Below are 72089 nucleotides of genomic sequence, written 5' to 3'. Positions count from 1 at the left end.
GAGAATGGGGCACTGGGGCTTAGACTCTGACCTTATTAGTGTAAAGGGAGAATGGGGCCACTGGGCCTTAGGACTCTGACCTTATTAGGTGTAAAGGGGAGAATGGGACCACTGGGGCTTATGGACTCTGACCTTAATTAGTGTAAAGGGAAGAATGGGACACAGGGGCTTAGGACTCTGACCTTATTAGTGTAAAGGGGAGAATGGGGGCACCAGGGCTTAGGACTCTGACCTATAGTGTAAAGAGGAGAATGGGGCAGCAGGGATTAGGACTCTGACCTTATTAGTGGAAAGGGGAGAATGGGACACTGGGGCTTAGGACTCTGACCTTATTAGTGTAAAGGGGAGAATGGGGCACCAGGGCTTAGGACTCTGACCTTATTAGTGTACAGAGGAGAATGGGGCAGCAGGGATTATGACTCTGACCTTATTAGTGTAAAGAGGAGAATGAGGCACTGGGGCTTAGGACTCTGACCTCCTTAAGGTAAAGGGGAGAATGGGGCACCAGGGCTTAGGACTCTGAACTTATTAGTGTAAAGAGGAGAATGGGTCAGCGGGGATTAGGACTCTGACCTCCTTAGTGTAAAGGGAAGAACAGGGCACTGGGGTTTAGGACTCTGACCTTATTAGTGTAAAGAGGAGAATGGGGCACCGGGGCTTAGGACTCTGACCTTATTAGTGTAAAGAGGAGAATGGAGCACCGGGGCTTAGGACTCTGACCTTATTAGTGTAAAGGGGAGAATGGGGCACCGGGGCTTAGGACTCTGACCTTATTAGTGTAAAGAGGAGAATGGGGCACCGGGGCTTAGGACTCTGACCTTATTAGTGTAAAGGAGAGAATGTGGCACGGGGCTTAGGACTCTTACCTTATTAGTGTAACGGGGAGAATGGGACACTGGGGCTTAGGGCTCTGACCTTATTAGTGTAAAGGGGAGAAGGGAGCACTGGGGCTTAGGACTCTGATCTTACCAGTGTAAAGGGGAGAATGGGACACTGGGGCTTAGGGCTCAGACCTTATTAGTGTAAAGGGGAGAATGGGACACAGGGGCTTAGGGACTCTGACCTTATTAGTGTAAAGGGGAGAATGGGGACACCGGGGCTTAGGACTCTGACCTTATTAGTGTAAAGGGGAGAATGGGGCACTGGGGCTTAGGACTCTGACCTTATTAGTGTAAAGGGGTAGAATGGGGCACTGGGGCTTAGGACTCTGACCTTATTAGTGTAAAGGGGAGAATGGAGCACTGGGGCTTAGGACTCTGACCTTATTAGTGTAAAGAGGAGAATGGGGCACTGGGGCTTAGGACTCTGACCTTATTAGTGTAAAGAGGAGAATGGGGCACTGGGGCTTAGGGCTCTGACCTTATTAGTGTAAAGAAAAGAATGGGACACCGTGGCTTAGGACTCTGACCTTATTAGTGTAAAGGAGAGAATGGGGCACGGGGCTTAGGACTCTTACCTTATTAGTGTAACGGGGAGAATGGGACACTGGGGCTTAGGGCTCTGACCTTATTAGTGTAAAGGGGAGAAGGGAGCACTGGGGCTTAGGACTCTGACCTTACCAGTGTAAAGGGGAGAATGGGACACTGGGGCTTAGGGCTCTGACCTTATTAGTGTAAAGGGGAGAATGGGACACAGGGGCTTAGGGCTCTGACCTTATTAGTGTAATGGGGAGAATGGGACACCGGGGCTTAGGACTCTGACCTTATTAGTGTAAAGGGGAGAATGGGACACAGGGGCTTAGGACTCTGACCTTATTAGTGTAAAGGGGAGAATGGGGCACTGGGGCTTAGGACTCTGACATTATTAGTGTAAAGGGGAGAATGGGGCACTGGGGCTTAGGACTCTGACCTTATTAGTGTAAAGGGGAGAATGGGGCACTGGGGCTTAGGACTCTGACCTTATTAGTGTAAAGGGAAGAATGGAGCATGAGGCTTTGGACTCTGACCTTATTATTTATTTTATTTTATTTTTAATTTTTATATACCGGAATTCCTGTATGCAATACAAATCATTCCGGTTTATTAGTGTAAAGAGAATGGGGCAGTGGGGATTAGGACTCTGACCTTATTAGTGTAAAGGGGAGAATGGAGCACTGGGGCTTAGGACTCTGACCTTATTAGTGTAAAGGGGAGAATGGGGCACCAGGGCTTAGGACTCTGACCTTATAAGTGTAAAGAGGAGAATGGGACACTGGGGCTTAGGACTCTGACCTTATTAGTGTAAAGAGGAGAATGGGGCACTGGGGCTTAGGGCTCTGACCTTATTAGTGTAAAGAAAAGAATGGGACACCGGGGCTTAGGACTCTGACCTTATTAGTGTAAAGAGAATGGGGCAGTGGGGATTAGGACTCTGACCTTATTAGTGTAAAGGGGAGAATGGAGCACTGGGGCTTAGGACTCTGACCTTATTAGTGTAAAGGGGAGAATGGGACACTGGGGCTTAGGGCTCTGACCTTATTAGTGTAAAGAAAAGAATGGGACACCGGGGTTAGGACTCTGACCTTATTAGTGTAAAGAGGAGAATGGGGCAGCAGGGATTAGGACTCTGACCTTATTAGTGTAAAGGGGAGAATGGGACACTGGGGCTTAGGACTCTGACCTTATTAGTGTAAAGAGGAGAATGGGGCAGTGGGGATTAGGACTCTGACCTTATTAGTGTAAAGGGGAGAATGGAGCACTGGGGCTTAGGACTCTGACCTTATTAGTGTAAAGGGGAGAATGGGACACTGGGGCTTAGGGCTCTGACCTTATTAGTGTAAAGAAAAGAATGGGACACCGGGGCTTAGGACTCTGACCTTATTAGTGTAAAGAGGAGAATGGGGCAGCAGGGATTAGGACTCTGACCTTATTAGTGTAAAGGGGAGAATGGGACACTGGGGCTTAGGACTCTGACCTTATTAGTGTAAAGAGGAGAATGGGGCAGCAGGGATTAGGACTCTGACCTTATTAGTGTAAAGAGGAGAATGAGGTACTGGGGCTTAGGACTCTGACCTCCTTAATGTAAAGGGGAGAATGGGGCACCAGGGCTTAGGACTCTGACCTTATTAGTGTAAAGGGGAGAATGGGGCACCGGGGCTTAGGACTCTGATCTTCATAATGTAAAGGAGAGAATGGGGCACTGGGGTTAGGACTCTGACCTTATTAGTGTAAAGGGAAGAATGAGGCACCAGGGCTTAGGACTCTGCCCTTATTAGTGTAAAGGGGAGAATGGGGCACCGGGGCTTAGGACTCTGACCTTATTAGTGTAAAGAGGAGAATGGGGCACCGGGGCTTAGGACTCTGACCTCCTTAGTGTAAAGGGGAGAATGGGGCAGCGGGGATTAGGGACTCTGACCTTATTAGTGTAAAGGGGAGAATGGGGCACTCACAAAGCGGGGAGTAGCTGGCTTATTACGGCGGTTACTACCCCAAACGAAATGTGCCTGATACTTCGCTTTCGATGCATATCCAGCATGGCTCTCTGCTTCTTGGCATGGGAGAAAGGCTGATACATCAAGCATTTCCAGCATAGCTCTCTGCTTCAACAGCAGGGGAATAAGAAAAGCTGAGGCTTCACGCATATCCAGAATAGCTTCAACTGCAGGGGAGAAGAAAAAAAAAAAAAAGATTCGCACTCACAAAGCAGGGAGTAGCTGGCTTGTTACGGCGGTTACTACCCTAAACCAAAAGGGCCTGATACTTCACTTTCAATGCATAACCAGCATGGCTCTCTGCTTCAACGGCAGGAGAGAAGAAAAACAACCAATAGGGGCTGTATGACATAGTCTGGGTAAAGGGAATAAACATGGGTGTAGCTTGCTTATTGCAGCGGTTACTACCCCTACTACCCCTAACTAATCAAGCTAGGTATTTCACTTGGATGCAGCTCCATCACTGCTCTCTACATTAATGGTGGGGGTGGAAGGGAAATAGAACCAAGAGTTAAGAGAAAAAGATAAGTATGAGAGAAAAAAATGTGTGAAGCTTGCTGGGCAGACTGGATGGGCCGTTTGGTCTTCTTCTGCCGTCATTTCTATGTTTCTATGTAAAGGAGAGAATGGGGCACCGGGGCTTGAGACTCTGACCTTATTAGTGTAAAGGGGAGAATGTGGCACCGGGGCTTAGGACTCTGACCTTATTAGTGTAAAGGGGAGAATGTGGCACCGGGGCTTAGGACTCTGACCTTATTAGTGTAACGGGGAGAATGGGACACTGGGGCTTAGGACTCTGACCTTATTAGTGTAAAGGGAAGAATGGGGCACCGGGGCTTAGGTCTCTGACCTTATTAGTGTAAAGAGAATGGGGCAGTGGGGATTAGGACTCTGACCTTATTAGTGTAAAGGGGAGAATGGGGCACCAGGGCTTAGGACCCTGACCTTATTAGTGTAAAGAGGAGAATGGGACACCGGGGCTTAGGACTCTGACATTATTAGTGTAAAGGGGAGAATGGGACACTGGGGCTTAGGACTCTGACCTTATTAGTGTAAAGGGGAGAATGGAGCACTGGGGCTTAGGACTCTGACCTTATTAGTGTAAAGGGGAGAATGGGGCACCGGGGCTTAGGACTCTGATCTTCATAATGTAAAGGAGAGAATGGGGCACTGGGGTTAGGAATCTGACCTTTAGTGTAAAGGGATGAATGGGGCTCCAGGGCTTAGGACTCGTACCTTCTTAATGTATAAGGGAGAATGGGACACTGGGGCTTAGGACTCTGACCTTATTAGTGTAAAGGGGAGAATGGAGCACTGGGGCTTAGGACTCTGACCTTATTAGTGTAAAGGGGAGAATGGGGCACCAGGGCTTAGGACTCTGACCTTATTAGTGTAAAGAGGAGAATGGGGCACTGGGGCTTAGGGCTCTGACCTTATTAGTGTAAAGAAAAGAATGGGACACCGGGGCTTAGGACTCTGACCTTATTAGTGTAAAGAGAATGGGGCAGTGGGGATTAGGACTCTGACCTTATTAGTGTAAAGGGGAGAATGGAGCACTGGGGCTTAGGACTCTGACCTTATTAGTGTAAGGGGAGAATGGGACACTGGGGCTTAGGGCTCTGACCTTATTAGTGTAAAGAAAAGAATGGGACACCGGGGCTTAGGACTCTGACCTTATTAGTGTAAAGAGGAGAATGGGGCAGCAGGGATTAGGACTCTGACCTTATTAGTGTAAAGGGGAGAATGGGACACTGGGGCTTAGGACTCTGACCTTATTAGTGTAAAGGGGAGAATGGGACACCGGGGCTTAGGACTCTGACCTTATTAGTGTAAAGAGGAGAATGGGGCAGCAGGGATTAGGACTCTGACCTTATTAGTGTAAAGAGGAGAATGAGGCACTGGGGCTTAGGACTCTGACCTCCTTAATGTAAAGGGGAGAATGGGGCACCAGGGCTTAGGACTCTGACCTTATTAGTGTAAAGAGGAGAATGGGTCAGCGGGGATTAGGACTCTGACCTCCTTAGTGTAAAGGGGAGAATGGGACACTGGGGCTTAGGACTCTGACCTTATTAGTGTAAAGGGGAGAATGGGGCACCGGGGCTTAGGACTCTGATCTTCATAATGTAAAGGAGAGAATGGGGCACTGGGGTTAGGACTCTGACCTCCTTAGTGTAAAGGGGAGAATGGGGCACCGGGGCTTAGGACTCTGACCTCCTTAATGTAAAGGGGAGAATGGGGCAGCGGGGATTAGGGCTCTGACCTTATTAGTGTAAAGAGGAGAATGGGGCACCGGGGCTTAGGACTCTGACCTCCTTAGTGTAAAGGGGAGAATGGGGCAGCGGGGATTAGGACTCTGACCTTATTAGTGTAAAGGGGAGAATGGGGCACCGGGGCTTAGGACTCTGACCTCCTTAGTGTAAAGGGGAGAATGGAGCACCGGGGCTTAAGACTCTGATCTTCTTAATGTAAAGGAGAGAATGGGGCACCGGGGCTTGGGACTCTGACCTTATTAGTGTAAAGGGGAGAATGTGGCACCGGGGCTTAGGACTCTGACCTTATTAGTGGAAAGGGGAGAATGTGGCACCGGGGCTTAGGACTCTGACCTTATTAGTGTAAAGAGAATGGGGTAGTGGGGATTAGGACTCTGACCTTATTAGTGTAAAGGGGAGAATGGGGCACCAGGGCTTAGGACTCTGACCTTATTAGTGTAAAGAGGAGAATGGGACACCAGGGGCTTAGGACTCTGACATTATTAGTGTAAAGGGGAGAATGGGACACTGGGGCTTAGGACTCTGACCTTATTAGTGTAAAGGGGAGAATGGAGCACTGGGGCTTAGGACTCTGACCTTATTAGTGTAAAGGGGAGAATGGGGCACCGGGGTTAGGAATCTGACCTTTAGTGTAAAGGGACGAATGGGGCTCCAGGGCTTAGGACTCGTACCTTCTTAATGTATAAGGGAGAATGGACACTGGGGCTTTGGACTCTGAACTTCCAAGAGAAAGGGAAAAATGAGACACCAGGGCTTAGGACTCTGATCTAAGAATGGGGCACTGGGGCTTAGGACTCTGACCTTACTAATGTAAAGGGGAGAATGGAGCACCGGGGCTTAGGACTCTGACCTTATTAATGTAAAGGGGAGAATGGAACACCAGGGCTTAGGACTCTGACCTTCTTAGTATATAGGGGACAATTGGCACTGGGGCTTAGGACTCTGACTTTTATAGTGTAAAGGGAACAATGGGCAATGGGGCTTAGGACTCTGACTTTTATAGTGTAAGGGGAGAATGGGACACTGGGGCTTAGGACCCTGATCTTTATAGTGTAAGGGGAGAATGGGACACTGGGGCTTAGGACTTTGATCTTTTTAGTGTAAGGAGAGAATGGGACATCGGGGCTTAGGACTCTGATCTTTATAGTGTAAGGGGAGAATGGGACACTGGGGCTTAGGACTTTGATCTTTATAGTGTAAGGAGAGAATGGGACACTGGGGCTTAGGACTCTGATCTTTATAGTATAAGGGGAGAATGGGACACTGGGGCTTAGGATTTTGATCTTTATAGTGTAAGGAGAGAATGGGACATCGGGGCTTAGGACTCTGATCTTTATAGTGTAAGGGGAGAATGGGGCACTGGGGCTTAGGACTTTGATCTTTATAGTGTAAGGGGAGAATGGGACACTGGGGCTTAGGACCCTGATCTTCATAGTGTAAGGGGAGAATGGGACACTGGGGCTTAGGACCCTGATCTTTATAGTGTAAGGGGAGAATGGGACACTGGGGCTTAGGACCCTGATCTTTATAGTGTAAGGGGAGAATGGGACACTGGGGCTTAGGACTCTGATCTTTATAGTATAAGGGGAGAATGGGACACTGGGGCTTAGGACTTTGATCTTTATAGTGTAAGGAGAGAATGGGACATCGGGGCTTAGGACTCTGATCTTTATAGTGTAAGGGGAGAATGGGACACTGGGGCTTAGGACTCTGATCTTTATAGTATAAGGGGAGAATGGGACACTGGGGCTTAGGACTTTGATCTTTATAGTCTAAGGAGAGAATGGGACATCGGGGCTTAGGACCCTGATCTTTATAGTGTAAGGGGAGAATGGGACACTGGGGCTTAGGACCCTGATCTTTATAGTGTAAGGGGAGAATGGGACACTGGGGCTTAGGACCCTGATCTTTATAGTGTAAGGGGAGAATGGGACACTGGGGCTTAGGACCCTGATCTTTATAGTGTAAGGGGAGAATGGGACACTGGGGCTTAGGACTTTGATCTTTATAGTGTAAGGAGAGAATGGGACATCGGGGCTTAGGACTCTGATGTTTATAGTGTAAGGGGAGAATGGGACACTGGGGCTTAGGACTCTGATCTTTATAGTATAAGGGGAGAATGGGACACTGGGGCTTAGGACTTTGATCTTTATAGTGTAAGGAGAGAATGGGACATCGGGGCTTAGGACCCTGATCTTTATAGTGTAAGGGGAGAATGGGACACAGGGGCTTAGGACCCTGATCTTTATAGTGTAAGTGGAGAATGGGGCACTGGGGCTTAGGACTTTGATCTTTATAGTGTAAGGGGAGAATGGGACACTGGGGCTTAGGACCCTGATCTTTATAGTGTAAGGGGAGAATGGGACACTGGGGCTTAGGACCCTGATCTTTATAGTGTAAGGGGAGAATGGGACACTGGGGCTTAGGACCCTGATCTTTATAGTGTAAGGGGAGAATGGGACACTGGGGCTTAGGACCCTGATTTTTATAGTGTAAGGGGAGAATGGGACACTGGGGCTTAGGACCCTGATCTTTATAGTGTAAGGGGAGAATGGGACACTGGGGCTTAGGACCCTGATCTTTATAGTGTAAGGGGAGAATGGGACACTGGGGCTTAGGACCCTGATCTTTATAGTGTAAGGGGAGAATGGGGCACTGGGGCTTAGGACCCTGATCTTTATAGTGTAAGGGGAGAATGGGACACTGGGGCTTAGGACCCTGATCTTTATAGTGTAAGGGGAGAATGGGACACTGGGGCTTAGGACCCTGATTTTTATAGTGTAAGGGGAGAATGGGACACTGGGGCTTAGGACCCTGATCTTTATAGTGTAAGGGGAGAATGGGACACTGGGGCTTAGGACCCTGATCTTTATAGTGTAAGGGGAGAATGGGACACTGGGGCTTAGGACTCTGATCTTTATAGTGTAAGGGGAGAATGGGACACTGGGGCTTAGGACTCTGATCTTTATAGTGTAAGGAGAGAATGGGACATCGGGGCTTAGGACCCTGATCTTTATAGTGTAAGGGGAGAATGGGACACTGGGGCTTAGGACCCTGATCTTTATAGTGTAAGGGGAGAATGGGACACTGGGGCTTAGGACCCTGATCTTTATAGTGTAAGGGGAGAATGGGACACTGGGGCTTAGGACCCTGATCTTTATAGTGTAAGGGGAGAATGGGACACTGGGGCTTAGGACTCTGATCTTTATAGTGTAAGGGGAGAATGGGACACTGGGGCTTAGGACCCTGATCTTTATAGTGTAAGGAGAGAATGGGATATCGGGGCTTAGGACTCTGATCTTTATAGTGTAAGGGGAGAATGGGACACTGGGGCTTAGGACTCTGATCTTTATAGTGTAAGGGGAGAATGGGACACTGGGGCTTAGAACCCTGATCTTTATAGTGTAAGGAGAGAATGGGACTTCGGGGCTTAGGACCCTGATCTTTATAGTGTAAGGGGAGAATGGGACACTGGGGCTTAGGACCCTGATCTTTATAGTATAAAGGGAAGAATGGGACACTGGGGCTTAGGACTTTGATCTTTATAGTGTAAGGAGAGAATGGGACATCGGGGCTTAGGACCCTGATCTTTATAGTGTAAGGGGAGAATGGGACACTGGGGCTTAGGACCCTGATCTTTATAGTGTAAGGGGAGAATGGGACACTGGGACTTAGGACCCTGATCTTTATAGTGTAAGGGGAGAATGGGACACTGGGGCTTAGGACTTTGATCTTTATAGTGTAAGGAGAGAATGGGACATCGGGGCTTAGGACTCTGATGTTTATAGTGTAAGGGGAGAATGGGACACAGGGGCTTAGGACCCTGATCTTTATAGTGTAAGTGGAGAATGGGGCACTGGGGCTTAGGACTTTGATCTTTATAGTGTAAGGGGAGAATGGGACACTGGGGCTTAGGACCCTGATCTTTATAGTGTAAGGGGAGAATGGGACACTGGGGCTTAGGACCCTGATCTTTATAGTGTAAGGGGAGAATGGGACACTGGGGCTTAGGACCCTGATTTTTATAGTGTAAGGGGAGAATGGGACACTGGGGCTTAGGACCCTGATCTTTATAGTGTAAGGGGAGAATGGGACACTGGGGCTTAGGACCCTGATCTTTATAGTGTAAGGGGAGAATGGGACACTGGGGCTTAGGACCCTGATCTTTATAGTGTAAGGGGAGAATGGGGCACTGGGGCTTAGGACCCTGATCTTTATAGTGTAAGGGGAGAATGGGACACTGGGGCTTAGGACCCTGATTTTTATAGTGTAAGGGGAGAATGGGACACTGGGGCTTAGGACCCTGATCTTTATAGTGTAAGGGGAGAATGGGACACTGGGGCTTAGGACCCTGATCTTTATAGTGTAAGGGGAGAATGGGACATCGGGGCTTAGGACCCTGATCTTTATAGTGTAAGGGGAGAATGGGACACTGGGGCTTAGGACCCTGATCTTTATAGTGTAAGGGGAGAATGGGACACTGGGGCTTAGGACCCTGATCTTTATAGTGTAAGGGGAGAATGGGACACTGGGGCTTAGGACTCTGATCTTTATAGTGTAAGGGGAGAATGGGACACTGGGGCTTAGGACCCTGATCTTTATAGTGTAAGGAGAGAATGGGACATCGGGGCTTAGGACTCTGATCTTTATAGTGTAAGGGGAGAATGGGACACTGGGGCTTAGGACTCTGATCTTTATAGTGTAAGGGGAGAATGGGACACTGGGGCTTAGAACCCTGATCTTTATAGTGTAAGGAGAGAATGGGACTTCGGGGCTTAGGACCCTGATCTTTATAGTGTAAGGGGAGAATGGGACACTGGGGCTTAGGACCCTGATCTTTATAGTATAAAGGGAAGAATGGGACACTGGGGCTTAGGACTCTGATCTTTATAGTGTAAGGGGAGAATGGGACACTGGTGATTAGGACCCTGATCTTTATAGTGTAAGGAGAGAATGGGACTTCGGGGCTTAGAACTCTGATCTTTATAGTGTAAGGGGAGAATGGGACACTGGGGCTTAGGACCCTGATTTTTATAGTGTAAGGGGAGAATGGGACACTGGGGCTTAGAACCCTGATTTTTATAGTGTAAGGGGAGAATGGGGCATTGGGGCTTAGGACTCTGACCATTCTAAGAGTTAAGTGGAGAATGGAAAAGGGAGAACAAGGCACCAGGTCTTAGGACTCAGAAGGCACTTTTCTGTTTATTAAATCAGCTCTTCCTGCTGACCATTAGGAGACAAGTTATTACTTATTAGATTGAAGCACGGCAATATGGAGATATCCAGTATTTTAAAACAGCAATTGTGTTCACCCTCATTAGATTAATGAAGTATAATAATCGGTCAACATTCATTTTATAGGCTAAATGGGGGAGGACAGGCCTACCTAGTGATTAAAGAAATTGGCTGCAAGCCAGGGAACCTGGGTTCAACTCCCACAAAATCCCACCTACCCCTCCAGCCCTCTCTTTTTTCTCCCATTGCCCCACCACTCAGACTATAAACCCGTTGAAGCAGGGACTCAAACCCCCTTAAACTAGAATAGGAAAGTGGTCTAGAAATACAAAATATTATTATTACGGTGGATATGGGGCAGGAAGCCCAGAGCACCAGGTCTGAGCTGGTCCTTGCTCAGTAAACGTTTCTTTTCCATAGGATCAGAGTGGATAAGGTCTAGCACAGAGCTTCCCAAATCTGTCCTGGAGACCCCACAGCTATTTCGGTTTTCAGGATCTCCACCATAAATATGCTTGAGATAAATTTGCTTTTATTTATAGAATTTATATGCTGTCGTTTGGGGGCATCATCACAACAGTTTACATGAATATTGCTTGAAATAGAGAACTACAATAAGATTATTAAAACATGATTATAAAATTGAGAAAAAACAGTACAAGTATTAGACGTATGATTGAATAATAAATAAACATACCAATAAAATGGGAGAAAACTAAGATTCATTTCAGATAAGAATTCCATTAAGATTAAAAGAGAAGAGGAAATGTTGGGTCTTATATTATTCATAGTCTCGATAAGCTTTACCAAAGAGCCAGGTCTTTTGATCTTTTTTTGAATGTTTTTAGGTTCGATTGTAGCCTTAATTCAGTCGGTAAAGAATTCCAGATTTTCGAACCTGCGAGTGATATAGCGCTCTCTCTGACTTGACGCAAACGTGCTGAATGCAGTGAGGGGAGAGTTGGTAAGCCTTTGTTTGCCGATCTTAGATTTCTTCGTGGTGCATGCGGGAGAATTTCAGCATTTGTTCCCGGTAAATAACTTTGTATTGAATGCGGTACTTCATTGGAAGCCAGTGCAAGGAAATCAGAGTGGTCAATATCCTCGCGGCTGCATTTTGTAAAACTTGTAATAGGCGAATGGTTGAAAGTGGGAGACTGAGTAGTAGAGGATTACAGTAATCTGTGCTTTAGAATATTATCGATTGTAATACTGTTCTAAAGTCGGACTGAACTAAAAGCAGTTTTACTTGTCTAAGGGTTAATATCTTGTTGTACCCTTCTTTTAATTTAATAGAGATGGTTTTTTTAAAATTTAATTCACCGTCAATGATGATTCCTAAATCTCGGGAGTTATTCACTAGGTTTAATTTATTTATTTAAACGCTTTTATATACCGACAGTCGTTGGGAACATCTCATCGGTTTACAAATAACATAAAGTACCAACAGGCTTTACAATAAACACTGATCTGGGAAATAGTGATTAAGAGGAACTATCAAGAGCTTTCAAGGCAAAAAATGGGAACCTGAAAGATTATTTACAATCATAGAAGTCAATATGACCCGAGTAGGATACTTATGTTCGGAGTAGATCACTGGCTGCATTGTCGGATAATTATATACAAATCTGGAGCAAAGAAGAATGTACGTAAGGTGAAGGGGGGGGGGGGAGGAAGAATAGCAATCAATTTGGTTTTCTTGTCTCATAGTGTAATGATGGGCAAGTTAGAGGATGGGGTTTTTCTGTCCAAAAGTATCATTTTAGTTTTGTCAATACTGAGAATCGATTCCATGTGTGTTAGAAGTTGTTTCATGACTGTCATTTTGCATGTGGCTTCTATAGAGCTTTTCACTGGAATTAGAATCTGTGTGTCTTCTGCGTATGTGTAGTGGGTAAGACCAAGACCAGCCTGTAAATGGCAGAGAGGGAGCATGCCATGTATATGTTGAACAAGGTGGCCGATAGCGAGGAGCCTTGGGGGACTCCAGCGGCATTAAGGTCTATTTTGTCTGAGATACTTTTAACTTGAAAGAAGCGATTTCTTAAATATGAAGCAAACCATTGGAGTGTGGGGTCTATTAATCCAATCTCTGCTAATCTGTCAAGAAGAATTTCATGAGTTACTGAATCTGCATGATATGCAAATGTATTTCATGTATATTCATGGTGGAGATCCTGAAAACATGACTGGCTGTGGGGCCCCCAGGAAAGGTTTGGGACGCCCTGGCTTACAGGTCGATACTCTTAAGGCCGCGGTAGAAACAGTGCGGCAGCGTCAGGCGCACCCTCGTTCCCCGCACGCACAGTTCTCTTCACCTACCGCTCGATACTCTCTTCTAATTGCATGCAAATGCATGCCGCGTCTGCGAAGCGTTAGGGAAGCGTTAGGCCCGCGCAACCCATTTTACTGTATAGAGCGCCTATACAGTAACCTGGGTGCTCAGGCCTAACGCTTCACGGCCGCGCTGGTATCTGTCATTTCAAATGTCATTTGAAATGACAGATACCAGGAAGTCGGGATTGCCATCCCCTCTCCCCTCCTCCCAAAGCAAAAAAAAAGTGAAAAAAAAAGTTGCGAGAGAGAGAGGGGAGAGGACGGCAATCCTACGCTCGGCGACTTACTTTTGCAGCCCCCCTCCTCCGGACATCGTGGCTTCCCCCGTGCCAGTTCCCCCTCCCCTCCTCCCGAAGCAGGGCGCGAAAAGCGCAAAGCGACTTACTTTTGCAGCCCCCTCCGGACATCGGACGACCTCTCCTGCCTCCAGCTGGGGGGGGGGGGGGCTGCGGCGCAAGGAGAGAAGACACAACTTACTCCAGCCAGCCCCCACTTCGTCAGCTCCCTACGGCGGAGACGGCAGTGTAAAGCGAGACGGACCTTCGGCGGAGATGGCACTGTAAAGCGAGACAGACCGCGGCGCAAGGAGAGGAGGAGAGAGACGATGCAACTTACTCCAGCCAGCCCTCCTCCGGACAGCGGCTCCTCTGCCTCCCAGCTGCCGGCGAAGATAGACGCCCGAACGGGTAGACCCCTCGTGCAATTTGACCTCAAGGCGTGACGTCGCATGCCGTGACGCCAAACGTCATGACGTCACGCCTTGAGGTCAAATTGCACGAGGGGCCTACCCATTCGGGCGTCTATCTTCGCCGGCAGCTGGGAGGCAGAGGAGCCACTGTCCGGAGGAGGGCTGGCTGGCTGGAGTAAGTTGCGTCTTCTCTCTCCTCCTCTTCTTGCGCCGCGGTCTGTCTCGCTTTACAGTGCCGTCTCCGCCGAAGGTCCGTCTCGCTTTACACTGCCGTCTCTGCCGAAGGGGGGCTGCCGAAGGGGAGCTGCCGAAGTGGGGCCGCATTGGATTTTTTTTTTCCGCTTTTTTTTTGCTTCGGGAGGAGGGAGAGGACTGGGGCTACCCCGGAGACCGGCACCCATGGACGCGACCAGGGCAGGTGAGCCGGGGCTGGGGGAAAGTTTGCCGCTTACCCTTACTCCTGCCTCTAACGTAGGGGTAGGGGTAGGCGGTAAACTAACAGGTTAAACGCGCGGCAAATCGGCAGGGAAAAAAAGCGATAGTCGGAGCGCGCATCACAGTATCGGAGGAGAATAGCTAATTCCTTCGTTATACAGCTAATTTGTTCATTTACATATCATTTACATGCTGTGTGCGGGAAAGGTTATGCGTCTGTTTTAAGAAGCGCTAAGGACGCGTGAAACTGGAGACTGTATCGCTGGATCGCCTTACGCGTCCGAATTGTGCGCTCCCAGCACGTTACAGACGGGAAATCCTCAACCGCACGTTACAGTATCGACCGCAGGTAGAAAGCAGTGCTGATAGCTGAGAAAGGATTAGCTTGTTGGACCTTTATTGCAGGACGTTTAGTGATGAAGGAAGAGGTGGGTGTGAGGCAGGATGGAGAAAGGCAATCAAGATGACTGTGCAGGAGGGCTTGAGGGAATTCTGCTTTCTGCCCTGTTACAGGCATTTTTTTTTCTTTCATCTCTTCTACAGGATTGTAATCTACCATGCTAATACACAGGTTGATCAATGTCATTGCTCCAGCTTACTTCCTCTGCATCTCCTTAGTGACCTTCGCCCTCCAGGTTCTCCTCTTCATCCCCAGCATGTCCAAAGAGCCCTCAAGCCCACTCTTCTCTCCTGCTCTGCTGCATGGCGCTCTCCTCCTCTTCCTGCTCATCAACGTCCTGGGCAACTACATCCTAGTGATCCAGAACAGCCCTGAAGATGCCGCAGGGGCCTGCGGGAGCCGGGGAGCCCGGGACGGTCGGCGGGCTGTCCTACCGGCCAACAGCCATTTCTGTAAGCTGTGTGGCAGGATGAGCCCAAAGCGCGTTCACCATTGTTTCTTCACAGGGAACTGCATCGGGAGCAGCAACCTGCGTAACTTCCTCACGTTCTGTTTCTACACCGCCCTCAGCTGCTTCTACTCCCTGCTGGCGGGAGTGGCCTACATATCCTCTCTGTTTGCCCTGTCCTTCGCAAGCCCACTCACCTTCCTCACGCTGCTCCCTCTCTCCATCACTCGCTTCTTCTCAGGTGAGTTCTCACACGTCTGAAGGAGGATCCGGCCCAGTCCTCCCTTTATATTTCTATCTCTGCCTACAAATCTAATTCCCAGGCTGTCTCATGTAAAAACTGCTGTTTCCAGATTCAGATTGTTTTACTTTTATTATGGGTAAACTGGTGCATATTGAATGCTGCTCCAAATAATAGCCAAGGGCCAAGCCAAGTGTAGTGCAGTAAGCAAAAAAGCAAATTCTCAGATGGTTTTCTGGAGGCGACGTGCATTCTGTGAGGTAAGTGGGGAGATTTAAGTTAGGAGAAATGTAAGCTATGCGTTTCTTGCATCCAGCAGTTTCCCTTTGGCTCCTTTGTGCCTTCAGCTCAGTCAGAACCAGAGCTGGGATCCAGTGCCTTGAGCCTTCATCCCCCCTATTTTATACCCCCTCCCAGTTCGTTGGCCAGGCTCCATCCCGAGCCCGGCAGTAATGGCTCTGGGGGGTGGCATTGCGGGACGACTCTGACTCCCTCTCCCCTCTCGCTCTGTGAAGAGCCCAGGCTGATAATCATGGCCAGGTCCCTCTCCGGGGTCACTGGCCTGCCTGGAAGGTAGACATAGAATTCCAGTTTGATTCTCACGCTCCTTCATGCCAGATATGAATGTGATTGAGTGAAAAGCCGTCAGATGAGAAACGTGGGCTCCTGCTTTTCAAGGGGAGAGGAGGACAGCAAGGTGGAATCTGTTGGCCTACATTTAGAGGAGCGTAAGAAAAAGGAGCAATGCTAGAGCCTGCTGTCCAGCCTTACTAGTGTTCACTGAATGAAGTGCGACATGCTGAGTGGTAAAAAGCAATGTGCATGCTTGCGAGGGCAGTGGGCATTGTTAGAAGGATACTCCTATGAAAGTATCGCCCCTATGAACATAACAGGTGCCATGCTGCTGGGTCGCAACCTTTGTCCATCCTGTCCAGGTCTCTTAGAAATGCCAGACACGGACCTGATAGGAAAGTCCTTTCCCCATTGCTCACTCCCGTAAGTTAGTGGTGGAGACTTCCAAGTCTGTCCGGCACCTGTCTGTCCTCCAGTAATTTACCCAAACCATTTCTAAACTCAGCTATGCTATTTACCTTAACCACAGCCTCTGAAAACTAATTCCACAGCTTAACTGGGCACTGACTGAAAAAAAACCCTCTTTCTTAAATTTGTTTTAAAGCTCTTACCAGTTAAGTTTCACACAGAGTCCCTTAGTCCTAGTACTATTTGAAAGGGTAAATAACCGTTCCCTGTTACCAGTCCCACCCCTCTCATAATTTTATAAATCTCCAAGATGAAGAGGCCTAACCTGTTTAACTTTTCCAACGTCTTTATCAAGAATTCAAATATGAAACTGCAGATCTGCTGCTAGTAATCTGCAACCTATTCTTTAAAACAGCCACAATATCTGGAGCCTGGAGTGTTGTGGTTTGGTAACAGAGTGGGACGAAACGTTCAGTTTTCCCTATGGAGAGAGGCAAATAGTGGAGTGCCGCAAGAATCTATAACAGGGTCAGCGCTGTTTGACATTTACAAAAATGATCTGGAAAAGGAAGCAATAAGTGGAGTACTCAAATCTGCAGATGGAAATTATTCCAAGTTGTAAAAACATGAGCAGCTGTTGGAGGATCTTGTCAGACTGGAAGCTTAAGCATCGAAATAGCAGATGAAATTTAATGTACACATCTGCAAAGTGATGCATTCAGAGAAAATAACCTTGACTAAGGGCACCCAGTGTTGTCTTCCGTATTAGCAGTCACCACCCAGAAAAAAGATCTTGGAGTCATTTTGGACAATGTGTTCAAATCTTCAGCTCTAGGGGTGGACGGTGACATTTATAGCAGGGGATTCAATCTTGCTCCCTCGGTCCACTCTTCTCCTCACACCTGCCCGCAGGTCTCAAGCAGTCTCACGCCCTCAACCTCCTCTCCCCAAGACACAAAATACACTTGGACCGCATATGGCATTAAGTCTCTTGTAGCATGGATTTTGGTGGGACATGGTTCTCAGGAAGCCATGAATAAACAATTACAGTATAGTAAACCTCCAATACCAAAACAGCACTAACTACCAGCACTCAAACAGTAACAACCTACCTTTCTAAAGGCAACACTGCAAATATCTCAACTAAAATGGGAGAAATCTATATAATCACAAAAATACTGCTGAAATTGAAATTGTACTACCTTTAATAATGTTTTCATCATTAACTAAAAACATGATCTATATTGCAATATCATAATTGTACTTCATGTATATGAAAAACACCCCCATTAGAAATATAATTGTTACGGGCCGAAGGCTTGAGGGCCTTCGGATTCTGTTATGTGCGCGAGGAGCGCGGTCGCCTCTAGAGCAGGTAGAGTGAGCCCTTGGGCCACGGCAAGACTCAGGGAGGAGCCCCAAGCCACACCGTGGGAGGTGAGCCGGTGCAAGCATGGAGAACCAGGCAGGTACTGAAGCAGGAATGAGGAACAGAGTCTGACCCTCAGCCGGACCTGCACGCCCATGGCAACCAGCAATGCAATGTTGATTGATGAACGGTCCTCCGACTGTTCCAAGCCCTTTCGGACCTGCCGCTGGGTAATGGCATAGGGCGGCAGGCCGGACAGAGTCCTTAGTACACAGAAGACATCATAGACGAGGGCTGAAGCAAAGACATCATAGACGAGGGCTGAAGCGGAGACATCATAGACGAGGGCTGGGAAGGACGACATTGGTACTGTCTCTCAGGGCACCTTACACAGCCAGCACGGCTGGACTGGTCACGGACCACCCTGTCCTACAGCCGCAGGAGCGGGATGAGCACAGGGAAGAGGAAGCGGTGGGTTACTGCACTCCTGGCAGTCTAAGGCAGGTTGCTGCACTCCTGGCAGCATAAAGCAGGTAGGAACATCAGGAACTGGATCAGGAACAAACATCAGGAACATCCGGAATAAACATCAAGGCAACAGGCAGAGACAGGACAGGGAGCCATCAAAGCAAAGACGACCACGGAGGACCTGGATCGAGGAAGGAGCACAGACAACTGTGAGACTCAATCCGAAGGCCAGGGACATCTGGAACCACCATCAAGGAAGCAGGCAGAAACAGGATAGGGAGCCGTCAAGACGAGCGAGGACCTGGATCAAGGAAGCGGCACAGACAACTGTGAAACTCAATCCAAAGGCAACCAGGAACTGAAGTGAAAGTCCTTTTATACTGCTGCATGCAGGCGACTCCCTGGGAGGAGTTTACCTGGACAGCCCCTCGCTGGCCCTATAACTGAGGTGGAGAGCTGCGGGCCGGCCCCTAGGGAGAAGGGCATGGCCGGAACCAGGAAGTCCAAGCAAACACAAGCAAGCCACAGGCAGGCCTCAAGAACAGCTAGGCCTCCCAGGCCTTGGAGCAAATCCTGGATAGTTCGCAGGCGAGGCCCTGGCTTCGGAGCGGCCTCCAGAGGAAAGGTGAGACACCTCCTGTAGCGCAGCAACAGGGGGGATTGTAACAATAATCAAAAGATTTGAAAAAATACAATCTAATCATATATAGAACTTTTAAAATGCATCACCTATAAGGCCACATAACATCATGTACACACTGGTACAAAGCACCCATTCATTCGCATACATTCAACCTATACAATATATACATTAAAAAAGCACAATATTAAAAGTTTGACTCTTCAAATCTCTTGAAGTGTCTTTCTGCCCTTGATATATACAGTATGGTTGAGGATGCACATCCTTTGTCACCAAGTCTCTTCAAATGTCTTCTCTTCCCTTTATACGTATACTGTTATGAGCGCTGCTGCCCGCGGGTTTCCCCGCGAGCAGACTCACCTTCCCATGCTGTTTCTTCACCCGCCGCCGTTGGGCCTTCGGTGCGGCTGGAGCCGCGGCCCGGAGGCCGACATGGATCCTCTTCTGCTCCGCGGTTAGAGCCGCGGCCTTCCTGTGGGGCTGGACCACCCCCAACGCCATCAGCTTCTTCGTGGCGCTAAGGCCGCATCCCTGGGCTCGAGTGGCGGCTGGAGCCGCCCTCGGGGCCTCCTGCAGCGGCTGGAGCCACTGTCTATGTCGGGCCTGCGTCTCAGACCAGTTCTGCCTCTTCTGCACGCTGCCGTTGGTGCAGGCCGCTGTCCGCGGTCCTGTTCAGCTCTCCTGCTTCCTCTAGGCGCGTGGCCGCGCCTCTTCACTGAATTTAAAGGGCCAGGCACAGGAAGTGTGCTGGCCCCACCTTTGATGGGACTTCCTGCCTTAGCCGTATAAAGGGCTGCTCCGTTAGTCTGTTCCTGGCCGTGCATCATCGTGACTTCCCTCTGGAGGCTCCTGCCTGCCAGAGCTTGTAAGGTCTTCTGTTTCTCGTGGAGCTCCTCGTCTCGTCTGCCTTCTACCACGTCTTCATGTCTTGGTGTTCCGCCTGAGGTCCCGGTCCATGTTTGATGTCTCGTCATGATCGTCTACCTCCTGATGTGCCCGCCTTCCAGGATGTTTTTCCCTGTGTCTTTGTTTGGTGCTCCTGAGACTTCTGTTCCTGTAAGCCGGTGCTCTCGGGTTGTGTATGCCCAAGAATGGGGTGACTTGCAGGTGGGAAGTGTCCCTGTGCTCCTGAGCCTCCGTTCCTGCCAGCCTGGGGGGAAGCTTCGGATGACACCGGCTTCGTCATTGGAGTTCCTCCTTGCCTGGGTCTTCCCTGCGCTGTCCCGCTCTCCTCGTGGTCCGTGACCAGCCTGCAAGGGCTGTGTAGGGCGCGCAGTGGGACAGGGTGGTCCACGACTCAGTCCCGCGGGTGGTCTGAGTAGGGCGCCCTGAGAGACAGTGCCAATGTCCATGCCTTGTGTCTTGCTTTGTTTGGATGTCAAGTTGCTTGTCATGCCTGTGATACCGTCGCATCAACTAAGTGTTTTGTCAGCGATGCCGTCGCATCGACCATAGTGTTACGGTCCTGCCCGTGAGGAGCGCGGGCAGGACCTCACCTTTTCGCGGCCAGCCGGGCCGCTGACGCGGCCGCGGCAGTCCCTCGCTGCAGTCTGGGCTCCTCTCCGGCTGTCTTTTGCCGCTTGCAGCGGGGCCGACCCGCCACGAGCGCTCCCTCGTGGTCGGGACCCCCGCTGTCTCTTCGGGCCGTCCCCGGCGTGCTCTGCCGCTCCCAGGGTCCTTAGCCGGCAGGGAGGGCGTCCTTGCCAGTGCCTGCAGCCAGCTCACCGTTTCAGCTTACCTGCTCCAGTTGTCGTGGCCGGGAGCCGTCCCAGCAGCCTGCCATTTCTCCAGCTGCAGGGCAGGGCTGCCCCGACGTTCCTCTGGTTCTCCACGGCTCCTCCATGTGGCTGGGAATGCCACCAACAACCCAGCTCTCTCCAGCTTCCTAGGGCGCGAGCGCGCGCCTCCCGTCTATTCTTCAAGGGCCAGCCAGGTGTGGCCCCTGCTGGCTCCTCCCTGGGCGTTGTCCACCTCAGCTCTTCAAAAGGATTCCGCATCCAGTCTGTCGTTGCCTTCGCAAGGAGTTGGTCACTCCTGAGATCCTCGTTCCAGGAGATGCCTTGTATTCCAGCCTTCTGCAAGGTCCAGTGTTCCATGTTTTCCGTTGAAGCTTCTTGTCCAGTTGTTCCAGTCCTGATGTCTTCAGTGTTCCAGTCCTGATGTCTTCAGTTGTTCCAGTCCTGATGTTCGCTTGTTCCTGTTCCTGCCTAGAGGTCCGATCTCTATCCGGTATCCATGATCCATTCCAGATATTACAGTCCTTGTACCTTGATCCTGAAACCCGCCTGACAGCTAAGTACCTTGCCTTGAATCTTCTGAAAGCTAGCACCTGTGTTCTCCAAATGTCCTGGTACCTCGCGGCAAGCCATGCCGTGGTCCGTGACCAGCCCTTGGGGCGGGCTGGTTAGGGCCATCTGAGATGCAAGCCATGTACCTCGTTTCTAAGTCTCTATGAAGTCCTTGTACCTTGATCCTGAAACTCGACTGAAACCTAAGTACCTTGCCTTGAATCTCCTGAAAGCTAGCACCTTGATCCTGTGTTCTCCAATGTCCTGGTACCTCGCGGCAAGCCACACCGTGGTCCGTGACCAGCCCTTGGGGCGGGCTGATTAGGGCCATCTGAGATGCAAGCCATGTACCTCTTTTCTAAATCCCTGAGAAGCCCTTGTTCCTGATCCTGTTTCCTTGATGTCGGTGCCAGAGCCAGTTCCTGATCCAGTCCTATATGTGCTGCCCTTCGTCTCTGTCTGGCTCCTGAGCCTTCTGGCCTGTTGGGCCCTGGAGTGGCCAACAGGTGGGATTCGTCCCTGTGCTTTGGAGCTTTTGCCCTGCCAGCCGTCAGGGCTTCGGATGTCAGTATCCCAGCATCGGAGTTCGCGTCGCCTGGTTCTCTCCTGCATTATCCCGTTCTCTGCGTGGTCCGTGACCTGCCCTCCAAGGCAGTGTCGGGAACGCGTGGGACAGGGTGACTCATGTCTCAGTCCCAGGAGTGGTCTGAGCCGGGTACCCTGAGGGACTGTGCTCAAATCTTCCTTCAGTCCCTGTTCCTGAGTCTACATCTGCACCTTCATTATCTCGCTTCTGAACCTACCCCAGCATCTTCAGTACCTCACCTCTGAATCGACCTCTAGTACCTTGCTCCTGAGTCTACGTCAGCATGCCCAGTAACTTGTCTCTGAGTCTTCGTCAGCACTTCCAGTATCTTGCTTCTGAGTCTACATCAGCACGTCCAGTACCTTGCTTCTGAGTCTACGTCTGCACTCCCAGTACCTTGCTTCCGAGTCTACGTCTGCACTCCCAGTACACTGCTTCTGAGTCTACGTCTGCACTTCCAGTACCCTGTTCCTGAGTCTCGTCTGAATCTATGTTCCAGTCTTCGCTGCCCTGGCCTCTGTCCGGCCTGCCGCTTCGTGCCGTACCCTGCGGCAGGTCTGAAAGGGCTGGGAATGGTCGGAGGACTGTTCACAAGACCAACATTGCGTTGTTGGGTCTTCCGAAGCATGCAGGTCCGGAGGAGGGCCTGTCGCCTGGTCATCACTCCAGTCTTGCTTCCGTCCTACCCATGCTCGGGCATGCCACGCCTCCTGCGGCCCTCTTCGGAATCCTCTGGGGTCGAGCCGCGGCCCAAGGACACACACCGCTCTCAGGAAGTGGGATCGCTCTCCTAGCGCTCCACAACACATAGTCCGTCTACGTGACTTGAAACCTGCTCAAAGAGAGAACACTTTGTCAGTGACAACATGAAAGGCCTCAGAATCTCCCTTCACAGTAGTCAACGCCTCGGTCTCATCACCCAACGCCTCAGCTGCATCAGGACCTTGACAGTGGCAGACGGATGTCAAGGGGGCTGAGGGAAACCTTTTCCCCAGCCGAGACAGACTCTCCTCCATCCAGCCCAGCACTGGGGATTTCACCCCTTCAATAGGCGCAGCAGCCTCGAAGTCCAAAATCAAGCACTGCCCAAGCAGCAAAGAAGTCTCCAAAGGGTTCGCTGAAGTTTGCCTTTACGTTTTGGAGGCATTGTAAAGAAAAATCCCCCCAAAAACAGAGAGGAAATATCGGGCTGTGCATTCATGGCAAGTCACGCCTCCTGTCATGTTTATTTATTTATACAAATGTATGAATCGCCTTCCAGGACTTACAATAAGCTTATGATATATGTTTATCTTTATGGTTAGCACTGCAAATATTATATCAGGCTCTGAACCACCAATACACCTCCTATTTGGAAAACAGAACAAGTCAGGTTGCTTAAAATACCTATAAAATAAAAAATATATATACCTAAAAATATTCTTCAAAGGATTTTTTTTTTATAATTTAATCTTTATTAAGCATTTTCACTTAGTAAATACAATGTTTACATTTCTGTGCATAAGCTGGAAATTCAGTAGACAACTTAAAACACTAATAAGGAATAATATTCTATTCCGAAACATAAAATATTTTCTCATCTCACTAAATACAGATAATAAGAGGGCCGAGTACTAAACAAAACACAACCAATATTAAACCTAAGAGAGAGAGTTGCCTATTTTAAATTATTTATCGACCTTTTCTTCTGTTGGTACTGTTTTACTCAAATTAACTTCACTTTATCCTTCAAAAATAATTCAAGGTGTGAAGGTTCCGTGAACACATACTTTTTCCCTTGAAAATTAATAAAACATTTACTGGGATATTTCAAATAGAAGGATGCTCCTATTTCTATCATTTTATTTTTCAAGGAAAGAAACTTCTTTCTCCTTGCCTGGGTAGGCTTGGATACACCAGGAAATACGTATACCTTCTGCCTGCAGAATAACATATCTTTATTTTTAAAGAGCTTGTCAAGAATGAACTCTTTATCCTTTTCTAAAACAAAAGAGACAAACAATGTTGCCCTTTTATTTATCAAATCTAATGAATCTTCCAAAAATGTGTATACACCTGGTGTATTCTCCTCATCTCCCCCAGGTGCATTACCTATTTGGGCCAGGAAGTAATATATTTTTGATATCAAAGGTATCTCTTCGCATACTAGATTTTCCCTAACATACTTAGAAAACATTTCATAAGGTGACATTAATCTCATAATAGGGAAAATTACAAAACATAGGTTTTTTACTCTAATGACATTTCTCTGTTCTTTAAATTAGCATGCAAGACCATATTGTCGGAGATATGGTGATTTCCCAACATTTTTACATTTTGTAACTCTGATGTAATACTATCAACTAGAACCTCAACAACTTTTAATCTTGTCCCTTGTTCTTGTATAAGAGACCTATTCCCATTTACAATTGTAGTAAAGGAAGAATTCATCTGTGTCACATTTGAATCTAACTTTATCAACTCCTCCATAAATCACCCAGGGTTACTTTAGATTCGTCCATGGTAGTAAGCCGTGGACTACCTAATTTAATCGTTAGAGTTCCTTCACCTGCTTTCTGCTGTTCCAGCTCCAAGCAGGGAGGTGTTGCAATTTTCGGTGACTCAGAATACACTCCATAGCCACTTACGTTTGCAGCTTCTCTATCGACGGAAGTACTTCCTGATGTTCCTCCTGGGGGCTGTAGAAGTATAGGTCCCATGCCAGGACTTAGGGAGGCATCCAAAGAGTCTCCCTCACTGTCCTTTAGTGGCATATTACCTCTGCTTACGTGAGCATCCATGGCTCCGGTTTTTTGTGGAGCCGGAGATGAAGTCACAAACTTAGCTTTTCTTTTACGCCCCATAGGTCAACAGGAAATCAAAAAGCGATCTGCAGGCGATCGAAGCCGATCTAAGCCGCGCACGCCAAAGGGGCGTGCATGGCTTAGACGGGCACTGGCGGCAGCGGTGTGCTGCAGATCCGCGGGCTTTTACCCTCGCGGTCTATGGCTGATGATGTCAGCATTGGAGGAGTCCCACAGCTGTTAGCTGGATGAAAAATCATTCTCTACTCTGGCGAGCCAGGCAGGTTGGTGGCAGCCTCTCTCTCACCACAATCACCGGTCCCCTTTCTTCAAAAGCTTTTAAAACTATATAGGTTCCTTTTTCATATGTCAGATCAGAAACATTCACATCTGAAGATGGGTCCTATATTGTTTCAATAGATCACGTTCAGTATTTTTGGATAATACTTAGATAGATCCAATAAAAGCTAATCATAGCCTACCAAGAATACACTTCACCCCAAGAGGCAAATCTACCATATCAAAAGAAATAGCAACAACCCTACCCAGGAAAGAACACTACTGCAGGCTCTAGAAGACAAATACACCTCCTACCAGAAACAAAACACAACGGACTGCTATAGACCCCTATTCAGAAATCATACAGTAACAGATCCCTCATCTCGGCCACACATAAAGACCCTTACCAAAGACAGAATAAGGATCAACAAACAACAAAATCAAGAAATTTAAAACATCAAACATAAAACTATACTAATAAAAAGAATAAATATTTCAAAACAACTGCTGAATAGAACATCCAATAATTAAAACGTCATAAAAATGTTTATAAATTTACCAAAATACTAATGTAATATTTCAAAAAGCAGACACAACAAATAACAACAAATAATGAAATTAAAAAGGATTAAAAAATCTCCTGCTCTCCTGGGATTTTTTTATTTCCAGAAATCCCAAGATTTTTGTGGATTAGGGGAGGGGAGATGTACAAACTTTATCCTTTCTTTCTCTCTCACACATAGACACACATGAGTTCAATCTCCCTCACATGCACGCACACACACACACACACACACAGAGGCACTCTTTCCCTCACACACATACATATATACACACAGAGGCACTCTTTCCCTCACACTCATACATATATACACACAGAGGCACTCTTTCCCTCACACACACAAACCCATACACACAGGGGTGGATTTTATAATTTTGCGCGAGCGCATACTTTTGTTCGCGCACCAGGCGCGAACAAAGGTACGCTGGATTTTATAAGATACGCGCATAGCCGCGCGATTCTTATAAAATCTGGGGTCGGCGTGCGCAAGGGGGTGCACATTTGTGCAACCTGCGCGTGCCGAGCCCAGCGCGCGCTGCCTGTTGCCTCCGAGGCCGCTCCGATTTCAGAGCGCCTCGGAGGGAACTTTCTTTCGCCCTCCCCCCACCTTCCCCTCCCTTCCCCTACCTAACCCACCTCCCCCGGCCCTATCTAAACCCCTCCCTTACCTTTGTTGGCAGATTTATGCCTGCTGAAAGCAGACGTAAATCTGCGCGCGCCAGCAGGCTGCTGGCGCGCCATCACCCAACCCGAGGGCTGGTCCGGAGGCCTCGACCATGCCCCCGGGCCCGCCCCCAAAATGCCGCGTCACGCCCCCGAAACGCCGTGTCATTCCCGGAATGCCCCTTTTACGAAGCCCCAGGACTTACACGCATCCCGGGGCTCTGCACGCATCGGCGGCCTATGCAAATTAGGTGCGCCGGCGTGCGAGGGCCCTGCGCGCATAAATCCGGCCGGATTTACGCGTGCAGGGCATTTAAAATCCGGCCCACAGAGCATCTCTCTTTCTTACACACACATAAAGTCTCTCTCTCCCTCACATGCTTACACAAGTCGATAACCATACTACTACACTCTCAAAGCATAAGCCTCTTCTTCTGTCGCCAGCAGAATGGGGTCCACTGGCACCAGCTAGGTCCTCCCTCTCTGTTCAGCTGCTGCAGGATGGACTCTGTGGTGCACTGCTGAGCCTCTTGATCTTTAGGAGGTCCATTGATGGGGTCCATTGATGGCTGCAAGGTCCTTCTCTTTTCTCTTTGGCTGCCACAGGATAGGTTCCGTGACTGCCTGCCAGGGCAGTAGCATGAGGCGTAAAAGCTGGTCTTGCTATGTGAGCTGCAAAACTGACCTCACATCAGCAGGAGATGACGTTCAGTTAAACACAACTTCTGCTATTGGCTGTAGGGGAGTAGGGAGATGTATCTCCATTGATCGGATTGGATCGGGCAAGGGTTTGGTTTATCCCTACTCAATCTGATGTATAAAATTAGGTTACAAACAATTTTTGGGTGTGGCAATTGCCACCCCGTAATGATGCCCATGAACTGGTGATTTATTGAATCCCTTGAAGCCCTGACTGCAGGCCACTGCTCAGCTCAGCATGTGGCAGTGGTCAAAAAGACGAATAGGAATTATTTGGAAAGGAATGGAGAATAAAATAGAGAATATTTATTTTATTTATTGGATTTATACTCCGCTTGTTGGATACTTCAAAGCAGATTACATTCAAGTACTGTAATCCACTTTGAAGTGCCCAACAAACGGAAAGACTAATATAGAAGTGAAAGACTGATGTGCATGGACTGGGAGAGGGACCTTGGTGTGACAGTGTCTGGGGATCTGAAAGTGGCAAAATAATGTGACAAGGCAATAGCTAAAGCCAGAAGAATGCTGGGCTGCATAGAGAGAGGAATAACCAGTAAGAAAAAGGAGGTGATAATCCCCTTGTACAGGTCCTTGGTGAGGCCTCACATGGAGTACTGTGTTCAGTTCTGGAGACCTCATCTCAAGAGGAACAGAGACAGGATGGAGGTGGTCTAAAGAAGGGTGTCCAAAATGGTGTGGGGTCTGTATCGGAAGACTTATGAAGAGAGGTTGAAGGATCAGAATATGTACACCCTGGAAGAGAAGAGGTGAGGGGAGATATGATACAGACCTTCAGATACCTGAAAGGTTTAGCAAATGTTGCTTACCTGTAACAGGTGTTCTCACAGGACAGCAGAATGTTAGTCCTCACATATGGGTGACATCACAGGATGGAGCCCTGTATGGAAAACTTTTCTGTCAAAGTTTCTACAAAGCTTTGACTGACACTGGCACACTGAGTATGCTCAGTCTGCAATTATCCCTGCGAGCCACAGGTGTCTCCCTCAGTCTCGACTTATAGCTAAAAGCGCAAGCGAAACTAAAATAAAAGTAAAAACGTATACAGACCCAACTCCATGGGGTGGCAGGTGGGTTTCGTGAGGACTAACATCCTGCTGTCCTGTGAGAACACCTGTTACAGGTAAGCAACTCTGCTTTCTCACAGGACAAGCAGGATGGTAGTCCTCACATATGGGTGAGTACCGAGCTGAGGATGCCCGAGAGTGCACCAAATGCACCCAAGACACGCGAAAGGCACAATGACAGGGGTGGAATTTGGAACGGAGGGCATCCTGAAACCCGTAACGGGTTGGTGGAAGGATGTTGGGTAGTTAAATTGAAAAGAATAAGAGTAGACAGACTGGCCAAACATGGAGCATGCCGGCTAGTCGTATCTAAGCAATAATGGCTGTGAAGGTATGGAGAGAACTCCAGGTTGCAGCCTGATAAATATGTACAAGCAGCAGCGGCCGAGGGGAAGCTATTGAGGCTGGGACGGACGCAACAGAGTGTGGTTACACACAGTGTTGTAGTGAAATGCCTACTTATTAAAAATACATTGTCCTGTTAGAAGCTTAAGATCTGAGGATCAATTACTCCTGGAAGTTCCCAACTATAAAGTTATTCATCTTGTAAGCTTAAGAGAGAGATTGTTTTCAGTGGCAAGTGCTGCTCTTTGAACCAATTGCCAATTATTCTTTGCAGACAGGCATGTCAAAACACTTTTAAGAAACAGTTAAAGATGCACTTATTCAAATAGTCGTTTTATTAATTGATTAGAAAGGCAGACCATGTTTTTAGATCCTTTTGTGCATCTGACATTGGTGAGTGCTTTTGACCAATTTTTATTTTACTATTTTTATTGATTTGTTTTTATGCACATATTTTCTGTCGTTATGTTTAACAATTTTTTATGAATTTATTGTTGTAAGCCACCCAGGTCATAAGATAGAACAGCCTATAAATTTTTTAAAAATTGAATTAAATTCCAATTTGACTTTGAGTTTATCCTTTCAAATTCCTCCTCAACAAATTGTTCTAACCACAGATGTTTCCAACCTGAGCTGGGGACCTTACCTCACCTGCGAGGGCTTCTCATCCAGAGCCCCTGGTTTCTGTAGGAGAAGAGATTGCACATCACCTGCTGGAACAACGGGCATTTCTACACACTCTAAAATCTTTCATGAATCAGGTGGCTAGCAAATTTGTTTTAGTCCAATAAATCAGTTGGTTCTATTGTACCAGAAGCAGCAGGGAGGAATAAGTTCCGTATTCCTCTGTTGGAAGCCTATCAAGGTGTGCAGCCGCGCCGTATTTCATAAGATGACACTAAAAGTCATGTAGCTGGCAAGAAGTGACAAAATCCTGGCAGATAGACTTATTTGGCACTTGGACTCTCTCAAATGGAACGTGGATTGGGATGTAGCAAATGGGATCTTCCTCAAGTTGGGAACGTCCAAGGTAGACCTGTTTACTACAGTCCTAAACAGGAAGGTACCAGTCTTCTTCAGGAGGAAATCAGAAGCCATGTGGAGACAGGTCTTCAGTCTTAGGGGGCATTCCATGAAGTTAGGGGGCATTCCATGAAGTTAGCAAGTAGCACATTTAAGACTAATAGGAGAAAATTCTTTTTCACTCAATGCACAATAAAGCTCTGGAATTTGTTGCCAGAGGATGTGGGTTAGTGCAGTTACTGTAGCTGGGTTCAAAAAAGGTTTGGATAAGTTCTTGGAGGAGAAGTCCATTAACAGTCCATAAATAGTTATACTTCTTATATAAAATATTATATTTCTTTATTTATTACCAGTTAAAATATTATCACTTTATTAGCACTATGTTAAATTGTCAACCAGTTATACTGTTCCATATGTTATACGGTTCCATGTAAAGCTCCGCTATCTGTTGAGCAGTTCTTCGTTTTATGTAAACCGGAGTGATTTGTAGTCTCTACTAGAACTTCGGTATATAAAAATTAAAAATAAATAAAATAAATAAATAAATAACAGCTATTAATCAAGTTTACTTAGGGAATAGCCACTGCTATTAATTGCATCAGTAGCATGGGATCTTCTTGGTGTTTGGGAAATTGTCAGGTTCTTGTGGCCTGGTTTGGCCTCTGTTGGAAACAGGATGCTGGGCTTAATGGACCCTTGGTCTGACCCAGCATGGCAATTTCTTATGTTCTTACAGACTGTCAATTAGGAGGAATAGTTCTGTTTGCCCACTGGAACTCGCAGCTTGACTCCTGCCACAGAAGGAAAGTTAGGTGGAATTCCTATAGAATGTAGTGCGATCTAGATAGAATGCAAGTGCACTATTGCTGTCCAAGAAGTGGAAAAAACCCTCTCGCTCTCTGGTGAGAGAGAGGTGTTGGGAAAAATGGGCAGAGTATATCCTGAGTAAGGTGAGATGCAACATCTACCTTAAGAAAGATATGAAGTTGAATACGTAAAACCACTCTGTCATGGAGGAACGCAGGGTCGGATGAGTATGTAACAAGGTGTGCAACTCACTGACCCTGTTGGCAGAAATGACATTTATGAGGGAAAGAATTTCCCATGTCAAACTGTGAAATGAGAGGAATGGAAAGGCTCGAACGGAGAACGTATGAGACTTATAAGGATAAGATATAGGTTCCATTCCATGACTAGTGAAAATAGAGGCGGCTTGATCAGTGGATAATCCATGGTAAGCTGACTCAGAAGGGGTTTACCATTAATCGGGTATCCCCACTCCCAAACGATACACCAATTGGAACAGAGGTGTACGTATGTGGAGGATGTCTGGGGAGCAGAATCCGAGGGAGCAAGAGAAAAGAGTGGTGTAGAAAAAGAAAAAGGGAATACCATTTTGTATGCGTCATGTAGTAAATCATGCCATTTTGAATGGTAGGATTTAAGTGTGGAAGTTTTTGTGATGCTACCAGTATCTGAGAACATCAGTGAGTCTACGATTTGAGACTGACTGGTGAGAAGGCAAATTGGTTACTGGTGCGATAGATTGAGAAGTATGGGAAGCATACTGGTCTCGGGCAGGATGTGGGTGTGAGGAATAGTGAACCCCGTCCCGGTTCAACATAAAAAGAGTGCTGGCTAAGAGAGGCAGCAGAAGAGACACATTTAAGAGGCCCTTGATGGAAGAAAGGCGTCTATGGGAACGCATTGGAAACATGTGTAGGGAGTAGAATCTCTGCACCGTATGGTTTGATTCGGATGCAGAGGGCAGTTTGGTTGACCTCAGCGTTAGACGATCTTTCCCGCTACACATGTAGTCCGAGACCATTCGAGAGGATGGAAACCTACATGAGAAGGTCTGCTAGTGCGTTCAGTAAATCTCTTAGATAAGTGGCCCGAGGATGCATGGAGTGAGCAAGGGCCAAGGGTAGAGCTGCGCAGCTTCTCAGCAGGGCAGCTAAGGTAATGCGTGCTTGTGTGTTGGAAAGCACATTGTCCCTATGCTGTCTGTCTGTATGCACAAAGATTTGTTGCAGAGGCAGTATTGGAAGGCATAAGGGTATAACGCATGGCTACAAGCTCCAGGAAGTTCATGTGAAACTGTGCCTGGAGTGGAGTAGACGCATATTGGGTTGAGAAGCTTTTAGATCAAACTTTACAACCCCGAGTAAATGCGAGCATGAACAGAAACAGACTAGGTTTTGGTTCTAGATCTGCAATATGGATGAGGGACGAAAGCGGTTGAACAGCTTAGACCCACTGATAATGGAATTTCACTGAATCTAGCCCAGAGCAGTTTTGGATCTATGAGGAAAGTGCATAGTGAAAAAACCCCATGGCCCGACAATGAAGAATTGAGGGGCTGAGGTTATGGAAAAATGCACGCAGGGACATGTAAGAATTTATTAGAATGTCTGCGCGTATGCTGGACAGGAAGGTCTTTATGACTGTGGTGTCCAGAAGTGTTATATAAGGGATTTATGGCAGTGACAGTAATCCCAGTTAGTAAATGAATATTGGTTATGCAGCTGTCCATGCAAGGAAAGAGTGAATGATGTTGCACTCCGCAGAGAAACAGCAGTCACCGATAGTGATTCAATGAATACCCCAGTTGCCGAAGCTGGCGCAACCGGCAGAGCTTGGGATTGTAATATTGTGACTCACCATGAAGCACATAGAAGATTAGAGGTAATGCACTTACTGCGATATGGAAGCATAGTGACGAGAGATACCATTTTACCTGAGCCTTCTGAAGAAAAGTTGGTATTTCTGAGGTCCAGGATGGGCGGAGAGTAACTACTTTCTGTTGAAAGAAAGAATAGTGTAATTAAAACTCCCCAATCCCCCCCTCCCCCACTCTGCGCTTTGTAGCGTCTGGGGGAGGTGTACCGGGAACTTTGGTACAAGGTGGGGTGGCCGCTCTGATATCCGGCCAGTTTAGGAGACCAGGAGGTGTCCAACTGGAGGGGCTGATGTACTCTGGATATCATGTAACCTCCCACGGGAGCGTGAGCGGTAAAAGTCTTACCCGCATTTCTGTGTGCTGTACAAGGAGACAACCGAGACCTGTCGTCAGGCTTCGAGGTGGACTTGCAGTATTTGCTGGATCTCATGTTTAGCAGATCAGTGAATGCACCTGGAACTTTGGTTCTGAATCAGGAACCAGAAGCCAGAGCATTAATCAGTACAGAGCCTTGTTGCTGAAGAAGGGAGGATGCCCTGATGCAATCCCAAAGAAATGATAGAGAGGTTCTTTTGGTATTGTGGCTGACATAGCTGGCATAGTGATATGTGACACTACTATTGTTCTTGGAAGGTACATGACCTAGAACTTTTCGAACCATGTGGCCCGAATTAGAGAACACATCTCAATGGGAATGCCGCAGAAGCAGGTACTTACCATCCGACGTGGATTGCCGAAGGACGAGCTGGTGAAGATTGCTGGCTCTGTGGATTTCAGGAGTCATCGAGAGAGTAGACGCCCGTCTCAACTCTGATGCCTGGTATGGTGGCGCAGGTATAGAGAAGACAGGCTGAGCGTGGCTGGCACTACCATGGTAGTATTTTGTGGAGGGCCACAATCCCCCACCGATGTCGGTTGGGCATGCCTCGGGAACAGGGAAGCCAATTAACAGCTCATGAACCCGGCCCTCGTCGCAGCAGCTCGATGTCTTGTGATGCCAGTGCAGAATTCTTCGGAACTTGTTCCGGTGCTTCTGGAGCACCAAGGACTGCCAATACTGTGCGGAACAGTGTCGATGGCAGGTGGTGATGGTTTGCTCGGGGCCCGAGCATTGTCCAGCATCGAGAAGGATAGCACCAATATGCTGGATGGCGTTGGGTGGCGGACGGTCACCGTGTTGGTGACGATGCATGCCACGGTGCTCGGCCCGGTCTTTCCCGGGCCGAGCCCTCGCTGTCTTGGATGGTGACTGACGATGGACTGTCAAGCATGCCTGCACTGCTCCTGGCACTATGTAGTGTCATAGGCTAATACAGGGATTTAATAAGAACTCAAGCATGGAGTACTGTGTTCAGGCGAGGGCATTACGTGGTGGTGCTATGTCGGTATTGACAGTGTCGATGGCGGCCGAAGTGGCCTCGAGGGTATCGTCAAAAATATATATGAAAAAACATCAATGACCTGGCCAGAGCAATGATGACAGTGTCGGAAGCACTGACGGCATTGGCGTAGGTCTCTATGAGAATGATGTGACATCGAATAATCGAAAAAAACATCATTGGTATCGGAAAAAATGATACTGGCATCGATGGAGTCGACGACCGCATCGATAGGAACGTCGAAGACACAGATGGAAACGACATGGGCATCGAGGGCATCAATGTATGGAGGCGGGCGCCGACGGCATGGCCATGGGCATCGACGGCATCGATTGGATCGACTCGGGCACCAATGGCATCCATGCCACCGACATGGGCCTCAAAGGCACCGACATGGGCACCAATGGAATCGATGTTGGCATGGATGCCATCAATGGAATTGAAATTGGCATCGATGGAATCCACTTTGGCATGGATGGCATCGATGGAATCAACATTGGCATCAATGCCACCCATGGAATTGGCATTGGCATCGATGCCCATCAATGGAATCGACCCTGGCAACAATGCCCATCGATGGAATCGATCCTAGCATCAATGTCCATCGATGGAATGGACCTGGCATCGATGCCCATCGATGGAATGGACCAGGGCATCGATTGAAATGTCCTGGGCATCAATGGCATCAATAAAATAAAGGATGGCATCGATGGAAATGACCTTGGCATCAATGGAACTGCCACGGACGATGGTGGCATCGACCCGGGCATGGATGGCACCGACTAAACAAGGTGTACGTCGATGGCATCCAGCCGGGCAATGATGGCACTGATGAACCCTAAGGAAAAATCAGTGCCATGGATGAAAAACATGGATGGCACTGCTAGAAAAAAACCACAAACAAATGATTACGTAAGGCTTCAAAATCCTCCTTATATAAATCTATCAATCAAACACCTCTCTAAAAAGGAGGAATTATTCTTTACCCATACTATCTCAAAGCAAATGTTTGGGAAATTGTATCAGAATAAATGTGCCTTCACAGTCGCCTGTCTCTTGCCCACATAGGGCTGCAACCAGTATCTTGTATATAGCACACACAGTCACCTCATTACTCTTTCCCAACTAACAACTATTTTTTTATTTTTTTAAAACCCCATCACGTGACCACACTACTTTCTAAAACCTAACTCTCACTATTCCCCTGAGCTCTTTCCCAACACCTAAGTGCTCCACACAAATCCTCACAAAATATTTATCATATTTTTTCGGTCATTGACACATTTAAGTTCTTATCGCTTCCTTTTTTTCTTCTCACTCCCGCTATTCATTCAGCTCGTTGTTTCATAGTGCCGCTGTTATATACACACTCCTGTGCCTCCCGACATCGACGATGTTTCGGCAGAAACACCCACCTTCTTCAGGGGATTTCTCCTATATATGAAAACACATTTATTCTCACTTATTACAATAAATCTCAAACAATTTTTAACACTTTAAGGCTCAAGCTATGCGACTTACTTACAGTGTTGGCCGTACCCGGCTCCTTTCCCCAGCTCTGTTTCAAAAATGGCGCTTGTCACTCAAACTCCCAAAAGCCACTGCTTTTAAAACCAATTGGGTTCCTGAACTCTCCTCCAATCAGTTTTCAAGAAAAACTGACCAATCCACTTCTTTGTTAAGTCCCTCCAGATGAACCGTACCTAACTTAAATATCCATTTTTGCTCCTTCTGCAACAATTTAAGATCAACATTCCCACCCCGCTGATCTTCTTTTACAACTTCCAATACTGTACATCTCAGATCTTCAAAACCATGGCCCTGCTCGGTACAATGTTGTACCAAGGGGCTTCCATTCTCAAACGTTTCAGGGCGCTCTTATGCTCTATGAGCCGTATTTTCAATTTTCTCATCGTCTTCCCCACATATAATAGTTTACAAGTGCACCATATAACATATACCACTCGTGGCGTAGCACAATTTGTCCTCACATGCGGGACATATCCTTTTAATTTTTCATTTGGAATATCAAAGTTTGAATGTGCCACCACACACATGGAACATTCCTGACACGGAAAATGACCCACATCCTCATTCTCTTTTTTTTCTACTAACTGGTGAAAAGAGGAATGTACCACCATATCTTTAATGTTGCTGCCCCGTTTATAAGCCACCATTGGTTGATCCTTAAACACTGAATACACTTGCAAGATATGCCAGTTTTTTCTGATACTTTGAGTCACCCCCTGTATCCCTTCAGAAAACGGTAACACACATGTAATCCTATTGGATACGTTTCTTTTCTGAGGGTTCAGTAGGAGGTCCCTATTGTTCCATCGGGCCCGCTTCAAGGCTCGTCCGACAACCCGTTCAGGGTACCCCCTATCCAAGAACCGTTGCCCCATTTCTTTAGATCTTTCTTTAAATTCTGCAACAGTGGAGCAAAGTCTCCTTAACCGCAGAAACTGTCCATAAGGGATACTGTTGACCAAATTCCATGGATGACAACTCGAGTAACTTAAAGGAAAATTAGTTCTTACCGGTTAATTTTCATTCCTGTAGTACCACGGATCAATCCAGACAGTGGGTTGAGCCTCCTTTCCTGCAGGTGGAGACAGACTAAAACTTGCAGGATGCCCTATTTCAGGACAGAGCCTATCCTCTCACCCTTCAGTATAACGTATGTCAAAGCATAAAACAATAAACCCATGAATAGGATCAAGCAAGTAACCAAAAAGCTCAACGGAGCAACCATAGATTAATGTAGAAGCATGGTATACCTATACGCTCTTGCATAAACTTGGTATAAAATAACCACCAAGGCTTCCGGTGTAAATGCTCAGTAATCTTGCACCAAGAAAAATATGAAAATCTGCAGACCTGCAAGAAAACAAGCTTCGAGAGGACAGAAGACAGACAGGGAAGGGCGTCTGGACTGATCCGTGGTACTACAGGAACAAAAATTAACAGGTAAGAGCTAATTTTCCTTTCCTGTACGTACCCGGATCAGTCCAGACAGTGGGATGTACCAAAGCTTCCCTAAACTGCAAATCTCCTGCGGGGAGACAGACTGACTCTCCGCCCACGAAGTAGCCTGAGAACGGAGAGAATGGGCTTTCAGACCCTCAGGAAGAGGATGACCCTGTCAAAGATATGCCGAGGAAATGGCTTCTTTCAACCACCGCACAATCGTGGTCTTAGAAGCCTGTTTACCCCGGTTGGGACCACTCCAAAGGACGAAGAGATGGTCCAATACGCAGAAGTCATTGGTGACTTGAAGATAACGAAGCAAGACTTGCTTGACATCCAGCCGATGGAGGTCGCCCCCAGCCGTACCCGCAATCTCCTCCGGAGAGAACGCGGGGTGTTCTACCGACTGGTTGACGTGAAAGGCGGAGACAACCTTAGGCAAGAAGGAAGGAACCGTCCTGAGAGAGACCCCGGAATCTGAAAAATGCAAGAAGGGCTCCTGACAGGACAGCGCCTGAAGCTCGGAAATACGACGAGCAGAGGAAATAGAGACTAGAAAGACAGTCTTAAGAGTAAGATCCTTGAGCGTAGCGTGGTGAAGAGGCTCAAAGGGAGCCGCACAGAGAGCACGAAGGACCAGGTTGAGACTCCAAGATGGACATGTGGCCCGGGAGGGGGGGCGGAGGTGTCTAACACCCCTCAGGAAACGAATCACGTCCGGGTGAGCAGCTAAGGCATGACCGTCCACCCGACCCAGGAGAGAGCCGAGTGCAGAAACTTGAACGCGTAAGGAACTGAAGGAGAGACCCTTAGAGAGACCCTTCTGAAGAAAAGAAAGAACCAAAGGGATCGAGGCGGAGCGCACCGGGACACCCGCCTCCGTACATGCGGACTCAAAGACCTTCCAGATGCGCAGATAGGCCAGAGAAGTCGACTGCTTCCGGGCTCGCAGCAGGGTGGAGATGACCTCCTCCCTATAACCTTTGCGCCTCAGGCGACGCCATTCAAAGCCAGGCCGCTAGACAGAAGCGATTGGCCTGGTCGAAAAATACAGGCCCTGCCGGAGGAGACAAGGGAGATGATTGAGGCGCAGGGGCCCGTCTACCGCTAGATTGATGAGATCCGCGAACCACGACCTTCGAGGCCACTCGGGAACGACAAGAATCACCGGACCCCGGTGGAGTTCGATTCTCCTGAGAATATTTCCTACCAGAGGTCATGGGGGAAACACGTACAGAAGGACGTCTGCTGGCCAAGGGAGAGCCAGAGCATCCATGCCTTCTGCGCCGTGCTCCCTCCAGCGGCTGAAGAACCGATTGGCCTTGGCATTGCACAGAGTCGCCATGAGGTCGAGGTGAGGAGGACCCCACCTGTCCACTATCAGAGCCATGGCCGCGTCCGAGAGCTCCCACTCTCCCGGATCGAGCGACTGCTGGCTGAGGAAGGCGGCTTGAACATTGTCTTTTCCGGCGATGTGAGAGGCCGCAAGGCACTGTAGGTGACGCTCCGCCCAGGCTAAGAGGCGGCTGGCTTCTAAGGCTACCAGGGGACTGCGAGTGCCCCCTTGGCGATTGATGTAGGTGACTGTGGTGGAGTTGTCGGACAGGACTCGTACCGCCTTGCCGCGGATCAGGGGAAGGAACTCCTGAAGGGCCAGGCGGACCACCAAAGTTTCCAGTCGATTGATGTGCCAGCGCGACTGAGTCTGGGACCATGTCCCCTGGGGGGACTGAGAAAGGCAGACCGCACCCCAGCCCAAAAGGCTGGCGTCCGTGGTTACTATCGTCCACTGTGGAGCTTGAAGAGGCATCCCTTGCAGGAGATGAGGAAGAGACAGCCACCACTGTAATTCGTCGGTAGTAGACTCCAAGAACGGAAGGACTACGTGGAACTGCTCCGACACTGGTTGCCAACGAGACAGCAAAGCTTTCTGTAACGGACGCATATGAGCAAAAGCCCAGGGGACCAGATCGATGGTAGAAGCCATGGAGCCCAGGACTTGGAGATATCCCAGGCTGTCCGGGGAAGATAGCACAATCAGATTCTGGACCTGATCGATCAGTTTGAGGGCTCGCGCCTGAGGTAAGAATACCTTGCCTACTCGGGTATCGAAGTGTGCTCCCAGAAATTCCAACTCCTGGGAGGGCTGAAGCTTGCTCTTGGAAAAGTTCACTATCCACCCGAGAGAGGCAAGGAGCTCTAAGACACGATCCACCGCCTGCCGGCAAGAGGTCTCCGACTAGGCCCTGATGAGCCAATCGTCCGGATAGGGATGGACGAGAATCCCCTCCCGGCGCAAGGCCGCCGCCACTATTACTATGACCTTCGTGAAGGTGCGAGGAGCGGTCGCGAGGCCGAAGGGGAGAGCTCGAAACTGGAAGTCCTGGTTGAGAATGTGGAATCAGAGATAATTCTGGTAGTCGCAGTGGATGGGAATATGAAAATATGCTTCTGCGAGATCGAGGGAAGCAAGGAACTCTTCGGGTCGGACCGCCGCAATGACCGCCCGCAGGGTTTCCATGCGGAAGTGGGGGATCTTGAGGGCCCGATTGACCTCTTGAGGTCCAGGATTGGGCGGAAGGACCCGTCCTTTTTTGGCACGGTGAAGTAAATAGAATACTGGCCGGCGCCAATTTCCCTTTTGGGACTGGGACCACCGCCCCCAGATCCAGAAGCTTGGAGAGAGTCTGGACCACGTGTCCCTCTTGCCCGGCCGCAAGGGGAGAACAGAAAGAGATCTGGAAGTTCCTGATGAGGTGGAAAGCGTACCATCTCTGATAATGTCGAGGACCCACTGATCCGACGTGATTTTGACCCATTCCTCGAAAAACAGGGAGAGGCGTCCGCCGAGGTAAGGTAAGGACCGAGGAGGTCAGCTGAACTTCATTGCGTGGCAGGTTTAGCGGTGGTACGCACGGGCTGGCCCTCGCGAAAAGGCCGCCTGCCACGAGAAGACCCCCTCACAGCACCGCCCCGCCCGCGAGAAGCGGAGCGACGCTGACCCCTGAAGCAAAAGCGAGAGGCGCGAAGGACCGAGAAGACTTAGGGCGGTCCTCTGGAAGCTTATGGACCTTGTTGTCAGCCAAGGAGTCCATAAGCTTGTCGAGGTCCTCGCCAAAGAGCATCTTACCTTTGAAGGGAAGTGCCCAGCCGGGTCTTCGAGGACTGATCAGCCGACCAGTGGCGTAGCCAAAGGAGCCTCCGGGCAGCCACTGCCGAAACCATCGCCTTCGCCTACACATGGACCAAATCGTAGAGGGCGTCTGACACTAGGGATGTGAATCGTTTTTGAACGATTAAAATTATCGTCTGATAATTTTAAAATCGTTCTAACCGTTAAAGTACACGATACAATACAAATGCCCACGATTTATCGTCAGGAGCATTTATATTGTATCGTTAAATAGGACACGGAATTATTGGGGGAGGGTGGGAAAAACCGGCACACCAACACAACCCCTAAACCTACCCCGACCTTTTAAAACAAATTCCTTACACTCCCCCCACCCTCCCGAACCCCCCCAAAATGTTAAATTACCTGGTGGTCCAGTGGGGGGGGGGGGGGTCTCTCCGGCGCGATCTCCCGCTCTCGGGCCATCGGCGCCATTTTGGCTACCACTGATAAAAAGGCGCCGATGGCCCGAAAAGAAAAACCCACCCCGACCCTTTTCAAATTACCCCTTTGCTTCTCCCACCCTCCCGACCCCCCCAAAAACCTTTTAGATGTACCTGGTGGTCTAGCGGGGGGTCCAGGAGCCATCCCTTCAATCGTGCCGGTGCCGGTGTCTGAGGTTTCAAAATGGCGCCGATCGCCTTTGCCTTAACTTGTCACAGGGAGCGACAGTCGCTCTCTGTGACAAGATAAGGGCAAAGGCGATCGGCGCCCAGCTTCCTTCAGAATCCTAGGTTGCATACCATCCGTCCAGGTGATTGCTACTCTTTAGTTGTGTCAATCTGGCCTACTACATCTTCCAAGTTCACAGTGATTTGGTTCAGTTCATCTGAACTCATCACCCCTGAAAAACTATTTCCAGAACCAGTTTCTTACCAACATTCTCATTAGTAAAACACAGAAGCAAAGAATTAATTTAGTCTTTCTGCAATGGTCTTATCGTCCCTCTCCAGATGGTACAGATGGTACAGAATTCTGCAGCTAGGGTCCTGACCAACTCTAACAAGAGAGACCACATCACGCCCATTCTTTACAATCTACACTGGCTTCCAATTAAATTCAGAGTCTCCTACAAAGTCCTGACCCTCACTCACAAATACCTAAACAACATAGCACCTATCGATCTCACCCATCAACTCCGTACCTTTAAATCAACAAGACCAATCAGAAAAGCCTACCAAGACACCCTGATCATCCCTCAAACCAAAACTCCACTAAGAAATAGGGCTTTCTCACAGCAAGTCCTTCACTTTGGAATGCACTACCCACCAGAACTCAGACAAGTCACCTGCCACCAATCATTCAAGAAAAAACTGAAAACCTGGCTATTCAGCCAAGCATTTCCATGATTTCTAAGAAGCTGCTTCAACGAACCCTTATTACATCCTCCCCGCTCCAACTATATAACCCCTCCATCCCCTCCCTCTATTCTTCTCTCCCCCCCTGGATTTAGACATATAAGAATTTCTTATACCATGTATTTTGTCTTATGTTCATGTTTAGCCATGTATTTTTATCTTATGTTTAATTGTTACTCAAAAAGTTATACAATTGTTACTCTAATAAGTTCTTTGTTATATGTAATTGCCCACAAGCAAGCTTTTCAACTGTTCCCTGTAAACCGATTTGATTTACATATTATGTAAGAAGATCGGTATATAAAAACCATAAATAAATAAATAAATAAGAGCCCCTTTAGCCCCGTGGTCATCTAACGGTCAAACCGACTCTCTCACAGACTTCTTGATTCAGATATATTTTTTAAAGTTTTTATTATGATTTTTGCCTCTTCAACCAATGATTTACACTTAACTTGACATGCTTATGCTTTTTCCTATTTTCTTCAGATGGATCCGTCTTCCAATTTTTAAGGATTTTTTTTGGCTAAAATAGCCTTTTCACCTCACCTTTTAGCCACGACAGTAATCATTTGCCTTCCTTCTACCTTTCTTAATGCGTGGAATACATCTGGACTGCGCATCTAGGACTGTATTTTTAAACAATGTTCAAGCCTGTGAACACTTTTAACCTTTGCAGCTGCACCTTTCAGTTTTTTTTCTATTTCCTCTTATCAGTTTCCCTTTTGAAAATTTAGTGTTAGAGCTGTAGATTTACTTATTGTCCCCCTTCCAGTTCTTTGTTTAAAATTGGGACTCTATTGATCTCCTGTCCAATTAGAAGAAGTTATTGTCACATTTAATTCATCCTGCTAGACTTACAATGCTCGCTTCTGGAAGACTATACCACAAATTGACCTCCGGTGCAGGCAAGAGGCAGAGTAGCGGCATGGAGAAGTTAATGGCAAACCTCAAAAGATTTGGACAGGTATAAAAAGTCATGGGGTCATTACTGGGCTCCATGGAAAAGGAGTGAGTTGACTTTATTGTGACTATTTATTTAAAATTCTTATATACCGACATTCCTGTAAAGTATACAGATCATACCAGTTTACAGTACAAACAGAACCTTCGCGTGGGAGCGATACAATGAACATTTGTAAATTTGAAAGATTGAAAATTTGAGACACAAGTAACAAATAAACTCAAGTATATGTACATATCTAACCCAAGTAACTGTTCAACCGAATATAGCAAATAAATAAATAGACTATTGTTAAATGTATCTATTATGTGTGTAGACTGGCATAATGTTCTCTTAATTCTATATTACAAGCTGTTTTAAATAGAGTTTACAACATAGAAATGATAAGCAGAAGAAGACCAAACGGCCCATCCAGTCTGCCCAGCAAGTTTTGCACTTTTTTTCCTCATACTTATCTGTTTCTCTTGGCTCTTAGTAACCTTTTGGTTCTATTTCCCTCCCCCCCCCCCATTAATGTAGAGAGCAGTGCTGGAGCTGCATCTAAGTTGAAATAATCTAGCTTAATTAGTTAGGGGTAGTAACCGCCGCAATAAGCAAGCTACATCCATGCTTATTTGTTTACGCAGGACTATGTAATTCAGTCCTTGTTTGGTTGTTATCTGTTATATAGATCCACTTTTCTTCATTCCCCCTGCCGTTGAAGCAGAGAGCTATGCTGGATATGCATTGAAGTGAAGTATCAGGCTTATTTGGTTTGGGGTAGTAACCGCCGTACAAGCAAGTTACTCCCCGCTTTTTGTGACTGCAAATCCTTTTTTCCACATTTCCTCTTCCCGTTGAAGCTTAGAGCAATGTTGGAAGTCACATTAACTGTGTGTATGTTTTATTGAATAAGGGTATTATCTTCAGGTAGTAGCCGTCATTCCCGCGAGCCACCCACTCTTCATTCACGTTCTCTAGACTTTATGGATTCACAGTGTTTATCCCACAAAAAAAAATGATGAAGGGCTGGAATGGCTTGTATATGAAAAAAGGCTAAAAGAGTTCTCTTCAGCTTGGAGAAGAAACAACTGATAGAGGATTTTGATAGAGGTTTACAAAATTATGAGTGGGCTGGTTAATAGGGAATGATTATTCACCATTTCAAAAAGTATTAAGAACAGAGGACACTCTATGAAACTAACAGGTAGCAGATTTAAAATAAAATTATTTTTTCATTCAACACACAATGAACCTGTGAAATTCCTTTCTGGAGGATGTGGTCAAGGCATCTAGCATAGCAGGCTTTAAAAGGGAACAAGTTTCTAGTGGAAAAGTCTATAACAAATTATTAGCCAGAGGGACTCGGGCAAGCCCACCGCTTACCCTGGGAGTGACCAAAAAGGAATGGATCTATTCATTGGGATCTTCTAAAGAACTGGATTGGTCACGGTCAGAGGCAGGTTGCTAGGCTCCATGGACCTCTGCTCTGACCCAATATGGCACATACTAATTATTTATGACGTCAGCGAACAACAAACCAGCAGAACTTACTTAGCATTTTTGCTGCCTTTCTTTATACCTTTTCTAGTTCCACTATATCTTTTTTTTGGGTAACCAAAACAGCACGCAATCTTTAAGGTATGGTCACTCCATGGATTGATATAGAGGAATTATTATAGTCCCAGTTTTGTTTTCTCTTCCCTTCCAAATAATTCCTAACATTCTATTTGTTTATTTGACCGCCACCGCATGCTGAGCTGAAGATTTCAATGTATTCTGCACAGTGACTCTCAGGTCCCATTACAGTACCCAGCATCTTGTACTAATGGTTGGGATTTTGTGTTCTACATGGATTCCATTAAATTTTATCTGCCATTTAGATCCAGATCTCCATTCTGGCAAGATCCTCCTCACAATCTGGTAATAACTTTCTTTGAATACTTTTGAGTCATCTGTAATGAGGAGACAGGGGGACAGTGTAACCCCCTATGGAATCCAGATGGGATTCAGTGGTTTATTAAGCCACAGAAATCCAAACTAGCTAAACACTAATGAGCTGACAGTTCACCAAGAAAAAGAGACATGTATTTTTACATAAATTTGTTCTATACTATTGCAAAGGATTATTAATGTTTTCTATTTTTATGTTCTCTTCCTATTTACCAATAAGGCTATTTGAATACAAAGTGTTACTCCAAAGAATTAATCTCTACCTGCTGCTGACCCTCTTCTGCTTATTACATCACATCCATTTCATCCTCCGCTTGTGACATCACAGTCAGAGTCACAAAGGAAAACTGTGCAAAGGTGAAGTTTAAGGTGCAGGACTGCCCCCAATGGACCCTCCCAGGCTGACCCTGATTCATGCAGAATGCTTGTACACTGTATGCTCAAATTCCTATTTTCCTAGTTTGTACATATGAACGTGCATACCATCTGTACATGTGTGAATCATGTTATGAGTCAAAAGCATGAAGATAAGATACATTGCATTGAGAAGGCTGCTGAAGTAGGAGAATGTTAGAATGGTTTCATATGATTTTTCTGTGTTATTACCAGCTTGCTGTCATATGATTGCATGATGATTTATTCCAGAATCATTGCAAATATCTTTACATATATAATAGGAGATATCTTATTTTACTAACAGACATTTGAGAGGCAGGGAGGATAAGAGGAATTGTGAATTCCCCCAGATGCAGCTCCTATACCATTCCTACAATGACCACCCCCACACCCAGTAGTCCCACACCATTCCCTACAGTGACTCCCCACACCCAGCACTCCCACACCATTCCCTACAGTGACCCCCCACACCCAGCACCTCCCACACCATTCCCTACAGTGACCCCCCCACAGCATTCCCTACAGTGACTCCCCCCACACCCAGCACTCCCACACCATTCCCAACAGTGACCCCCCCCACACCATTACCTACACTGACTCCCCCCACACCCAGCACTCCCACACCATTCCCAACAGTGACCCCCCCACACCATTACCTACAGTGACTCCCCCCACCCAGCACTCCCACACCATTCCCTACAGTGACTCCCCCACACCCAGCACTCCCACACCATTCCCTACAGTGACTCCCCCACACCCAGCACTCCCGCACCATTCCCAACAGTGACCCCCCCCATACCATTACCTACAGTGACTCCCCCCACCCAGCACTCCCACACCATTCCCTACAGTGACTCCCCCACACCCAGCACTCCCACACCATTCCCTACAGTGACCCCCCCCACACCATTCCCTACAGTGACTCCCCCCACACCCAGCAGTCCCACACCATTCCCTACAGTGACCCCCCCCCCAAACCATTCCCTACAGTGACTCCCCCCACACCCAGCACTCCCACACCATTCCCAACAGTGACCCCCCCCACACCATTACCTACAGTGCCTCCCCCATCCCAGCACTCCCACACCATTCCCTACAGTGACTCCCCCACACTCAGCACTCCCACACCATTCCCTACAGTGACTCCCCCACACCCAGCACTCCCGCACACCATTCCCAACAGTGACCCCCCCCACACCATTACCTACAGTGACTCCCCCCACCCAGCACTCCCACACCATTCCCTACAGTGACTCCCCCACACCCAGCACTCCCACACCATTCCCTATAGTGACTCCCCCACACCCAGCACTCCCACACCATTCCCTACAGTGACCCCTCACACCCAGCAGTCCCACACCATTCCCTACAGTGACTCCCCCCACCCAGCACTCCCACACCATTCCCAACAGTGACCCCTCACACCCAGCAGTCCCACACCATTCCCTACAGTGACTCCCCCACACCCAGCACTCCCACACCATTCCCAACAGTGACCCCTCACACCCAGCAGTCCCACACCATTCCCTACAGTGTCTCTCCCCACCCAGCACTCCCACACCATTCCCAACAGTGACCCCTCACACCCAGCAGTCCCACACCATTCCCTACAGTGACTCCCCCACAACCAGCACTCCCACACCATTCCCAACAGTGACCCCTCACACCCAGCAGTCCCACACCATTCCCTACAGTGACTCCCCCCACCCAGCACTCCCACACCATTCCCTACAGTGACTCCCCCACACCCAGCACTCCCACACCATTCCCTACAGTGACTCCCCCACACCCAGCACTCCCACACCATTCCCAACAGTGACCCCCCCCACACCATTACCTACAGTGACTCCCCCCACCCAGCACTCCCACACCATTCCCTACAGTGACTCCCCCACACCCAGCACTCCCACACCATTCCCAACAGTGACCCCTCACACCCAGCAGTCCACACCATTCCCTACAGTGACCCCCCCACACCCAGCACTCCCACACCATTCCCTACAGATGACTCCCCCCACCCCCAGCACTCCCACCACCATTCCCTACAGTGACTCCCCCACACCCAGCACTCCCACACCATTCCCAACAGTGACCCCCCCCCACACCATTACCTACAGTGACTCCCCCCCAACCCAGCACTCCCACACCATTCCCTACAGTGACTCCCCCCCCACACAGCACTCCCACACCATTCCCTACAGTGACTCCCCCCACACCCAGCACTCCCACACCATTCCCAACAGTGACCCCCCCCCCCCACCATTCCCTACAGTGACTCCCCCCACACCCAGCACTCCCACAACATTCCCTACAGTGACTCCCCTCACACCAGCACTCCCACACCATTCCCTACAGTGACCCCCCACACCCAGCACTCCCACACCATTACCCTACAGTGACTCTCCCCACACCCAGCACTCCTACACCATTCCCTACAGTGACCCCCCACACCCAGCACTCCACACCATTCCCTACAGTGACCCCCCCCACACCCAGCACTCCCACACCATTCCCTACAGTGACCCCCCCACACCCAGCACTCCCACACCATTCCCTACAGTGACTCCCCCCACACCCAGCACTCCCACACCATTCCCTACAGTGACCCCCCCACACCCAGCACTCCCACACCATTCCCTACAGTGACCCCTCACACCCAGCACTCCCACACCATTCCCTACAGTGACCCCCCCCCCCACACCCGGCACTCCCACACCATTCCCTACAGTGACCCCCCACACCCAGCACTCCCACACCATTCCCTACAGTGATCCCTCCACACCCAGCACTCCCACACCATTCCCTACAGTGATTCTCCCCACACCCAGCACCCCCACACCATTCCCTACAGTGATCCCTCCACACCCAGCACTCCCACACCATTCTCTACAGTGACTCCCCCCACACCCCAGCAGTCCCACACCATTCCCTACAGTGATTCTCCCCACACCCAGCACCCCCACACCATTCCCTACAGTGACTCCCCCCACACCCAGCACTCCCACACCATTCCCTACAGTGACCCCCCCACACCCAGCACTCCCACATCATTCCCTACAGTGACCCCCCCACACCCAGCACTCCCACACCATTCCCTACAGTGACTCCCCACACCCAGCACTCCCACACCCATTCCCTACAGTGACCCCCCACACCCAGCACTCCCACAACCATTCCCTACAGTGACCCCCCCACACCCAGCACTCCCACACCATTCCCTACAGTGACTCCCCCACACCCAGCACTCCCACACCATTCCCTACAGTGACCCCCCACACCCAGCACTCCCACACCATTCCCTACAGTGACCCCCCCCACACCCAGCACTCCCACACCCATTCCCTACAGTGACCCCCCACACCCCAGCACTCCCTCACCATTCCCTACAGTGATCCCCCCACACCCAGCAGTCCCACACCATTCCCTACAGTGATTCTCCCCACACCCAGCACTCCCACACCATTCCCTACAGTGACCCCCCCCCCACACCCAGCACTCCCACACCATTCCCTACAGTGACCCCCCACACCCAGCACTCCCACACCATTCCCTACAGTGACTCTCCTCACACCCAGCACTCCCACACCATTCCCTACAGTTGACTCCCCCACACCCAGCACTCCCGCACCATTCCCTACAGTGACCCCCCACACCCAGCACTCCCACACCATTCCCTACAGTGACCCTCCCACACCATTCCCTACAGTGATCCCCCAACACCCAGCAGTCCCACACCATTCTCTACAGTGATCCCCCCACACCCAGCAGTCCCACACCATTCCCTACAGTGACTCTCCCCACACCCAGCACTCCCACACCATTCCCTACAGTGACTCCCTCACACCCAGCACTCCCACACCATTCCCTACATTGACTCCCCCTACACCCAGCACTCCCACACCATTCCCTACAGTGACCCCCCCCCCACACCCAGCACTCCCACACCATTCCCTACAGTGACCCCCCCACACCCAGCCCTCCCACACCATTCCCTACAGTGACCCCCCACACCCAGCCCTCCCACACCATTCTCTACCTTAGGTTTTATCCCTTTACTTAAAAACACATTATTCCCCTCTGTCCTCCCAGCTAACCTGGCCATTGTAGTGCCAGTCCTCTGCATGTGCCACAGATCAAAGCTCTCTCCAGAGCCTGGTAACTGTGCACTTTCAGTTTGCAGAGCAGTTGTCACCGCTATTTAATGGCTGGGGCACTCTCCTTTTAATTGGGTGAAAATATTGACTCTGTAGCAGCACCAAGACCCACAATGGACTTGGAGGCAGATCTGCTGCATGACAGCACAGCACGTCCACCACTGGTCCAGCCTCACAATTGTTTGTTTCCAGTCCAGGAGTTCTGGGGTGAGGTAGGGGGAGGAACGTGCATGGCTCCTGACCGTGTTGTGGATGTTCTGTTGTGAATGTGTGTAGCCTGCATTGCTGCTCTCCATGTTCTGAATAGAAATGGAGACTGCTCTTTCCTATGCATTTTGTCTGGTACGTTTTGATAGCACTAAATTCATTGCCATAAGCCTGAAACTCTGAACAGCCTGTCTGTTATGTTGTTCTCTTGTTTTCTGATCTGCACTGGCAGGAGCACTCCATGGTTTGGAGATGTTTGTCATCCTGATGCTGTTCCTTTGGTTGGGGATCGGACTGGCCTGTGCTGGTTTCTGCTGCCACCAGCTGCTGCTGATTCTTCGAGGCCAGATGCGGTACCAGGCATGCAAGGGACGGGTTGCACTGGCCCGCCCGTGGCAAGAGAACTTGCGCCACGTGTTTGGGAAGAGATGGATGCTGGGACTTCTCCTCCCTGTACGCAACATGGACTGTGAAGCCCACCAGCATAAGGAGCACTGACGTCTGCTCCTTTCACTACCCTCTCTCTTCTCTGCTGAGCCCTGGGCGCTTATTATGCAACTTTGGGGGAGCTTGGGGGGGGGGGGGGGATGAAATCACTGTAGCATCACTCAACCTCACTATAAGGACATGAGCAGCACCTTCTGCCCCCACCCACATGCAGAGAGAAAGCGACTCCCTCCTCACTGGCTCCCTTTCTTTTCCAGCACCAGATCTTGCTCCTCCCTCAGGTTTTAAAGTGCTCCTCACATTTGGGAGAGATTCTCTGAATACTCTTGAGATTTTTGCTTCCTCCCTTATTCAGGACGGCAACAGAAGTCCATTGCTTCTTTAGATGCAGCAAAGCTCACTAAGACCACCCCCATTTAGGAAAAGCTCAGCAAAGGAAAGTGCCCATTACCCTCACCTGATCTGACTGCCCGTGTGGCCCTATGCATGTCTCGGGGCCCTTCTCTATCTGGATGGATTTGGCTGAAGTTTGATAGGAGCCTTTAGGTCCCAGTTTGTCTATGGGAATCTGTCCATGGAAAGCCCCCCCCCACCTTTGCACCACACTCCAAACCTGCAGGTTTTGCAATTGTTTAGAAAGCTCCTCATGGTTTACGAGCAATTCTGTTAAACTGAATGAACTCGGGAGCGGCTGCATAGATCATCATCAGAACCCCATGCAGGCGTCCCTGAGCCACGGGAAGGCCAGGACTCGGGGTGGGAGATGTTATGAGCGCAGAGTGAGATCACAAGGAAGGTGCACACCTGCTGTTCCAGAAAGGTCTGAAAACATAAACCATGGTGGTGAATAAGAAACGAAATGACCGTACCAGTCCCAGCAGGAGGACCGTGAATAAACTGCAGGCCCTTCAGGCAGCGGGGTAAGCCATGGCTGTGCGTGCAGGAGGAAAGTGGTAACATATTTTCGGTTCCTATTTCAGAATTTGGTGTCCATAAGCAGAGTGCCATGGCACCTGGCCCTTTAGCAAACTGGGGCAGCATCCGCTGTGGCCTGGATTGATGGTGCCTTCAAAATTTGGCACCCGAAGCAGCTTCCCATGTTACCCATGCCTAAATCCGGGCCCATCCTTGAGCTTATTACTGCCCTGGGCTCTGGCTTCCTTTCATCCATCTTCATGTAACCCCAGGACAGAAAAATTGCAAACCCCTCCCCCCCCCCCCCAGCTGAAATGTTTCTTTGTGGCCTCTGTTCAGGCACCGCAGGTTGGCAGCATGTGCTGCGGTATAATGGGCGCCCCCCCGCCCTGTTCCTGGGGTTGGGATCCAGCGTCCCGTTGGGCCCACCCCCTTAAAGGCACACAGTAGTTGGCAGCACATGGATTCCTGAAGAATCAGCCCATTCTGCCCCGCGCCTTTAAGGGGTCGGACCTGATAGACCGAGCTGTACTCTTAGGAAAGTGCCTGAGACAGAGGAGGCGCCCTTTGGCCAGATGGAATCCAAGCCTGCACTTACTCTCGGCCGCCAGTGGAGGCAGTAGAGACTCGAGAGAATCTGGGCTCAGGGAAGCAAATTCTGGATATTACTCATGTCCAACAGCCTGACCACCAGACAGCTTCCTGTCAGATTATCAAAATACAAAAACTGCAGGCTAAGTGCCATATGAAAAGGAGGTGCCAAGGTCAGTCACAGGACACTCCTACCCAATACTGAGGCGGGGGAGGGTGCCAGGGTCAGTCATAGGGCACTTAAGTTCAGCTACTGGGTGACATTTCAATCCAGGGGGTGGCAAAGCCATCACTGGGCATTCCCATTCAGCTTCTGGATGGTGGCAGGGTCGGTCATAGATACTGATTGTGTGAGTAGGTGTGAGTCTGAATAATGAGTGACAGTATAAGTATCTATGTGAGTAGGCATGAGTGCAAAGAGTGAGTGAAAGCAGGAGTGAATCTATGAGTACATATGAGTATGAATAATGAGTGATAGCAATAGTGACTGCATCAGTAGGTGTGAGCATAACGGGTGAGACCCGATGTGTCTGAGTAGGTGTGAGTAATAAGTAAGTTAAAGAAGTGACTTTGTGACTGTAATGAATGAGACCAGAAGTGACTCTGTAAATGTGTGAATAATGAGTAAGTTATAGAAGTGACTGTGTGAGGGTAATGAGTGACACAAAAAATGACTCTGAGTAATGAATAAGTTATAGGAGTGACTTTGTAAATATTATGAGTGTGCATATTAAGTAATAGTAGTAGTGTCTATAAGTAGATGTGTGAGTAATGAATAAGTGATAGTAGTAGTGACTATGTGAGTATAATGAGTGAGACCAGGAATAAGTCTGTGAGTAGGTTTGTGAGTACTGAGTAAGTTCTAGGAGTGAGTGTAATGAGTGAAACTAGAAGTAACTTTGTGAGTGGGTGTGAGTGTGAATGAGTGATAATAGAAGTGGCACTGAAAGAGTGAATGTGAATAATGGGTGATAGTAGAAGGGACTTTGTGCATAGGTGTGTGAATAATGAGTGATAATAGTAGTAACTATGAGAGTAGATATGAGTGTAATGGGTGAGACTTGGGATAACTGTGAGAGTAATAAGTAAGTGATAGTGAAGTGACTATGTGAGTGGTTGTGAGCAATGAGTAAATTATAGGAGTGAATATGTGAGTGTAATGAGAAAGTAATAAAAGGACTGTGTGAGTAGGTGTGAGTGATGAGTAAGTTACAAGAGTGACTGTGTGCATGAGTGAATGAGACCAGGAATGACTCTGAGTAGGTGAGTGTAAGTAATGAGTAACTCTGTGAGTAGGTGTGCCTATACCAGTGAGTTTGCGTGTCGGCATGTGAGGAAGTATAAGCAATGGGTACATGCATACCTGGGAACTTTTCTGGATTTCACTCCGAGACGCAAGGGAATTTATATCAGTTGCTGGGAAAGCACTAAAAAGCTCCAAGCCTCTGTTTATAGTTCCAAACACTCCTCTTCAGGAAGCCTGCAGGCTATAGGAGGGGGGAGCCTGGAGCATACACACCACTTGGGAAGCATGTGGGGAGAAACTGGAGAGGGGTTGCAATACACACAGCTCACCCTGCAGCTGTAATTCTAGGACCTGGGACTCATCTGATGATAAAATGAGAGTGTACAAGTTAGGGAGCAAACAGCATGCTGGAGTCAGGGAGGGAGGAAGGGGGAAAATGGTGGCATTGGCAGAGAGAGGATGTGGACTACCAGGGAGGGGTGGAACAGAGAAAGCTGATATGCATTATTCATTTCTTCTCCCTCCCCAGCTATCTCAGGGTGACCACAACTCAAATTCCCAGGTATGGGTATGTGCGAGTATCAGCAGGACAGAAAGTGGGTATTTGATTTTAGCAGGAAGTCTTACATTTTAGTTTGAATGTGCAGATGTGTGACTTTTGGTGCTCATTAAAAAAACTGAAAAGAACACTAGTTACAATTAGGCAGTGCAAGCTACCCTCACATACACTATGCAGGGGAAACCGTGAGCATCGTGCAAAGGAACGGGAGGAGGAGGATGCACCATGCCTTCTGCATCCCATATTTTAAAATCTGCTCTTGTACATCATGCATGAAATTTGGTTGCATTTCCCTATCTGTGTATGACCAGAATGAGAAAAGAGACAGTTAAGCGTCCAGATGCTACTCAAACCTGCCCTGAATCCCCTGCAAGTTTGTGATCCTCAGAACTTTGCTGCCCTAGGCACAAGCCTGTGGGTCTCCTACAGAAAGATGTCATCCTCACTGGTCTAAGACTAATGCTGTTGGAGGCCTGGACTCACCAAGGATGGAGGATCTCAGATACTTTTGAGAGACAATCGCCAACAGACCTTGCTGCTTATCAGGAGGCAGACTTTTCTTATTGGAAACAATACACATCCGTACATTACGTAGAAAGACAGAAACGTGATGGCAGGAAAAGACCATATGGCCTATCCAGACTGCCCATCTATACCAACTACTCAGCTCTGCAATCCCTACCACTCCCTCCCTCTCTCCTCTCCTATTGTCTCTATAAGATACTGCCCACAGGAGGGGCCTGTTCTGTTACCATAATCAGTTTGGGCCTCACAGACATTTTCTTCCATGAAGGCGTCAACCCTTTATCAGGCCTCACAGCATCTCTGCAGGCTTTTCCTCTGGAATGTTAGTTGGAAGAATCCCAGGACTGGAGAAGATTCAGAGACCCTTGCAGTGATGGTGCAGCCCATGAAGTTCTAGAAACTCTCACCGGTGCCTTGGGCCCTGCAGGCTTGTTGTGGTTCTGCTGATCTAAGAACACACAGCTCCTGCACACAGGTTTGCACTGGATCCCTTGAAAACATACCAGATAAGGGCAGATAAAGACCAATTGACCCATCCAGTCTGCCCTCTTGCCTTCCTCTCTGCTTCTCTACCATTTTATGTAGATGAGACTTAAGATAACACAGTTCCTTCTCCCATATCTTTTACCTATCCTCTCCACCCTCTTCTAACACTGCCCTCCATATCTGCCCCAACCATGGTTTATTTCTTTTAGAGCTAGCGTCCACCACCTCCACTGGTCAGCTATTCTAAACTTTTGACATCTTCCTCTCTGATTCTTACAATCCAACATCCAGGACCCCTCCAATGTCTTATCACCAAGCTCCGTAATAATCCACATGGCCACCAAAACTAGCGAGGCTGTCTGAAACATTCAGCTTCTCTCTGCTCCTTGACATTAGGGTTATGACCATGCTTGTTCTATGCAGGATATCCCAACCTTTCTGGGAATATCCTTTCCGAGAATGTCCTCCCCACTTCCGGAACAGATGGTGAGGATAGGTGGTGAGGACAGAAAACAGTGAAGGAATTCAAAAAGGCATAGGATAAACACTGAGGAGCCCTAAAGCCTAGAGGATGGAAATGAAGAAATGAGTGCATGGGGGTAACCTGCACGGAGCGGCAGCTACTAGTCTTAACCTATTAGCTTTCATGATTTTGATGCAATTTCAACATCGTTCTCCACTTTGGCGGGGGTAAACAAGGAATTGAATTCAGACAACAGCTAACACTGGGCCCCAACATTTACGGTCTGGGGTACTGATATGCAGACATTAGGGAAAAAGCTGAGGACTGCTTCTGCAGCCAAGTCCAAAAGCAAAGCATGTTCAAGCAATATTGTCTGAACTATCAAGGCTGCTCATTCCATAAAAATGTTGCTAGCAGTATTACTATCCTTAACATAAGGCTTGGAGATAACATGCACGGAGCAGCAGTTACTACCCTAAAAATATAAGGCTTGAGGGTGACCTGCACGGAGTGGCAGATACTACCGTAAGAAACATGCTGGGCAGACTGGATAGACCATTTGGATTCCTTCTGCTGTCATTACTATGTTACTGTATATGGTACTGATACAGCTTTACCTCTGCTGTTGGGAATGCACCAAGGTCACTCCATGCAGGTCACCCCACCCAGCCTTCTAGAAAGCCTAATGCAGCTGAGATAACCAAGGGATCCACACAAACTGCTTTTGATCTTGCCATGCCTGAACTGACTCATATTTGAATCATTGTTTAAGCTTACATGTCTAAAGTGGCGTAGTAAAATAGTAAATGACAGCAGAAAAAGACCAACTGACCCATCCAGTCCACCCAGCCACTTCATCCACATGGCCAAAGATCAATTCTAGCTGCCAGCCAGAGAGTTACTTAACACAGAACATGACAGCAGATAAGGATCTTAAAGCCCCATTCCAGTCTGCCCATTCTCATTCCTGGTGCAGGGCCACAGATCCCAAATAATCTCTGGCTTTCCCCTCACTACTTTGCATCTAGAGGTTTGCTTTGCTTATCCCAGGCTTTCTTGGATTCGATTACCACTTAGGTCTCCACCACTTTTCATGGGAGGTAGCTCCGGGCATCCACAAGCCTTTCTTTGCAGAAATATTTTCTGAGGTTGCTCCTGAATCTGCAATCCTTAGAGTCTCATAACCATGACCTCTTGTTCTAAAGTATTTTTTCCTCTGAAAAGGGCTTGCTTCTTGTGCCTTTTTTATACCCATGAGGTATTTGAATATCTATCATATTCCTCCTGTGAGGTGTCTCTCCTTATCCAGGACAGTCTTCTATCTTCCTCTTTTGTACTCCATCATCTTGAGTAGAACAGCAAACAAGATTCCCATATAGTTCCCTCCATCACCCACTTTCCCCATGCCTAACCACAAAGCTCTGTAATAATCTAAATGGATAGATATACTAGTGTAGTCACTGCCTGTAAATCCAGCTTCATAGATCTTGTGCATGCCTGCCAGACAGACCTGCCTACGTGAGCGCCTGCGTTTCCACCAGGACTTCTAGTTAATACAGAACCTGCAGCCTGCCAGAAAGACCCGGCTACGTGAGCGCCTGCGTTTCCACCAGGACTTCTAGTTATTACAGAACCTGCAGCCTGCCAGACAGATCCGGCTACGTGAGCGCCTGCGTTTCCACCAGGACTTCTAGTTATTACAGAGCCTGCAGCCTGCCAGACAGACCCGGCTACGTGAGCGCCTGCGTTTCCACCTAGGACTTCTAGTTATTACAGAACCTGCAGCCTGCCAGACAGACCCGGCTACGTGAGCGCCTGCGTTTCCACTAGGACTTCTAGTTACTACAGAGCCTGCAGCCTGCCAGACAGACCCGGCTACGTGAGCGCCTGCGTTTCCACCAGGACTTCTAGTTATTACAGAACCTGCAGCCTGCCAGACAGACCCGGCTACGTGAGCGCCTGCGTTTCCACCAGGACTTCTAGTTATTACAGAGCCTGCAGCCTGCCAGACAGACCCGGCTACGTGAGCGCCTGCGTTTCCACTAGGACTTCTAGTTACTACAGAACCTGCAGCCTGCCAGACAGACCCGGCTACGTGAGCGCCTGCGTTTCCACCAGGACTTCTAGTTATTACAGAACCTGCAGCCTGCCAGACAGACCCGGCTACGTGAGAGCCTGCGTTTCCACCAGGACTTCTAGTTATTACAGAGCCTGCAGCCTGCCAGACAGACCCGACTACGTGAGCGCCTGCGTTTCCACTAGGACTTCTAGTTATTACAGAACCTGCAGCCTGCCAGACAGACCCGGCTACGTGAGAGCCTGTGTTTCCACCAGGACTTCTAGTTATTACAGAGCCTGCAGCCTGCCAGACAGACCCGGCTACGTGAGAGCCTACGTTTTCACCAGGACTTCTAGTTATTACAGAACCTGCAGCCTGCCAGACAGACCCGGCTACGTGAGTGCCTGCGTTTCCACTAGGACTTCTAGTTATTACAGAGCCTGCAGCCTGCCAGACAGACTCGGCTACGTGAGCGCCTGCGTTTCCACTAGGACCTCTAGTTATTACAGAGCCTGCAGCCTGCCAGACACACCCGGCTACGTGAGCGCCTGCATTTCCACTAGGACTTCTAGTTATTACAGAGCCTGCAGCCTGCCAGACACATCTGGCTACGTGAGCGCCTGCGTTTCCACTAGGACCTCTAGTTATTACAGAGCCTGCAGCCTGCCAGACAGACCCAGCTACGTGAGCGCCTGCATTTCCACTAAGGACTTCTAGTTATTACAGAGCCTGCAGCCTGCCAGACAGACCCAGCTACGTGAGCGCCTGTGTTTCCACTAGGACTTCTAGTTATTACAGAGCCTGCAGCCTGCCAGACAGACCTGGCTACGTGATTGCCTGCGTTTCCACTAGGACGTCTAGTTATTACAGAACCTGCAGCCTACCTGACAGCCCCGGCTACGTGAGCGCCTGCGTTTCCACTAGAACTTCTAGTTACTACAGAACCTGCAGCCTGCCAGACAGACCCGGCTACGTGAGCGCCTGCGTTTCCACCAGGACTTCTAGTTATTACAGAACCTGCAGCCTGCCAGACAGACCCGGCTACGTGAGAGCCTGCGTTTCCACCAGGACTTCTAGTTATTACAGACCCTGGAACCTGCCAGACAGACCCGGCTACGTGAGCGCCTGCGTTTCCACCAGGACTTCTAGTTATTACAGAACCTGCAGCCTGCCAGACAGACCCGGCTACGTGAGAGCCTGCGTTTCCACTAGGACTTCTAGTTATTACAGAGCCTGCAGCCTGCCAGACAGACCCGGCTACGTGAGCGCCTGCGTTTCCACTAGGACTTCTAGTTATTACAGAGCCTGCAGCCTGCCAGACAGACCCGGCTACGTGAGAGCCTGCGTTTCCACCAGGACTTCTAGTTATTACAGAGCCTGCAGCCTGCCAGACAGACCCGGCTACGTGAGAGCCTGCGTTTCCACCAGGACTTCTAGTTATTACAGAGCCTGCAGCCTGCCAGACAGACCCGTCTACGTGAGCGCCTGCATTTCCACCAGGACTTCTAGTTATTACAGAGCCTGCAGCCTGCCAGACAGACCCGGCTACGTGAGAGCCTGCGTTTCCACCAGGACTTCTAGTTATTACAGAGCCTGCAGCCTGCCAGACAGACCCGGCTACGTGAGCGCCTGCGTTTCCACTAGGACTTCTAGTTATTTCAGAACCTGCAGCCTGCCAGACAGACCCAGGTACGTGAGCGCCTGTGTTTCCACTAGGACTTCTAGTTATTACAGAGCCTGCAGCCTGCCAGACACATCTGGCTACGTGAGCGCCTGCGTTTCCACTAGGACTTCTAGTTATTACAGAACCTGCAGCCTGCCAGACAGACCCGGCTACGTGAGTGCCTGCGTTTCCACTAGGACTTCTAGTTATTACAGAGCCTGCAGCCTGCCAGACAGACTTGGCTACGTGAGTGCCTGCGTTTCCACTAGGACCTCTAGTTATTACAGAGCCTGCAGCCTGCCAGACACACCCGGCTACGTGAGCGCCTGCATTTCCACTAGGACTTCTAGTTATTACAGAGCCTGCAGCCTGCCAGACACATCTGGCTACGTGAGCGCCTGCGTTTCCACTAGGACCTCTAGTTATTACAGAGCCTGCAGCCTGCCAGACAGCCTCGGCTACGTGAGCGCCTGCGTTTCCACCAGGACTTCTAGTTATTACAGAACCTGCAGCCTGCCAGACAGACCTGGCTACGTGAGTGCCTGCGTTTCCACTAGGACTTCTAGTTATTACAGAACCTGCAGCCTGCCAGACAGACCCGGCTTCGTGAGGCCTGCGTTTCCACTAGGACTTCTAGTTATTACAGAGCCTGCAGCCTGCCAGACAGACCCAGCTACGTGAGAACCTGCGTTTCCAGTAGGACTTCTAGTTATTACAGACCTGCAGCCTGTCAGACAGACCCAGCTATATGAGATAGGAAAATTGGTTCTTACCTACTAATTTTCATTCCTGTAATACTACAGATCAGTCCAGACCAGTGGGTTATGTATCCCTACCAGCAGATGGAGGCAGAGAACAAGAGTCTGAGGCACTGCTACATATCTGAGAGTGCCACCTGCAGTCCCTCAGTATTGACCTGTACCCAAGCCAAAGAGGGCAAGAAAGAGGGAACTGTACGCAACCTTACCCTGTCATCAGCAATACGCAAAATAGGATCCCAACAAGACAGATCCTTATGCTCCGAAATCCACCTCGTTGAACATATGGCAACCAGACACACTGTCTTCATCATCATGTCCTTCAAAGAAGCTTGTCTTAAAGGCTCAAAAGGCACCCTACAGAGAACCCGCAAAACTAAGTTGAGATTCCAATCCACACTGGAGGATGCAAATGCTTAACCCCCTTCTTTTTTTTTTTATTATTATTTTTTATTCAGGGTAAGTGTTTCATTACATCTCAGGTACAGTAACAACAATAGCAAACCCAACTATATGATACATCCATATCTTAAGGTGAACTTATAACTCAGAAGGTAAAAGTCACACAAGCCAACAATTGGTACTCTACTTTAAACCATTCTGGAACATCTCCCGTACCCCCATTTTTTTTGTTAATTTTAACTGTTCAACCCCCCCCCCCCCCTTAACCCGCCCCCTTCCCCTAGGCAATCCTGCCTGTACAGGAGCATGAGGTGATAACGTTGAACAAATAAAAACAAGCAAAACCAAGCAAACAAATCAAAAATAGCAACTACAGAGAATGTGATATTAGCCTTGAAGCTGAGAGGACATTTGGGGGTCTGACCCCACACGAATAGGACATCAAACTATCACAAGAAAAGCTGCTGTCTGCATCGTAAATAAGTGTGCCACGTTGGACCCTGGTACGCTCTGTTGGAGTTTAGTTGGAATAAGTTCTGGGTTGAAGGTATTCCAGAAAAGCGGTCCACACTGCCGTCAACCCTGTGACACGAGCAGTCGGTTGGGTCTGGGCTACCTGGAATTCATGTGAGTATAGAGCTAATAATCTCCCAAACCAGAGCTCTGGGTCTGGATGTGTATCTCCTAGCCAACTGGTTAATATTACCTTTTTGCCTACCACCGCTGCTTTGGTTATAAATGTGAGCAGCTCTGGGTAGGTGGACTTCAGGGAGGGTGAGACCCCAAATAACCAGGTGCTAGGGTCTTGCGGAATGTCACATTGCCAAATCAACGAACATTTCCGAATTTCCCAATGACAGGGCAGTCCCAAAAACAATGAAAGTATGTCCCTATCGCCCGTCTGCATTTTGTACAGTCTGGGGATGTACATATCTTAAATATGAATGCCTGTGCCGGCGGGACACACCCATGCCACAAAAATTAATATTGTGTCTCCCGTAGTATCTCATACGTGGTGATCTCATCAATGTGGGCGAAGGCGGTCAGAAAGTCATCAAAGGAGAGATGGAAAGAAGCCCATTCCTTCCAGACTTCCCTGCCCGCCTCATTCCCCAACTCTTTGTACAGGTTAGATATTTTCGGCCCTAATCTTGTCCTCGGTTGCAAGAGAGTTATCAGGGCCACTGTTCTCTTAGTATTCTGCCAGCTGTCGGTGTGATTTTACATGAAATGCCTGATTTGCAAATACCCATAAAAATCCGTCCTGGGAATATGTAAAAACTGTTGTAATTCCTCAAAACTGTATAGTGTACCTGTGATGGGGTGGACTAATTGATTAAGTATTCTAACCCCAGTAGATTCCATCGCTGAAACACTGCTAGTCCTTTGCTAGGCTCAAAGAATGGGTTATTGGTTATTTTCAATAAGGGAGAGACCCCTTTCGGTTGAGCCACCCACTTACACACACGCCGCCATGTGCAACGGCAGGTCAGCACTAAAAGATGGGTACAAAGACTGGAGGGGATCTTACTCGGATCCATGTGGAGCAGAGTTGAGGGACGGTACCTCATACCACTCCCGCAGGGTCGCATATGGAATATAGTAGGAAGTGGCAAAAAGCCAGTCACTGAGAAATCGCATATTACACACTAAGCCGGATTGAATAGACTGGGACACCCCAGGCCACCCTCTGCTGAGGTCCTTTGCAACATTCGCAGAGGAACCCGCACCTTTCTGCCTCCCCACAGGAATTTGTTAAGTGCGGTATTGACCACCCATATGTCGCGCATATGCAGCCAGAAAGGAACCATTTGGAGGACATACATCCATTTTGTGGTAGTACCATTTGAGATAAGTCGAGGCGACCTTTGAGTGACAATTGTAGTGTCTGCCATCTTGTTAGGGAGTCTATCATATGCTTTAATTTGGGTATTATATTTAACTTATAAATCGTGTCCAATGCTACTGGAATGAGAACCCCCAGGTATTTGAGTTGTCCCGGGGCCCATTTCAGGGAGAAGGGCCCTGGCCAGGTCGATTGGGCCATCCGACTAATGCCCAGCGCTTCTGATTTGTCACGGTTAATTTTCAGGCCCCGCGAAGGACCCAAAGAGTTGCTGGAGATCTAACAGGGTTGGAAGCGATTGGCAGGGTGAGGTGAGGAACACCAGAACGTCATCTGCGAGTACAGCGACCTTAAACTCTATGTGTGCCCTGACAAAACCCCGAATGTCCAGATGTTGATCTATATGCCATAGTAGCAGGTCTATGGATAGTATGTATAGCAAAGGGGAGAGGGGGCAACCCTGCCTAACTCCTCTCTGCAGGCACACGTTTTGTGAGGCCAGGCTGTTGACTCTGTGATGTCGGCTAGTCATACAATAGTAGTAGGAATTTTATAAATGCCCCTGACAACCCATACCGTCCGAGTACAGAAAAAAGGTAAGCCTATGAAACTCTGTCAAATGCCTTTTCGGCATCAAATCCCACTGCCAGCGCCTCACAGTTCTCGTCTTGGCAAAATGTCATGGCCGTTAGCAATTTTATAATGTGCCCTGTAGTTCTTCTACCCTTTACAAAGCCCACCTGGTGTTCCGAGATTAATTTGGGGAGGAGTATGCGCAACCTATCCGCCTGGATTTTGGCTAGTATCTTCAATTCACTGTTCAGCAGGGAAATGGGCCAGTAGGAAGCAGGCCATGTCTCATCCTTCCCGGGTTTCGGGAGGATTATAATATGAGCATTATTAAATGCCGCTGGGAAACTGTTACAGGCTAGCCCTTCATTGTAAAGATTCGTGAGGGGAACCGCTATATGCTCTCTCAGAATTTTATAAAAATCGTAAGACAGACCATCAAGTCCCGGAGACTTCCCTGCGGCCATGGCATTAATGGTATGCAGGACCTCATAGGTTTGTATAGGACGATTGAGGAAGTCCCACTGACTGGGGGACACCTGCGGTATCTACGCCGGTAAAAAAGGACTCTTCTGTCTCCGCAGGTGGAGGTTGATCAGCCCTGTAAAGGGTTTCATAAAATGTGCGAAACACTTCACATACTTCTTTTGGGTGTGATACCCATGTGCCCCCGTGCGTTTGCATTTTCCATATATAGGTGTGCGGGTGGTCAGCTTTGACCAATCTAGCTAATGGCCTGCCTATTTTGTTGCCAAATTTGAAAAAGTTATGTTGGGCGACTTGTAATGCTTTAAAGACCCGAAGGTGCAGGACCGTGTTCAACTTGTTGAGGGTACTATAGAAGATTTGGCAGTTAGGCTCTGTAGGGGTATTTATCCAGGCTTTTCATGCTTCTTTCAGAATAGGTTCTAAGTGCAGGATTTCTTTATCTATCCTTTTAGTCCTTGCACTAATGTAAACTATGATATTCCCTCTGAGGACTGCCTTTCCCGCTTCCCAGAATAAGTGGAGTGTAACTTCATGTTGGGCATTAAGGAGCTTGTATTCTGTCCATTTTTCCTGTAAGTATTTCTGAAAATCCTTGTCCCCTTTTAAGAAAATAGGAAAGTGCCATAACCGTTGACCTGGCCTTTTCTGCCCTATATTTAATGTGGCTGACACTGGTAAGTGGTCAGAAATAACTGGAACCTCGATATCTGCTCTCTGTAATAAGTGAAAAGCCGATCTTGCGGTAAGAATATAATCGATCCTGGAGAATGACCCGTGCGGTTTGGAGAAGAAGGTGAAGTCCTTCTCATCAGGGTGCAAGGTTCTCCACACATCTAGGAGATCCAGCTGCTGACATAGGAACCCTATACCCTGTAGGGTGCGGGAGTGGGGCATATGAACCACTGGGGACCTGTCTAGTGCGGGTTCATGTAAGCGTTAAAATCCCCTGCCAGGAATAAGATTCCCTGCACATTTGACAGAAGAGCATTGGCTAAGTGTACAAAAAACTCATGTGAGTAATCGTTGGGGGCATATATATTACATATCGTGACTTCCTGACCTTGCCATCTGCCTGTGAGACTTACATATCTACCTCCAGGATCTGTAATTGAAGTGCCCACCGTAAAATCAGCACTTTCTTACTTTTAATTGGGGATCCCAGACCATTAACTTTCCATGTAACCAGTTTTGTCATGTTGTCCGGAATTGTAGTCCATTTAAGTCCCCAGCTGTTCTCCTTCTCTATGGGGAGGGATGCCCAGCCTCATCCCCCCACCCCGGCATGTCAGGCGTCTGTGCTGTCTCCATTGTAAACTCCAGTCAGGGCCACCTTCACAAAACCCCCTTTTCCTATTGTCCCAAATTGCCCTCTCCATCCTTAGCCATGCTTTTTCTGCCCATGCTCTTTTTAAAGGTGACACAAAATCTCCTCCCCACCCCGCCAACCCTCCCACCCCCTCCTCCCTCTCCCTCCCCTCCCACCCCCTTCCCCAATCTCTCCATATACACTTCTGTTAACTGGCCCTCTTGCGAGGCCCCGAATGATGAGTTGGGAGATCACATTTTAGAGTGTCCCCGTGCTCCCCCCCCCAACAATATAACACAAAATGATTCTTATAATCTGGAAACTACAGGAATACGTTCGAGATCTTTGTTAAGCCTTCACCAGAGTGCAGTCTTTCTGTGCCCTCTTCAGGGGCCTAGCCCCTGCGAACATTCGTAGTCCATCTTAATGTGATCCGTGATGTTCAGTCTATGTTCCGAAACAGGTTTTCTTTCCTTAGCCCTTGGTGAGCCCCAGCGGGGGAAAAGGTCGGGCGCAGTTCAACTCACCGACAGATGTCCTACTTTAATCCACCAAATTACCTGCGCCCGTCGGATTGTAACTCTGGTAACAGTTTTCACTGGTCCCTATATAACCAACAGCACGTCAGACCCGTAAATATGGCTTGAAGCGGAGTTGACCTCCCTTGTGAGCTGTAACCCACTCTGGTTGGTCCAGTTGGTCTCCTCCAAGGCCTCCATACGTGGCCATGCATGAAACTATTAAAAAACGTGAACACAGTTTATTTAACTGCAATGTAAGGTAAAGGTCTCAGGTTAGGCCCCTTGCCCCGCATTCTGCCCTTTACCATTTTTTAGCTGAGATGTTGTTTCGCAAATGCCTGAGCTTCCTCCGGTGTGTTAAATGAGCGCGCTTTGCCTTCGCACCAGACGCGCAGGACAGCCAGGTATTGCAGGGCAAATTTCACCTACTTCTCAACCAGTTGCAAGCATATAGGAGAGTATTTCCGCCGAGCCTGGGAAACACGAACGGAGTAATCTTGCGTGATGCGGACATGGGTGCCTTGGTATTCTAAATCATGCACCTTCCGATAGGCAAGCCATATTTTGTGCTTGTGAGCATAATTGAAGACTTCGCTATAGCGATTCTTGGGCATGGGTCTGATGGTCTCTTCGCGCCCACTCTATGCGCCCATTCTATGCTGAGGAGGCCTTTCAGCTCTGCTAGGCCCACAGCCTCTGGTAACCACCCCTCAAGGAACTCAGCCAGCTCTCTATCCTCTATTGTCTCTGGGAGACCTAAAAACCTCAGGTTCGCCCGCCTAGACCTGTTTTCCAGGTTGTCTAGCTTGTCTTGGCAGTCCTTGAGGGCAGTGTCGTGGGCTGCTGGTTTCCCCGCGGCTGCCGACAGGTCGTCCTCCACAAGCGACACTCTGCCCTCCACGTGGTCCAAGCTCCAATAATGCAGCACGAACTTCGGTGAGCTGGGAAGTGATCCCTGCCAGCTTTTCATCAAGGGTCGCCGCGATAGTGTCCCTGAGGACCTCTACTATGGTAATCGGGCCGGTTAAGGAGGGTTCGGAATAGCCCGCAGCGGCCACCATCTTAAGATCTGCCGCTTTCCCCTTCTCCTTTTCCTTCTCTTTTCTGCCACAACGGGAGGCCATTTGGGGTGAGGGTTTTTGCATAAAATGCACTATAGACATGGGCTAATGTCCCTAGTGCTAAACAGACTGCTATAAAACACCGTTTGTTTTACCTTGCCGGCAAAATTGGGAGCGGGGCACTCGGAGCTGCAGGAGTCACGTCCTCCTCAGCTCATCACCCCACGTGATCTGCTTAACCCCCTTCAGGAAGCGAACTATATCAGGATGAGAGGCCAAAGACCTTCCCCTCAATTTGCCTCTAAGACAACCCAAGGCTGAAACCTGGATGCGGTGTGAACTATAGGTTAGGTTCTTAGACAAGCCCTGTTGCAGAAAGGACACAATGTGAGGGATACCCACCAATAGAGGGTCCAGCCACTGTTGAAGACACCAGGACTCAAACATCTTCGAAACCCTGTCATACGCCAAAGATGCAGAAGGCCTCCTAGCCTGGAGCAGGGTGGAAATTACTGGTTCTGAATAACCCTTCATGCACAACAGCCGCCTTTCAAATCCAAGCTGTGAGACAAAAGCGATCCTCCCAATTCGAAAATATGGGTCTTTGTCGTAGCAATCCTGGCAGGTGAGCCAACTGAAGAGGCTCATTTATTGCCAAATGCACCAGATCCACGAACTATGGTAGTTGCGGCCACTCCAGTGCCACCAGCACCACTGTCCCTAGGTGCGTCTTTATGCGCCGTAAGACTCGACAGATGAGTGGCCAAGGAGGAAACACATACAGAAGAAACCTTGTCTGCCATAGGCACACCAGCGCATCCAGCCCTACTGAACCGGACTCCCTTCTGCGACTGAAAAATCTTGCCGTCTTTGCGTTGGCCTGCGTTGCCATGAGATCCAACTGAGGAATGCCCCACCTGGCACAAATACGATCCCAGGCTTCCAGGGACAATTCCCACACCCCAGGATCCAGTTGTTGCTTGCTGAGGAAATCTGCCTGCATGTTTTCCACTCCTGCAATGTGCGAAGCCACAATTCTCTCAAGATGGTGCTCTGCCCACACAAACAGTTGCTGAGTCTCCCGAGCCACAGCCTGACTCTTCGTCCCTCCTTGGCGGTTGATGTATGCCACCCATGTCGCATTGTCCAAAAAAACTTGAACCATCCACCCCTTGATCCAGGGCAGAAACATATCCAGATGATTAATCTACCAGGATGTCTCCGCCGCTAACCAAAGACCCTGGGCAGAATGATTCAGGCGCGCTGTTCCTCAAGCCCTTGAGGCTGGCGTCTGTGGTCACCACCACCCAGTCCAGGGCCTCCAGTTCCATTCCCTTTTCCAAGTTGCGCCGCAAGAGTCACCATGAAAGACTGGACCTAGATTCTCCTAGAAGAGGTAACAGCAGATGATACTCCTCCGACAACGGATTCCACCTGGACAAAAGTGCCTTTTGCAGAGGACGCATTTGAGCAAAGGCCCACGGACCAAATCCAATGTTGAGGCCATGGAACCCAGCAACTGTAAATAATCCCAGACCTTTGGAACTGACAGGCTCAACAGATGCGTCACCTGAGCCTGCAACTTTGACAATCTATCCGCTGTCAGAAACACACTGCCTTTCTGAGTATGAAAGTGGGCTTCTAGATACTCCAATGACTGAGACAGAACCAGGTGACTCTCTGCTACATTGGTCACCCAACCCAGAGAGCTCAGGGTGTCCATCACCCGCTGTATGGACTGACTGCATTCCTCCTCTGTCTTTGCCCAAATAAGCCAATCGTCCAGTTAAGGATGGACTAGAATCCTGTCTCGCCTCAAGGCTGCCACTACTACCACCATCACCTTTGTGAAAGTTTGGAGAACCGTAGCCAACCTGAAAGGTAGAGCTCGAAACTGGAAGTGCTGACTAGCACCATGAACCGCAGAAAAACTTCTGATGGTCCTTTCGAATGGGAATATGGAGATAAGCTTCAGTCATGTCCAAGGACGCCAGGAACAATCTTCTGCGGAAAACTGCCATCACTGTATGCAACGTCTCCATACGAAAGCACGGAACCAGCAAAGCTACATTTACCTTTTGCAAATCCATAATGGGACGGAAGGTGCCCTCCTTCTTTGGAACCACAAAATAAATGAAGTACCTCCCCCGTCCTTGCTCACTCAGCGGGACAGGAACTATCGCATCTAAGCTTATTAACCTCTGCAGAGTCTCCTCTACTGCTTCCTGTTTGCTTCACAACGGGCAGTAGGACTCTAGAAAGGCCTCCCTGACCGGGCGCGAACATTCTAAAGCATAGCCGTCTCTTAATACCTCCAGAACTTACCGGTCCAAAGTAATCTTGGCCCACTCCTTGTAAAAGCGGGACAATCTGTTCCCTACTGTTTCCACTGAGGAGTCTGTGAGCCTGGCTTCATTGCAAGGACTTTCCTTCTCCTGTCCCTTGACCGGCCCCATCCCTGGAGGATCTGCAGGAACCCAAAAGGACTGCTGACATCCCGATGACTGTTTCAGCCCCGAAGCAGAGGCCCCCTTGCCGGAACGAAACCACCGCAAATCCCGAAAAAGGGACTGGGATAGAAAGACCTACTTATTGCTCTTCTTATCTTCAGGCAACCTGTTCCCTTTGGATTCCCCTAAGGACTTCATCAACTGATCCAGATCCTCTCCCAATAGAAACTTCCCTTTAAAGGGAAGATTACACTGTTGAGACTTGGACCACATATCTGCTGACCATTTGCACAACCACAAAAGCCTGCATGCAGCCATCGCCGAGACCATGACTCCTGGTGGTACTACACACCAAATCATACAGCGCATCTGCCACATAGGCCACTCCAGCCTCCAAGCACGCTGAATGCACAGGGATGAGAGCCCCGGTAGAAGCCTGCTCTTGTGTCTTCTGAACCCAGCTCAATCAGGCACACTGCATCATGCTGCCACACACTGAGGCCTGCAGACTTAAGGCAGACACTTCAAACATGCACTTCAATTGAATCTCCAACTTGTGGTCCTGAACATCCTTCAGAGCGGCCAAACCCACAACCAGGATCATAGTCTTCTTATTCACTGTGGAAACTGCCGCATCCTCCTTAGGAATCTTTAGGCAATCTAGATTCTCCTCCATCAAAGGACAAAGCTTCGCCAAAGCCCTACCAACCTTCAAGCCTGCTTCCAGGAAATCCCACTCCCAGCTGATCAGATTCTGAATCTTCTTAGGCAACGGGAAGGCACTGGAAGGACCAAACAAACTATCCAGGACTGGAATCACTCCTTCACTGTCAAGACTTCTCCTGAGTCATCTTAACTCCCAATTCTTCAAACACCTGATGGACCACCCGAGGGTCATCCCCTTCTGTCACGGGACCCTCATCCAGATCAGGATCATCCTTGTTTGAATCAGAACCATGGATCTGACCCCCATCCAGGTCCATGTCTGGGTCTGCCTCCTGCGGTGAGACAGGATCCTCCTGCATTTCATGCGAGTCATCCAGATCCCTGGGGTCGACCTCAGCTCCTGCGCGATGCAACCCCAAATGCCTGAGCAGATCTCCAGAACCTCCCATTGACGGCCTCTTGGAAGGGGCACTTGGCTGCCTCTCTCTGGCTCTCTCTCTCCTGCACCCTTTCTAGCTAGAAAGGTCCTATGCAACAGCAGGACAAACTATGGAGAAAACTCTTCCATATCCTTGGCGCCCTGCATAAGGAGGCTGTCTTCTGAATCCGCTCCCCCCCCCCCCCCCCCAAGCCTCTTCAGCACCCTGCATCACAGGAGAGAGGGGAGGAGGGGAATCTCTGAAGTCCCTGCAGGGTGGAGTCCCTGGATGTGATCCCCTGCGGGCGCAGCTGAAACAGTGGCCTCCCCCCCCCTCCCCCAGAACCAGAGCTGCGGCCCGCGAAGACCAGGAGGCTCTCTTTTCCTTTGATCCTCCGCGGAGGTTCCCTCTGCTACAGATGGACAGCCAGTGCAGAGGGAGCGGGATTTAAGTCGGGCAGACCAGAGCCTGCAGGCCCTGCAAGCTGCCATGTGCAATTTAGGTGACATCAGCCATGCGGGAGCAAAACGCAATGGGGCCCGAGCGCGCTAACCCTAAAGTAGGCCACGCCATGTGGCTGCACTGCTGAGCCGCGTGATCGCATTGACTCGAGCGGCGCATGGCAGGTCATGGCAGATTGAGTAGCGCGCAACAGGTCTTGCCTCACACATCAGATTTCCCCGCTGGGGAAAATAAAACAAACGTGGACTCCTCCACCTGTTCCTCCTGCAGAGCCTGGCAGCTCGCGCTTGCGGACTGTCCCAGTTGCCAAGCTGCAGACTGATTCTCCTAAAATAGGAGTTCCTTCTCCAAGTTTCTCTTTTTTTTTTGTAACTCAATTTACAAGAACATAAGGGTACTTCCCTGAGCAGAGACAGCAGCTGGCAGGAGGAGACTTCGGAGGCAGAGAGGGAGCCAGTCCCCTGGCTATTAAGGCCTCTGGAAGCAGTGGGCTATGGCAGTTAGGCGTTTCCAACCCCCCAGTCAACCAGCTCAAACCTAGGGATGCCCACAAAGGAATCTAGCACCTCAGGGAACTAATTCAACTTTTCAAAGCCCAAAACTTTTCACTATCTCCAAAATTTAACTTTCAGCCAGAACTGCAGGTTTGCACCCCTACCATACTGAGGGACTGCAGGTGCCACTCTCAGATATGTAGCAGTGCCTCAACGTTTTTGTTCTCTGCCTCCATCTGCTGGTAGGATGCAAAACCCACTTGTCTGGACTAATCTGAGCATGAACAGGAACCTGCGTTTCCACTAGGACTTCTAGTTATTACAGAACCTGCAGCCTGCCAGACAGACCCGGCTACGTGAGCGCCTGCATTTCCACTAGTACTTCTAGTTATTACAGAACCTGCAGCCTGCCAGACAGACCAGGCTACGTGAGCTCCTGCGTTTCCACTAGGACTTCTAGTTATTACAGAACCTGCAGCCTGCCAGACAGACCCGGCTACGTGAGAGCCTGCGTTTCCACTAGAACTTCTAGTTATTACAGAGCCTGCAGCCTGCCAGACAGACCCGGCTACGTGAGAGCCTGCGTTTCCACTAGGACTTCTAGTTATTACAGAGCCTGCAGCCTGCCAGACAGACCCGGCTACGTGAGCGCCTGCGTTTCCACTAGGACTTCTAGTTATTACAGAGCCTGCAGCCTGCCAGACAGACCCGGCTACGTGAGCGCCTGCGTTTCCACCAGGACTTCTAGTTATTACAGAGCCTGCAGCCTGCCAGACAGACCCGGCTACGTGAGAGCCTGTGTTTCCACTAGGACTTCTAGTTATTACAGAGCCTGCAGCCTGCCAGACAGACCCGGCTACGTGAGCGCCTGCATTTCCACTAGTACTTCTAGTTATTACAGAACCTGCAGCCTGCCAGACAGACCCGGCTACGTGAGCGCCTGCGTTTCCACTAGAACTTCTAGTTATTACAGAGCCTGCAGCCTGCCAGACAGACCCGGCTACATGAGAGCCTGCGTTTCCACTAGGACTTCTAGTTATTACAGAGCCTGCAGCCTGCCAGACAGACCCGGCTACGTGAGCGCCTGCGTTTCCACTAGGACTTCTAGTTATTACAGAACCTGCAGCCTGCCAGACAGACCCGGCTACGTGAGAGCCTGCGTTTCCACCAGGACTTCTAGTTATTACAGAACCTGCAGCCTGCCAGACAGACCCGGCTACGTGAGAGCCTGCGTTTCCACTAGGACTTCTAGTTATTACAGAGCCTGCAGCCTGCCAGACAGACCCGGCTACGTGAGCGCCTGCGTTTCCACCAGGACTTCTAGTTATTACAGAGCCTGCAGCCTGCCAGACAGACCCGGCTACGTGAGAGCCTGCGTTTCCACTAGGACTTCTAGTTATTACAGAGCCTGCAGCCTGCCAGACAGACCCGGCTACGTGAGCGCCTGCGTTTCCATTAGAACTTCTAGTTATTACAGAGCCTGCAGCCTGCCAGACACACCCGGCTACGTGAGCGCCTGCGTTTCCACTAGGACTTCTAGTTATTACAGTACATGCAGTTGATTCTACCTTTGCAGCTTGCCACTCATATTTAGCTATATGGATGCCTGTATTTCCGCTATGACTTCCAACATTTCATATTAAGCACTTTGTTATTTATTCTGGCATCCCAAATGTTCATTGCTGAATCAGTTGAATTGGGCACTATAAACAATTACAGACCAATGCAATACCGTGCGCTGGCTGCAGCACACCGCTCAACGCATGACTGGATGCGCTTCTATAACCCCAGATGCAAAATAGGAGTTAGCGCATCCAAAACACGTGTCCAATCATGCGTGTAGCTAATAGCGCTCATCACATGTAACGCTCATCCCCTCGATGCAAAAAAAAAAAAAAAAAATTGTGTCCGCATGCACATTTTCACTCACCATAATTAACGCCTGCCGCAAGCAGGCGTTAATTTTGGAGGAACCCATAAAGTGTACAGAAAAAGCAAAATTGCTTACCTTGTAATAGGTGTTATCCCAGGACAGCAGGATGTAGTCCTCACATATGGGTGACGTCATCCACGGAGCCCTTAAGCGGGAAAAACTTCTGGCAAGTTTCTAGAAGCTTTTAACTGGCTGCCTGAGGCTCCTGAGCATGCCTGGCATGCCATGATATTCCCTGCCACAGGGGTCTCACTCCAGTCTTGTATGTAGCAATAAGCGTTAGCAAAAATATATATAAATAAAGTCTGATGCCCAACTCCGCGGGGTGGCGGGTGGGTTCCGTGAGGACTACATCCTGCTGTCCTGGGATAACACCTATTACAAGGTAAGCAATTTTGCTTTATCCCAGGACAAGCAGGATGCTAGTCCTCACATATGGGTGATTAGCAAGCTAGAGGCTGAGTCGTTGTCCATGCAGGTAACCGGAATGCTTTGTTGAAAAAATGAGTCAGCCGAAGATCACAGCAGATTGGATGTAGAAGGAGTTGGGATTAAACTGGAAACAAGTTCTTTAAGACAGATTGTCCATAGGCTGAATCTTGTCGTCCATCCTTGTCTAAACAGTAATGAGCTGCAAAGGTGTGAAGAGAAGTCCATGTTGCTGCTTTACAAATGTCAATGATTGGCACTGAACGAAAATGTGCTACTGAGGTTGACATTGCTCTTACTGAATGTGCCTTTACTCGCCCTTGGAGAGGAAGGCCTGCTTTTTCATAGCAAAATTGAATGCAATCTGCTAACCAATTGGATAGAGTATGTTTTCCCACTGCTTTACCTGGCTTATTTGGGTCATAAGAGACAAAAAGCTGATTGGATTTCCTGAGCGATTTAAATAAAAAGATAATGCACGTTTACAGTCCAAAGTGTGTAGAGCTCTTTCACCTTGGTGAGAGTGAGGTCTTGGAAAGAATGTGGGTAGAACTATTGTTTGATTTAAGTGGAATTCCGTAACTACTTTAGGAAGGAATTTTGGGTGTGTTCGGAGAACCACTCTGTCATGTAGAAACTTTGTATAAGGTTCATACGTGACAAGTGCCTGTAACTCACTGACCCTTCTAGCAGATGTGATGGCTATAAGGAAAATAGTTTTCCATGTGAGCAATTTAAGATTACAGGAATCTGTGGGTTCGAAAGGAGAACGCATTAGTCCTGTTAAAACCAGATTCAGGTCCCATTGTGTAGCTGGAGGCCGAATTGGTGGTTTAAGGTGAGTTAAACATCTCATGAATCTACTGACGAGAGGTTG

At 48.8% G+C, this 72089-nt stretch overlaps 1 protein-coding gene across 1 annotated transcript; it reads left to right on the top strand.

Moving 5' to 3' along the window:
• The first annotated feature begins 14931 nt into the window (after nucleotides 1-14931).
• Nucleotides 14932-48950, top strand: ZDHHC22 (zinc finger DHHC-type containing 22). Its single transcript, XM_029597393.1, has 2 exons — nucleotides 14932-15463; nucleotides 48685-48950. The coding sequence occupies exons 1-2, from the start codon at nucleotides 14932-14934 to the stop codon at nucleotides 48948-48950; spliced, it is 798 nt and encodes a 265-aa protein (XP_029453253.1).
• Nucleotides 48951-72089: the final 23139 nt, after the last annotated feature.

Source organism: Rhinatrema bivittatum, chromosome 4 (genome assembly GCF_901001135.1).
Source record: "Rhinatrema bivittatum chromosome 4, aRhiBiv1.1, whole genome shotgun sequence".
NCBI classification, from domain to species: domain Eukaryota; kingdom Metazoa; phylum Chordata; class Amphibia; order Gymnophiona; family Rhinatrematidae; genus Rhinatrema; species Rhinatrema bivittatum.
Note: the sequence above shows the minus strand (reverse complement) of the source record. Positions and strands in the feature narration are given on the sequence as shown.

Coding starts and splice junctions, on each gene's coding strand:
- ZDHHC22 (XM_029597393.1), top strand. CDS start 14,932: ATGCTAATACACAGGTTGATCAATGTCATTGCTCCAGCTTACTTCCTC. Junction 15,464..48,684: donor CATCACTCGCTTCTTCTCAG/GTGAGTTCTCAC, acceptor CTGCACTGGCAG/GAGCACTCCATGGTTTGGAG.